This window comes from Solanum dulcamara, chromosome 1 (genome assembly GCF_947179165.1).
Source record: "Solanum dulcamara chromosome 1, daSolDulc1.2, whole genome shotgun sequence".
NCBI lineage: Eukaryota > Viridiplantae > Streptophyta > Magnoliopsida > Solanales > Solanaceae > Solanum > Solanum dulcamara.
Window position 1 is genome coordinate 62217374 of NC_077237.1, and position 72089 is coordinate 62289462.

The 72089-nt window shown below is 35.8% G+C and overlaps 1 protein-coding gene across 5 annotated transcripts; it reads left to right on the forward strand.

The window, feature by feature from the left end:
- The first annotated feature begins 22235 nt into the window (after positions 1–22235).
- Positions 22236–39044, forward strand: LOC129890529 (actin-related protein 4). Of its 5 annotated transcripts, none has more exons than XM_055966125.1 (20): positions 22238–22404; positions 22514–22605; positions 24626–24772; positions 24856–24929; positions 26991–27071; positions 28267–28327; positions 28526–28575; positions 32977–33031; positions 34164–34241; positions 34344–34397; positions 34882–34935; positions 35011–35071; positions 35895–35946; positions 36424–36490; positions 37126–37188; positions 37315–37377; positions 37816–37878; positions 38027–38079; positions 38562–38630; positions 38779–39044. In XM_055966125.1, exons 1-20 carry the CDS (start codon positions 22392–22394, stop codon positions 38822–38824), a joined length of 1296 nt encoding a protein of 431 aa, XP_055822100.1. In that variant the 5' UTR covers positions 22238–22391; the 3' UTR covers positions 38825–39044. The 5 variants fall into 5 exon arrangements, with proteins under 5 accessions (XP_055822171.1, XP_055822213.1, XP_055822100.1 ...); XM_055966087.1 differs by having other exon boundaries at positions 22240–22404; positions 38015–38079; XM_055966196.1 differs by lacking the exons at positions 38562–38630; positions 38779–39044 and adding an exon at positions 38473–38527 and having other exon boundaries at positions 22236–22404.
- The last annotated feature ends 33045 nt before the right edge of the window (positions 39045–72089 follow it).

The following is a 72089-nucleotide window of genomic DNA, read 5'->3' on the forward strand; positions in this document are numbered from 1 at the left end:
TTTATCTATCTATCTATATCTATATATATATATATATATATATATATATGTATCTGAGTGTCATGATTTAGGCTAAAGAGTATTAAGCTGCATGTTTCATTTCGCCCATCTGAGTTCATTTATGAGTAAAGACTTCTGCTGAATGAGTTAGCCAGGCAAGTGGTTCACTTGGGACCAGCAATGGTTTCTGAGTGTCAACCACTCCCAGGGTGTAGGCTTGGGGCATGACAGATATATCTATTTTCAATTTTATATTGTTTATGTCATGCTATGTTTGCTTAGAGGCTTGGTAGGAAGCTCTCGGGATTCTAATCGTCGTGTCATGCCTAGGGTCTAACTTGGGTCATGATAGTTTTATAATATAGGTCACAAAGTATCTCACCTGGCCTATGGTTAGTATAGACTCCTATCAACTTTATAGTATTACTGAGTCCTTATGCTGTAAGAATGTTTATATTGACTCTGTTTAGAATTTTATCCAGTTTTCCATATGTTATAGATAGCTAGAGACATGTTTTAGCATCTCGTCTATGATAGAGGCTTTTCAAACATTAGATAATTCTTCGTATGTTGAGTTGTATATGATTTTCATATTATGCTATATCAAACTATGTTGAGACTTATCTTTTTCTTTTTGATTAATTTGCCTATCTTGATTGTCTTAGTGTCATGCTTATGTCAAGTGGCTCATTTAGGGTCTTTCAGGATCCTATTAGCGATGTCACTCCTAGGGGGTAGCTTGGATCGTGACAAGCCATGTCATCACACATCAATGATGAAGACAAATAACCAGGTTGTCGATACATCCAAATAGGTGGATACTTTTGATAAGTTTGTCAGAACTTCTAGGAACTTGAGAATGTACCTCAGAATTATTTATTGGTTCTTTTAGCAGCGACAATATATGTCTAACAATTAGCTTTCCTAACATTAATCATTAATTTCACACTCATACTTAGGTACTACTCCAGCAAGAAAGGCTTAGAATAACATAGGGACTTCAAATGTGCAGGGTGGTATAGGCAACTATTGCAATAGTGAACAACTTGGAATATTTATGCGAGGTTCCATCTTGACAAGTGCACCTAGGTCAAAATGTATGTTATCTTTGAAAACTCCTTGGGAACATCCAGAGATAATATCCTAGGTTACAACAGGGACACATTGGCACTCCGTCACAATACTGAATTAGTAATAGCGATCTTTGCCTTGAAAATTTGGCATCGGTATCTTTATAGTGAGCTATTTGAGATTTACATAGAGCATAAAAGTATCTAGCTACATATTCATTGAAAAAGAGTTAAATTTGAGACAACATAAATGGATTGAATTATTGAAATATTATGACCATACTAGCCTATATCACTCAAAAAAGGCAAATATGGTGGTCAACGCCTTAAATGGAAAGTCAATGGGTGCAAAGACCTCAGCATTTTGGATGGGATTTAATGAAGATGAGAATGGTGAAGGTAGGTGGCAACCCATTTAGTATAAAGGATCGCCAGAGTACTGTGACTACTATAAACATCAGGGTCATATCACTAGTGTTTGTACTGTAAAGAGGAGAAATGAGGAAAACAAAAGAAGAAAAGAACAAGAGGAGGCTAAGAAGACTAAAAATAAAGCAAACAATGGGAGGACTAAGGAGCTGCAGAGTCAAGAAGTTGCAGGTAACAAATATCAACCAAATGTGCCCCATAATGATGGTAAGCATAAGGATTAAGACCATGAGGAATGGCAAGTTCACAGAAGGAAAGGAAAAAAGACCAATCAACAAGACAATGCACAAAATAAACCACCACAGGAAATGCAACAAGGAGAGGGTCCAAGATCCAGCCAGCCACCTGCAACAAGAAACCAGTCAAGGCAACAACTTCAGTAAACAGGTATAAATCCTAACTTTAGGAAAATGCTCCCCATGAATGTAATGTTGATTCTGGAGTCCAGAATCAACACCCCCATCCCAATTTGAATGTTAATCCCAATCCCTCTAGCCCCTTAAAACAGATGGTCCAAGATAATGAAACAAAACAAAGATGGGAAAAAGATAATCTGCTAAATGAGAGACAACAACAAACTGATATTGGCCCTCCAAATAATATCTTTGATCAGCATACTACTACTCTCAATAAGAGTACCTTAGGTATTGACTCAATTCTCTCACACCCCCATGGCTCCCCCAATAGGTTTAATAATTTTAATAAAACTGTTGTTGTTGCTAAAGTAGTTGATGGAGGTGAGGATGGGGGAATACAGGAGACAACCACTAATTTGCAGGAAGAGAATACTAGGGGGAGGAAAGTTCTTTTGGTTGACCATAGGAAAGACTCTAGAGCACCTGCTACCACCTTTCAAACTAACACTAGGCACAATGTTCAGGTTCAATATTCTAAAGTCCAAATAAATAATGTTCAGGTTCATAATGTTCAGGCTCAACATTCTGATGTTCAAGTTCAGCATTCTGAGGTCAGGCTTCAGGTTATTGAGACTAAAATGAGAGGTGTGAAAACTCCAAATATCAGCAAAACAAACTAGGGTGCAAATTCTCAGATTTTGAATAATAAATCCACTCTGTCTCTAAGTAAGAACAAGAGGGATGTATTGAAGAAAAAACAAGCTAAGTCAGGAAAAATACATTTTGAAAATTCTCAGCAAAGAAATGTGTCTTGGTTGAAGAATAGGCAAGGATTCATGTGGCACCTCTACAGATTTAGGACAACTCTACTGAGATGTGTGATGACCTTAATGATGAATACAGGGTTACTCACTATGAAGATGAAGAGGATCCTGATCAGAGGGAACAAACTCATGATGAGGATGAGGAAATAAGTCCCCATCTCTTAAAGGCATTTGGCTCTATCATAGATACTACAGTTCAGTATGAAGTGTTACAGGTTTCAAAGAAGAATGGTCTATCACCTAGGGTAAGCAGGAAAAGAAGAAAAAGAAGAAACAGGAGATCACCACCAGTTCAGATAATGCTATTTGTAAGAGTAGCATCAACACAAGGTCCAAATCCCAGAAATCTTGATGATTAGTACAATATGATGGAATGCAAGGAGTATTCATACTCAAGGTTTCTTGGATAGACTCTAAATACTCAAGGATTATCACAATCTCTCTATGTTCGCAATTCTTGAACCATTTTCAAATGATTCCCAACTTAACTTCTACAAAATTCAGCTCAGGATGGATAATGTTGCTCACAATTCTAATGGAAAGATTTGGTCATTTTGGAATCAAGATATCACCTGTAGTATAATGGACCAGGATGAACAACACATCACCTGTGAACTCAAGCATATTTTTTCCCTATCACTTACATGATCACCTTTTTATATGCTAAATGTAAAGACTATATGAGAAGAGAACTTTGGGATAAGATGTTACAGTTTTCCAACTATGATAAACCTTGGTGTACCATAGGAGACTTCAATTTTATCACTAATATTGAGGAAACGAAGGGGGTCAACCTACAACATGAACAAAAGTTTTGAATTTATAAGTTGTATGGAAGCTTGTGGACTCACAGACTTGGGGTTCCAGGGGTGGAAATACACTTGGTGCAACAACAGGGATATGGAGGCTAGAATATGAAAAAGATTAGACAGATCTATGGTTAATGATAAATGGTTAGAGGTTATGTCAACAACCACTTTAATCACTTAGCATCTACAAGATTTGACCATTGTCCTCTACTCTTGGAGTGCATTGATAATCAAAACTCTACTACCAAATACTTCAAGTTTTTGAACTGTTGGGTGGATAATGAGAGCTTTCTTGAAACAGTGAGAACTTGCTAGGAAGGACCTATAGAAGGAACCCCTATGAGAATTTTCCCTCAAAAGCTGAAAAGGTTCTTAAATACCTGTCAAGACAGCAATATGGTGATATCTTTGCTTCAGTAAATGAGTTTGAAGATCAGGTAAGGAAAGTTGAGGAAGACATCATCAATTATAACACTGATGTTAATAGAGCCAGGCTCAACCAGATCAATGCCCAGTACATCAGACATTTGAGAGTGGAACATTCTATTTTGAAACAAAAAACACAGCTATAATGGTTTAATAATGGTGATGCAAATACTAAGTACTTTCATGCCATTATAAGGGGGATGAGGAGAAGATTATATATCCATAAGATAAAATATAAGCATGGAAATTCCATTCTAGGGGATGTTAATATTGCAAAGGCAGCTTGTTCCCATTTTGAGCAGATCTTTACTGGAGAAGAAAATTTGTTTAATGAGGAGGTGCTGCAATGCATTTCTAAGATGATCACTGCTGAACAAAATGAGATCTTGCAATCATTATCTACCAAAGAAGAACTGATGAAGGTGGTCTTCTCCATGAGTCCCACTTCTGCTGCAGGCCCTGATAGCATAAATGGTAAGTTTTTCCATTCATGCTAGGACATTATCTATGATGACCTTTTGAACCTGATCCATTATTTCTTCAATGGCCATTGTATCCATAAATTTATCTCTTATGCATGTTTGGTTCTTCTCCCAAAAGTGGACTATCCTACCAAACTTATTGAGCATATACCCATATCCCTTAGTAACTTTACCAACAAAGTAATCTCCAAGTTTTATGTCTTAGACTTGCTCCCATTTTGCCTTAACTCATATCAGAAAATCAAGATGGTTTTGTCAACAGAAGTATCTTTGAGAACATAATGTTGGCTCAAGAAATCATTCGCAACATCAAGAAGCCTAAGATTGGATATAATCTAGTTATTAAGCTTGATATGGCCAAGGCATATGACAGGGTATCTTGGTCCTTTATTTGTTTAGTTCTGAGAAGGATGGGTTTTGGAGAAATATTCATTGATATGGTGTGGAGAATAATGTCCAACAATTGGTATTCTGTCATACTCAATGGAACAAGACATGGATTCTTTCACTCAATAAGAGGCTTCACACAAGGGGACCCCTATCTCCAGCTCTCTTCATTATGGGGGCAGAGGTCTTGTCCAGGATATTGGATAGCCTTCATCAGCACTATCTATATACAGGGTTTCATATGGAGAGAAATGGTCCTCAGATTAATCATCTAAGTTTGCAGATAATATCATTATCTTTACCTCCACTTGTAAGTATTCTTTAAAGCTTATTCTCAAGACTTTGCAGGTTTATGAGAACATTTTAGGGCAGCTTATCAACAAGGAAAAGAGTCAATTATTGATCCATGTTAACATTGCCAATGAAATTATTGACATAGTTGGTAATATCACTGGTTTCAGATGCACTAATGGTCCTATCACCTATCTGGGATGTCCTCTCTATATAGGACGTCAAAGAATCATTTATTTTACTAGCATGGTCTCTAAAGTGCTAAACAGGATCAGGGGATGGCAAACCAAAATGCTGAGTTATGGAGAAAGGGACACCTTGGTTAAATCTATTTTGCAATCACTCCCTATTCATTTATTGTCAGCTATTACCCCTACCACCACTACTATGAAGCAGATTAAGAGACTCATTGTTGACTTTTTCTATGGGTGAGACAATAACAAAAGAAAATACCACTGGGCCTCTTGGGATACACTTAGTTTTCCTCATGGGGAGGGTGGTATTGGAGTCAAAAATCTTGAAGATGTTTGCATATCACTTCAGTACAAGCAATGGTGGACATTTAGGTCTAAAAGATCACTATGGGGAGACTTTCTTAAAGCAAAATATTGTCAAAGAGCTCATCCAGTTATAAAAAAGTGGAATACTGGACAATCTCTCAAGTGGAAGCATATGATGATTCACAAAGCTAACATTGAACCCCATATTTCATGGTCTCTCAATTCTGGTGACTGCAGCTTGTGGTGGGAAAATTGAATAGGGGATGGACCTTTATTTCATCATAATAAGTACCTTCTGTATCAAAATACTTGAACAATGGGATGTGGAATAAGGAGAAGATTATAAAACAGGCTCCTCAACAGCTTGTAGGCAGAATCCTTAACACAAGTTTCAGATTCTAACCAAATAAGAAGGATCAAGCCTTTTAGACCCTAACTCTCACGGTAACTTTACTTGTGACTCATCCTGGGAGCTGATCAAGAAGAAAAAAGCCAAAACTATGACTGCTAGTAATATTTGGCATAATCACATCCCTTTTAAAAGTCGCTTTTTGATGTGGAGAGCCTTAAGAATCAAATTGCCAACCAATGACAAGCTTGTCTCTTTCGAATATGATCCTATAGCTTGTTCTTGTTGTCACAAGGCTAGCTTGGATGATATTGACCACATATTTGTGGCTGGCAATTTTCTAGGCACATATGGAAATATTTTTCCAGTTTCTGGGGGATACAACACATCACTACTCCCCTGAAGAACTTACTGATTAAATGGTAGATTACCAAGACCAATAATGACATTCATAGGTTGATGTTGTAGGCTACCCCTATATTTGTTTATTGGAACCTATGGAAAAATAGGTGTGCTAGTAAGTATGAGGGGAAATCTAGTACTTCCAAAGTTATATATTCCATCATCAACGACTTATATATGTTGACTATTACAGCATACCCTCAAATCAATTGGCCTAGTAGCTAGACAGACTTTGTTACTATAGTGGAGAATTACAGTCATGACATGAAGGTGATTCAAGTCAACTGGTACAAACCTCAACATACTATGGTTAAACTAAACACTGATGGGAATGCTATAGATAACCCGGGCAAGATTGGAGTAGGTGAGATCTTAAGGGATAATAAAGGCAATTTGATCTATGCCTTTGCTACTCCTTTAGGAGTTGGTTCTAACAACCAGGCAGAGGTTCAAGCTACAGTGATTGGTCTGACTTGGTGTATCCAACATGGTTATAATAAGATTATTCTTGAAACTGACTCAGAGTTGTTGCTAACATGGCTAAAACAAGAGAGCACACTACCTTGGAGTTTTATATAGTACATTAAAAGGTTGTAGAAGACTATCAAATTGATAGATCAATTCCAATGCAAGCATATATATAGGGAGGCAAATTTTCCAGCTGACACACTTGCAAAATACTTCCACAACATTGATATTACTCACTAGTTTTATAACTTCCAGTAGTTGCCACAAGAAACCAAAGGGTACTTCAAGCTAGACAAGATGGGAATGTCATGTTTTAGAAGAAAGAAACTTAAGAGCATCAAACAACCACCTTGAATTGTTTTACTTGACTCTCGGATATAGAAGTCTTTATGTCTAATGTTGGTTGCTCTTTCTTATTCAATTTAGTTATTCCTTATGTTAAGTTAAAGCTAATTTGAATAGGTCATAGATTTAAGATTTTCTTCTTATTATTATATTATAAGGGGAGAGTCTCCCTCATTTAATGTTTTCCTAGATATATATAACGAGAGGAGTCATCTGTTTAGGGTGATCAATATATAGGTTTACGTTTTGATAATATTATGGATGAGTCGATCGACCTTAGTAGGTTAGTCGACTTATGAACCACCTAGGACATGAGGTAAGGTTTATGTCCCCCTCCATTGTACTTTTGTATTTTGTGTATTTATGTTAAGGCTTGGGGGTGTGGCTCAATCTCTAACCATCACGAGAGGTGAGATTCTTGGGTAAGGTCTATTACCAAAAAAAAGTAGTTGAGCTCACTTGGGAGTAGCAAAAAAATCAATATAATGACTACACAGGCTTGGGAGCTAGCGAGCCAAGGATTTTGACTTGATGGAGCAATTAGCGGAAAGGTATTGGCTTACACGATAGAATGATTGTCATTGGTAGAATAAGTTAAGGCAAAACAATATGATGAGATATAATTAGCTAACTCAAAGGTTTTCAAAATGGTAAAATTACTTTATTCACTCTAGCGCTGATAGTGTGTTAACAATGAATGATCGATTATGCATTCCCAATGTAGATGAGTTGAGAAATACCATCATGTAAGAAGCACACTACTACCGTGATCTAAAAGACCTCTATTGGTGGAAGAATATGAAGAAGCATGAGGTAAAGTTTATTGTTAGGTGTTTAAACTGACAAAAAGTTAGAGTTGAGCCCCAAAAGCTGGGAGGACTTGCACAAAATATTGTGATACCAAAATGGAAGTTAGAATGCATTCAATATAATCTTTGTGATTGGATTCTTACGTAAGCATGACTTTGTTTGGATAGTAGTGGATAGGCTCACTAAGTCGACACATTTTCCACCAATTAAGATGACATATATTGTAGTACAAGATTCTAAATTGTACATAAAAAAGATTGTGTACTTACATGTGGTGTAGTATCTATCATCTCGAACTAAGAGACTCAATTCACTCCTAACTTCTAGAAGGCCTATGAAAAGGTACTTGGGATAAAAGTCAAATTGAGTACAACATTCCATCCACAAATTGATGGTCAGTCTGAAAGAACTATTCAAATTCTTAAGGACATGTTGAGGGAATGTGTCTAGGATTTTGGAGGTAATTGGTATGACCATTTGCCACTAGTTGAGTTTTCTTATAAATAACTACCATCCAAGTATCAAAATGGCTCCATTTGAAGCTTTATACCTACAAGGGGTAGATCATCAATAGGATGATTTGAAGCGGGCGAGATGGAGCTCTTGGGTTTATACTTGGTTGAAGAAACTTAAAGAAATTAAAAATAATTGAAGAGAGGCTTAAGGTCATCCAAAGCAAAAGTCCTATTTCGATAAAAGAATTCGAGAACTCGAGTTTATGGTAGGTAATCAGGTGTTCCTAGAAATGTCACCTATGAAAGGTGTGATGAGATTTGAGAAGAAGAGAAAACTTAATTTGAGGTTCATAGGGCCATATGGAATCATAAACTGAATTGGTAAGGTGGCCTATAAACTCACTTTATCACCGCTTTATCTTATGTACATCTGGTATTTCATACTTTGATATTGCATAAATGTATACATAATTCAAGCCATGCCATTTCTACCCAACCTATTCAAGTGGACGAGAAGCTTAATTATGAAAAAGAGCTTGTTTCTATTGTGGATTACCAAGTAACAAAGCTAAGGTCCAAAGAAATTCCTTTAATGAAGGTGTTATATATGGATATACCACCCAATCAAGGAAGCAACATGCATAGGAGACTGAGATGGACATGAGATCCAAATATCTATATATCTTCTATAATCAGCTATGATTTGGAAAACATTCAAGGATGAATCTTCCTAGGGGAGGAGAATGTAATACCTCTATCCTAAACATACCTTAAAACTTATCAAATAATGAGTTGAGGTGCAAGGACTGAGTCTAGTTAATGTGGGAATCTTTTCACTAAATAGTATGATATTAATTAGAAATCTAATGATATGAAAGAACACCCTTTAGAATTAATATGCCAAATGAAAATTTGACATTCCATGTTTTATTAAATTAACTAAAGAGTGGGCGCAAGAAATAATTTTACTGAAATGATTTTCACCAATTAAAGTTCTTAGACGGTTTTAAAATATAGATATTTCTTCACTTCCATAACACCCTCTATGAAGAATAGTAGGATACCATTCCATGATTCTTGCTAGTGAGAAAGTACAAGACTCCAATAAGGTAGCCAAGTATTGGAAATTTATACATCAAATAAGTTTGAAATCGAGGTAAGTGGAGATTTATCCCTTTGAAAGTGGTTTGTTTAAAATGATTCATGTTTTATTAGTTATACATGCATTCAAACAAATTTATAAATAATATTTGGATTATGAGCTAGCTATGTTTATTTATTATACGATGCTGAATTTCTTTGGGTCTTGCTGCCATTTATTACGGGTTAGTGAAATTCTAGATACTGAGTAGATGATAGTACATTCCTAGTTATCGAGTCATCCATGTTGTGCTCAGACATATCAATGTCGTCTAGATGTAACCCTTTTATAGATTAAGTAAAGAATATTTCGTGACCTACATGGAGAATTGGATTTCATTAGATAATTTTTAAATATTTTATCACATGTTTATCATCCTAACGCTTGAAGGATATGATTTTAAACAATTTAAGTATAAGTTTTCTAGACATTCTTGTCCAATCTTTCAAAGGGATGTCTATGAAGTTTATTGTATTTATTTGGTTTCAAGTTTTGAAGTTCAACTCGAGAATGCAATTTGAGAGATGTTACGTTTCACTATTTTTTCATTAGTGATACTTGTGTTTCCTTGATAGTTCTAGCAGTTGTATACTACTAAAAGAATCGAGAGTTGAGCTCTATATAATCAATAGTGGGTGTATTTTGGTTTGAACTGAAAATGCATGTTATATTTATTAAGTTTATGTTAATACTTAATGTTTCATATAATAGATGTTGGTTGTTTTCTCTTTTGATATATATGGTTCGCTTGGTAACAATAGTGGTGCTAGTTACGACCTGATAGAATTGGGCCATGATATCACTTTTGTGAACTATTTGTGAAAAATTACACTTCTCATTTACTTGTACTTAAGGTGGCTCTTAATCTTAACCCTTCAAATCTTGGTCATTAAGTCAACTTGCTTTAAAGTCTGAATTTTGATTATTTAAATTTTAATCATTCAATATGTTTGCTTTTCTTATTTTATATCCACTTAATGAGTGATGTCACTCAAATTACCCCTCAAATGGGATGGTTAGGACCATAGCACCCTTGTTAGAGTTCCCATAGTGAATTGAGATAATAAGAACTCAAAGATGGGGAAGTTAAGAAGTTAAAATCTCTTGTTTAATTGTGGTGAACTGTGTTGTTATGTTGTACCATGTTCCCTTAAGAGGTGACTTAGTATTGTAGACCTTCATAAGAGATTCTAATGACTGTTAGTGAGTTTGTACCAAGTAATTGTAGTGGTTGTCGTAATTGTTTTGTGTCATGATGTCTTATAATTGAGATTTGTACTGTGAAATGGGGTTGATCTCAATTTTCACTGAGTTATTGGTTAAGTGGTCCCTGCTGCAACAATAAGGATTCCACTGCAGCGAGACCGTTACAGCGGTAGGGAGTCACCGTAAGGGTGGACTATACCAATAGAACTTGCTAGTGGTAGTCATAGGGGGTCCATTATAGCGAAGAACCAATTGTTGTAGAGGACGACGCAACACATAATGCACGTTTAAGTCAGCTAAATCAAGCCCTTCCTTCATAACTTAAAAAACTCAATCTAGAACCCAAAGAATCAATTCCCTTAGGCTAGGGTTATTTTTTCTTCGAAGTAAGTCTTCTCCGTTAACTATTCAACCTAGTGATTCTCTAACATCCTAGAATCGGAAGGAGGTGATCTAAATGATGGATTATGGGTTAGAACCCTAGAATTCATAAATACTATGGAGAAATCTATGGGTTGATGTAACTAGCATATATTTTTCTTCTAAGTTGTAAATTAACACTCTTTAGGATGAAATTGATGTTTTAATTCTTGTTGATGATGTTTTTGGGACCTAGAGTCCCATAAAAATAATTTTTCTTTAGCATAAAACTGCTCCAAAGGGATTCATGGAATATAAACTCTGTGAATTAGCCTAATGTGATCATTAGAAGACTAGAGTATAATGAATTGACCTTTGGATAATGTGTTAAACCTTGAGAAAGGGCATAATTAAGTGGGTTTGAGTTCCCAAAACTATTATTAGAAGAGTTGATTAATTACTCTTGTATTTGCTTATTTTAGACTTTAAGCATTTCGAGGCATTGAGAAAAGAGAAGGTTCATGTAAATTAGTTTGCTTATTCAAGTTCTTCAGTTGAGATAGGTTATGGTTTGTTTGGAATTAGACTTTGATAAGTCATTTATATGTGTTGCGAGTTGATAAAACTTGTTGATTTGTCTTTGAACATAGCCTGTGGTTAATATTTGTTAGTTTGACAATGTTTGTATCGATAAACTATTAAATTGTTGAACATGTCTTTAAATGACTTGTGACTATGATGTGCAATTGTGATATTCATTGTACTTGTTGTTGCTGTTGTTGTTGTTGTCGTTGTCCTGAAAGATACTAAATAGAAAATATACTGAGATATGTTTAGAGGTTTAGAATGCATATACTATTCTGATGATGAGTGGATCGAATATGCTGTGAGCATAGAACGAGCAGTTGTGTGTGGGATCAGATACTACGCCAATATGATACATGAACACCCTGGGTCCCCTACAAATCATGGCTAGCTGGGGAAGATTAAAGTCTCATAGTATGTGTGTAGAGATGAGTGGTAGGTGCGAGTGTGGTATATGGCATTGTGTGAGACTAATGAGATAAAAGGTAATACTGTTGTAAATCAGTGTAGATGTAATTCCATGATTTGTATGAATGCTTATATTTGCAGAGTTTTGTGGTGTTTATTATATATATTTTTGTGATTTATAGGTCGAATATTTGTTTGATGTTGATATGTTGGAATGAAGTTAGCTTTTATGCTAATATTGACTACTTGAATTGTTGATTTTCTGATTATGTTTTGTGGTATATGCCTACTTAGTTTGTTGGCTTAATATATATTTGTTACTAATCTAAGTCAGCCTATCATGTCTACTAGTACACACTGATTGTATTGATGTTAATAATGTACTTTTTTTCAAGTGCGGATAATGATATAGCGTCATCCACGTGATCCTACATCCAGTGCATCTAGTTGATTGATCTAGGGTGAGCTATTCTTATCCAGGCTATCACAGATTTTCTTAATGATAGATGTATATTCCCTTCAAACATTGTTCTATTTTATTAGCTTTTGTTATTCTTATAGATTGTCTAGTTAAAGTCCTAGTACAGTGAATTTTAAATTCTAAAATTATAATAGTTGAATTTTCATATTTTGACTTACTTATGATTTTAAAATTCATACTCCATGCTTTAATGCTTCCAAATGTATTAAAATAATTTAGTTGCAGTACAGTTTGGTTCTTAATATATGATTTATCCATCAGGGGATAGTATAAGTGTCAATCACGATTGTTTGCATCACGACAAAATAAACAAGGTCTTATATTGAAAAACTTTTATAATTTAAATTTTATCATTTTCAAAGGATACTTACATAATTATTGAAATATTTAAATATCATGACATATTCGAACAAATTTTAGATGTTCTTTTGGTATGCACTTGTTACTTTGTTTGTTTCAATTTTCAAAATACTATTTTCTTATTATTCTATTCAAGACACAATTTTATACTAGAGGTATCTAACTATAAACTTTGCATTTAATCCTTAGTAAAAAAAAATTACAAAAATGTTAAAGAGTTTGAAGAACATAAATTTCAAAACTCAGTCATACAAATATTATGGCATATTTAATGAGATTGTTAATTTTGAAGACAAGTTATGATAGGATTAATTATGTTGGAACTAGTTATAATGGAATTAGTTATGCTGTTATTGTTTCTTAGTGGAGATTTGGTACATTGTATTAAAAATAATATGCATAGCATAATTTTTAATAATAAGTTTTTTATTTATAAAAATACCCTTCATATGAATAAATGATGTGAATAGTGATGTATAAAAAGGATATGAGGGGTAATTTTGTCATTTTAACTATTTTATCCCAAAATAAGTTATCCAAGATTATTATTCCACCTAGACAGGGATAAATTAGCCCAGTGCTAATTATTAATCTCTGAATAAGTTACCCAAGTTTTGTACCAAACAAGGGATTAAGGAGTACTAAAAATTTGTCCCAAAATTATTTTCCTTTATCCATCACATCAAACATTTCCTAAGTTTCAAAAGTCTTTCTTTTCTTAAACCTTATGTCTAATCAAACTGTATTACTTAAATTAAAATTGAGAGAGTACTTTTTTAAAATAAATAAATAAATTATGCTTAACCAAATATCACATATAAAATGAAATTGAGTAAATTTAAAAGCAAACTTTTCAATATAGATCAATGCAACACATTGCATGCACATAGCCGTATTTTTAGTTTACACATGCATAGTAAAAACTTTTCAAATATATTTTATATACCAATATATAATATTACATAAGATTATACACTTTTATAAATGATATATCAACCTTATAAAAGTATATAAGAGGTGTTTTTACACCCTTTAACATTATTATATAAATCATACAATGTTACACCAAATTAAGTTAAAAGGAATTTCATCTTCTACGAACTTCAAATACTAAACTCCATCTGAAATAGATCAAAGCATCACAAAATAATTCAAATTTTCATAGAGTAATTTTAAATTTCAACCATAACTTCAGAAGGACATCCTCAATAAACCCTGATCATCTATTTGTGAGAAATTTTAATAAATCACAAAAATCATTTGCGAGTTTTTAAACTTTTCGAAACCTCAACAAGGGAGGTTCAAAATTTTCACTTTAATTCATCCAACAATGTTTATATATTTGATGACAAGCATGGATATGACTCTCAATCAGTTTCTAAACATAAAAAGTAGAAATCATAATCACAAAATTAATAAATTATTGCCTTTTCCCAAATTATTTCAAAGTATATATATGTCACGCTCCGAGTCTCCACCCTAAGCGTGACCAACACTCAAAAATCATTGTTGGTCCCCAAGCGGACCCTTAGCATGGCTGACTATTGACTGGAAGACTAAACTCAAATGCGAAAGCTAAATAATTTGAGCATTTAAAATATATAAAACAACTCAAGCATCTCAATTATTCTTAAAGTAAGAATCAGTGAATAACTCTATAATAGAAGAAATAATGTTTAAACATCAAACTGTAATAACTGAATTGACTCTCTAGCTTTGTCCATGAAACCTCTAATAACTAAGGATAGGTGACGGGACAGGACCCACGACTACCTTAAAAGAACTACTAAATATTGAAAACAATAACTGTAAAGGAGTCCTCCAAAAGCAAGGAAGTCTCACCAAAAACTGATGAAGTGTGATCTCAACGGAGCGCCTGTTAATGATCCTGAATACCTACGTTTCCATCATAAAATGATGCAGCATTGAAAGACATCAGTATATGAAATGTATGGTATGTAATATAGCTGAACGAAAATAATAACTGAATTGAATACTCATGCTAGAAGATATGCTGAAAATAATTCGACTGAAGTAAAGCATGAAGTGTAATGAAACATCAAATCTTTACAACTAAAGTAAGGCAATAAATGTAATTTTTTTAAAATAATTGCTTTTCTTTTCTTTGGAGTTTCTCTAACTGACAACCATTACTATGAACCTCGTGATGATACAACATACTGCCCACGTTGCTAGAGCTATCCAATACCTTGCCAGGATAAAGAACGCATCTCAACTCATGGATCCATCTAAAAAGTCCTTATCAGGGACTAAGGTGAGGAGTCATCCGAACCAACAACACGATTTTATCCTACGCTGACTAAGTAGTTTATGGGGTTGATCTATCTGAAGTCTTACCCAAATAGGTGCTCAACTTTACTCCCAAAACATGTACTAATGCTCATATAATATCTATGTGAGTAAATACTCAAAATACTTCTCTGAAGTCTCATTGAACTTTACTTATCTACTGAAATTGCTTTCTCATGCTTTCTTTTAAATAGATAGATTTTTCCCAATACAAGTAATGCATTTGAAACCATTCAATTTTCCTCAAAACTTATGCTTAATATTAATGCAAAAATATTTTAACTTACTCAAACTCTAAAAATCACGCATAATGAAAGTAATTGCAAAAAAATTCAAAATTCTCAGCTAAATAGGGTTCATGTAAGAAATAAACATGAACTATAATCCAAGGATCAAATTTTACATAAAGGAACATATATTCAATGAAGTTTCTCAAAATTCAATAGAATGAATCAAAACTCAATTCAAGAATTCAAGGAAACTTGGGTTAGAACATTAGGTTAATCTCTTACTGAGTGACTTTAGATGTATGGTGTGAGGACGAACTTAGTACAACACTATGAGTAGCCATACATACTTGGAAGAACTAAATTCTAGAAGAACTTGAAGAAGATGCACGAAACTCTAACTTTTCTCTTCTTGAAACCTTGCTCTAAGTGTTGAGAGTACTTATGAGAGGAAAAATGTCGAATGGTATTGTTAAGGGACTTAATTAGATGTAAAACCATCAAGATTTAGGCTTAGAATGGGTGGAAAAATATAAAACTAACCCTCATTAAAATCTGATGAAGGCCATCTACGGGCCCCATCTACGATCCATAAAAGCTTCTACAGGCCGTAGAAGCCCTCTCGTAGAAAGTACCTAGAACCTTGGGATCACTGAAGTTTGGATTTACGGGGACCTTCTATGATTCGTAAACTCTTTTACGGGTTGACAAGGGAGGTTGTAGGAAATATACTAAGGATGAAGTCTTAGGAATTTGATCTACAGAACCATCTACGACCCGTAGATGGTTCTCTGACTCATACAAGGACTCGTCTTGTACACTTGAAATTTTTGAGTTTCAGGATTTGGTCTACGACCCGTGGAAACTTCTACTGTCTATAAACTTGGTCTATGTTCCTAGTCCAAATTTCAGTTTCTGAAGTTCAACTCCATTAGCCCATCTACAGTCCGTGAAAACTTCTACAGACCGTAGATGGTGTCCGTACAAGTCAAACTTCAGTAGAACTGAAGTCTTTTGCTAAGCTTACTAGATTGAACTGAGTTAGAATATTTTGCGGTGTTATAATATAAAATTAGCTAAATTAGGTAAGGTATTAATATGAGCTTATTTTGGATATAAACTTGAGCCAATTGAGATTAAGGGTGTTTTTGATATGAAGGAAATTTTTTCATGAAAAATGTCTTCTTAAAAAATATTTCTTGGAAAATAAGTGAGTTTCGTACTTACTTTTTATGGTTTGGTAAGAAAGAAAAACAAATATTATCTCAAGATTATTTACATATAATTTAGAAAAAACTAGGAAGTGGGACATGATGGTCAAGAGATGTGATCTAGGGATGAAATGGTCAAGGGATGGAGCCGTGAGGGTTAGACACATTGAGAAGAGAAAATTTATATTAATTCAAAAGCATGAAAGTCTTTACAAATGTTGATTGACTATTTTGTCATTCATTAAAAGACTTTACAATAGACAAAATTGTCATTTATAAATTTTCTCATATAATTATCATTTAATTATTATCCAAATATTTAGGATTTTAAAAATAATTAAAGTTATAGCTAATAAATTTTCTATAATTAAAGTTATAGCTATTAAATTTTTACTTATTTAGAAGATATAAGAACTCCTAATATTTTTTTGGTAGATAATTGATTTTATTACCAAAAGTGAGAATTACAAAGCATAGTAACACAGTCTGAACATCTCTCAGAACTGTATCTATCAAAGCAAAGACAACTCTATCCCGATCTACTACATACTCCACTCAAGACAACGCATAATCTAATATTAACTAGATAGGGAACCAAACTAACATCTGAAGCCGCACACCCAATTTTGGTTTGGTTCTTCCTCTGATATGGACCTCTTGTACGATCGTCTTGATTAGAACTTCACAGCTTCTACTCTTCTTTTGGAAGATCCTACAATTCCTTTCTTGCCATATGTTGTATACACTAGCCGATAATGTGATCTTGAAAATTTCAGCCTCTGGTAGTTTTCCTTACAGTGATCTTGTGCCCATCTTTGTTCCTCATTCTAGCCTGCAGTTTGTTTTAGGATAGCTTGCCACCTTAATAATTTTTACCATACTTGGCTTGAGTCTGGGCAGTTGAAAAACAAGTGCTCTATGTTTTCATGCTCAATTTCACACAACACACACATGGTATTTTCCACACTACCCCACGCTAGTAATTTCTCCTTCTCAAAAGTCTTCCATGTAAGGATATATAGAGGATAAATACCCATTTTGGACAAGCACTGTTGTTACAGATTAGCTTCCTCCATTCTACTTTTGGATACTCCCCTCTCAGCTATTGATATACTTGTTTGATTGAGAACTTCTCCATTTATGTTACTCTAGCTTTATTCCATCCCATAGCCTTAAAGTATTTATGAGCTTGTAGTATCTTTATCACCATCTATGAAGCTTGATTTGCCTGAATATTCCACAAAGTGCCTTGTTTCGCATAATACATGTGAACCCACTACACCCATAATCTGTCTTTCTTCTTACTCAGATTCCACAAGAGCTTACAGATGGATGCCTTATTCCATTCCTGAATACTCAGGATATTTAGTCCTCCTATACTTCTTGGTTGACATAGCTGGTCCGAAGCAATCAAAGCTTTTTTGATATATCTACTCCCCCAGTCCACAAAAAACTCCTACATAACCCTTCAATGCATCTGATCACATTCTTTGGTAGTATGAACACCTACGACCAAAACACTTGGATAGAGAACAATACACTCTTGATTAGTTGAACTCTTCCTGCATAGAAAAAAATTGGAGGTCCATCTTTGTATTCTTCCCATATCTTGTTAATTAATGGTTGGCATAGCACAATAGTTACTCTCTTAGTACTTAGGGGAATTCCCAAGTATCTAAAAGGCATTGAACCATGTGAGAAAACTAATTCCTGAAGTATAACCATTTGTATATCTTGGGATACTCCTCCAAAATAAATGTTGATTTTATCCACATTTGCTTTCAGTCTAAATGCTGATAAGAATACCTTAAATAAGTCATAGACCTGTTTAACTGATTTGAGTTCACCTTTGCTAAAGAGAAGCAGATCATCTACAAAACTTAGTTGGATAAGTTGTGTTTTAGGACATCTGGGATGGTACTTGAAACTTGGAGAGTGTCTCAACTGTTTGAGCAATCTAGTGAAATACTTCATGACTATGACAAAGAGATAAGGAGATACTAGGTCTCCTTGCCTTAGCCTCAAATGGGGTACTAGGTACTAGGATACTTATACATTGGTATATCCAATCTACAAACATATTAGGAAATTGTAAATGGATCAATACCTATTTCAAATACCTCCATTCTACTAAATCATATGCCTTCCTCATATCAACTTTCAGCATGCATCTAGGGGACACCCCTTTCCTCCCATATTCCTTCACCAGCTCAGTGCTTAGGATGATGTTGTCATTTATCAACCTGCCCGGTACAAAAGCAGACTGCCCCTTATCTATTAGACTATCCATCATACTCTACATTATATTTGTGAGCACTTTTGACATAGTTTTGTACAATACAGTACAACATGAGATAGGTCTATATTCTGAAATTTTTTATGGATGCTCTATTTTAGGGATTAAGGTCACAGTGATGCAATTGATTGCTTTAAATAACTTCCCTATTAAGAAGAACTCCTGGACAACATCAATAATCTCCTCTCCTATAGTTTCCACACTTTATTGAAGAATAGGGCATTGAAACCATCACAACCTGGAGCTTTATTATCATTTATTCCCTGTAGAGCTTGTTTTATTTTCTCCCTTGATACTGATACTATCAGTTGTGCTTGCTAATCTCTATCCAATTTAGGGCCATCTCTCATTATGAGTTTATTTATTACTGGTAGTTGGCTTGCACACGTCCAGTAGTTGTTTGTAAAATTCAAGAATCTCATCTTCTATATCTCTAGGAGTGGTCACTATGTTTCCTCTAGCATTGATCAAGCTGGTTATTCTATTCTGGGATAGCCTATTTTTTAGACTAGCATGAAATTAAGTTGTATTACCATCTCATAGTTGAAGTCATTGTACCCTGGACTTGTGCTTCATGATGCTTTCTTCTACATTCAACCACTTTTCTAGGTTTAGTTTTGCCTCCCTTTCTGCTTCAATTAAGCTTGTTGGTTGACTTGGTTGTCTCATAGAACTTTGTATATCCTTTAGTTGCTGCCTGTACAATTTTATTCTTGTTTTCACTCCCTGAAACTCAGTTGAGTTAAAATTCTTTAAAGCTTTCTTTATCCTCTTCAATTTCAGCCACACTCTTCCAATAACAATCCCTTTTATATTCTCTTGCCATGTATGCTTCACAATGTCCTAAAACTGTGCATGTTTTAATAGGTGATTCAGGAAATTAAAAGGTCTAGTCCTCACTTCTTCCAATGAAGAGAAACTTATACTGAGTGGTGAGTGATCAGAGCAACCAGGGTCAATAATCTGTACTTCAATGCTAGGCATGCTTAGCATCCAACCTGTGTTGACTATTTCCCAATCTATTCTACTATATGTATGCCCATTTGTCCAAGTGTAATCACGATCAATGTGCTTTAGGATTGTCATACTTGTGTCCCTCAGATACTCAGCAAAATCTCTGATTTTTGCATCTTGAACAAGCGCTCCTATCATTCTATCCTCACCTTTATGGAATGTATTATAGTCTCCCATAGCCAACCATTGTGTCTGCTGATTGTTATGTATTCTCCTTAGTTGTTTCCATAGCTTTTTTCTATCTACTATAGTGTGCATTCCATATACAGCAGTAAAAGTGAAATTTCAATCACTGTATGCACATATTGATCAGTTTCCTCTTTTAAGACACAACTAATTACTTGAGGGTCCCATAAAATCCATATTTTTTCCTTAGGATTAGAAGTAGAATTACTTAAGCATTTCCATCCAGGTGCAATCTTCTTCAGAACTTGGCCCTCATGATGAACTTTGATCTTATGCTCTAGTAATGCTATATGCTAACTTTATTAGTCTTTATAAACAGAGCTATTTCTCTCTGTTTATTTTCTTTATTCAATCCTCTAACATTCCATGTAATTAACTTCATTGAGGGTGGACTGATGTGTTACCTCTGCCCAACACCTTAACTAATTCTACTACCCTTTTCCTCCACCAGCTACATGTCTAGTATCATGATCATGCAATATGTTGAATTCATTTGCAGTGGGAAGCTTGGCCTTACCCATGTATTGTCTTTTTCCTTCTATTGTAGATTTACCTTTAACTTCCTTCCAACTTTCAATATCCGCCTGTTCTGATATCAACTCGTAATATTTATTAGTATTTAAAATTGACTATTTTTTCTCATTTGAATTATAGTAAAAGTCTTATAATTTAAGACTTCTTCCCTTATCTAAATCACAAAGAATCATTACTTTGATGTTATGTTGATAAATCCTACTATAATAAACCTAGGCAATTAAATATTTTTATACATGATATTTTAACAATATTTCAATATTTGTCCCCTCTTCTTGGGACTATTAATAGCAGATGTGGATCAATGAGTATCTCCAAGTTAGTTAGGTGAGTTAATATTATAGAAGTCTAAATCATTCCTTCAAAAAGAAACTTCTCAATTCACTATATATTTTTATGATATCAAAAATTTTATGTGATAATTAATAGGTCTTTTAATTAATTGAAATACTCAAAATCTAAAATTTTGACGTTATTTTTTAAAGTTTCTGTTTAATAATATAACATACATATAATTTTTTTTTATAAATATATATTATTAATTAACGTATACACACGAGTAAAGTACATACACCTAAAGAATAATTTCAAATATATACAATAAAGTAATTAGTTTACAACAAATATAACTATGTTTTTATTCACATAAAAATAACCTAAAGTCATAGAAAACATACACTGACTATACATTATGATACACTCAAAAAACTGAATATAACTTAACTATACATGAAGTATAAACTTATCAAACTAATATTTTTGAATATTTAGTAGGCTTAATAATGAAGAAGGAGGTGATTCAGGAAGCAAAAACGATTTTATTGCAAGTGATTTTACTTCTTTTTGTTTAATCCTGACCAACTCAAAATCTTTTGTAAATAGTACGAAATTTTAGATATGAAATTCTCTCGATGTTTTAAGTCTTTTGATATATAATTCGCTCAAAATAATTCACGTTTGCAGTACATCAATTTTTTAAATCAAGCTTTGAAATTTTAATGACTGATTGATCATTAAAGAAGAAGGAAGGAGATTGAAAACAGTAAAGAGAAAAGAAGGAGGAGGAGGAAGGAAGAAAAAGTCGGTCAAAGCAGAAGAGAAAAGAAGAAGCAATTGACTGAATGATCAATTCTGGTAATTATAGTAAACTTGGGCAAGTTTTCTTATAAGTAAAATTGTCGAGCAATAATTTTACTGAATTATCCCTACACTTAACTAATAAATTTAGAATACCATATATATAACTTTTTTTTTCATCAAAAAATTATTTTTTTCCATTTTAAGGTGTATGGATTGATTTTCTTAAAGTGACTTATAAGTTGAAAGTTAAAGTAAATTGGGACACCCAACTTTAGTTTTTGCTTCTGACTTTTTTAACCTAAAAAAAATGCTTAAAAGATCTTTTTCTGATTTTGTCAAACACTTACAAAACTTAAAAAAAAACTAAAAGCTAAAAATCACTTAAAAATAAGCCAATTCAAACACCAAAACATACTATAATACTAAAGTGAAAAATTCTGAATTTACATTGTTGTCGGACACAACCCGGTTGAACTGACCCGACCGACTTGTTTTCTTCAAAACCCAAGAAAAGCCCTCGCAGCGAAGAGTTTCCGAGAAGCAGCAAACACGAAGAAGGAAGAGTTAAATCAATCTCCGAAAGCGAAGCATGTACGGTGGTGGTGAGTATCAGTTACGCAGTCCCTCTTTGAGTGTGAAAGTTTAGGGCTTTCATGTTGTATGTTATTATAAGCAGAAGAATTCAGCGTGTGTTTTTTTGTGTGTGTACAGATGAAGTGTCAGCAATTGTGATAGATTTGGGTAGCCATACTTGCAAAGCTGGTTACGCTGGTGAAGATGCTCCCAAAGCCGTTTTCCCATCTGTAAGTTAAAGCGCTTTATCCTTATTAGCTTGCAAATTACTAACACTTACATGTTGCCAAGCTTTATGGTTTAATTGTTTTAAACTACCTGCACCAGCATTCCGATTCGTGTTGAGTAACCTCGAGAAGAAAGTATAAGTAGCTTGTTACAACTGCAGTGATAATGTGAAAAACATTTTATACTCAGTGTATAAAACACCGAATTTGACTGGATATTTTGATTCTGTTAAAGTTGAAACCTCTAAAGTTTAGAACTTTGGTCATAGGAAGCATCCTTGAGCCTCTATGACATTTAATATGCAATTGAAGTAAAAGTCTTGGGCGGTGATAAGATGAAATGACCTAACCCTTAGCATTAGCATACTACTATTTACCTGACGCTTTTTTTTCCTTTTATATTGGGGATTTAAAGATTTTTATTATTGATCAGGAGCTCTTTTTAGTTATTTTTTGAACATATTAGAATTGTTTGAAGGGAAACTCATCAACTAGACCAACAAAAAACTGAAATTGGGAGATTTTTCCCATTGAAATTGATAAATAAGTATTGGTGTGTAATTTGAGAAAAATAGGAAACTTTACGTTGTTTTCTCATCTACATGGAGGAGAAACTTGAGGACTATTAGACTCATGGTTTGAGAATCCTCTTTAGTGTGTGATGGTCATTTTTTGTGTGCATCAACTCTGGTAATGTGGTGGATTGCTTAGTAATTACTCCCTCAGTTTAAAAAAGAATGACATAGTTTGACTTGGCATGGAGTTTAAGAAAACAAAGAAGACTTTTTCATCTTGTGGTCCTAAATTAAAATTATGTCAAATGTATCAAAATATCCTTTAATCTTGTGGCCTTAAACATGCCACGTGGAATGTTGAAATTAAAGTTTTTAAAAAGGAAATGAAGCCGTTCTTTTTGAAACGGAGGGACTATCACAGAAGCTATAAGCTCTTTGTTAGGTCCTCAAGCACTATCTCTTCAAACAATTTGTGTCTCTTATTTTTTCCAGGTTGAGTAGCTGTTCGATATGATTTGGGAATTGGATACTTGTAATGGATTTACATGGAATCTTTTACTACATTTAATTTCCAACTCTATGTTATTACCACGAAATCACAATTGTTAAAGATTGTTATGCAAGGTCTTGTAGTTCTAACGTCCAATAAAGCTAAAGGTGCAGTCAAATGACTGCTGAACTATCCTTCTCTTATGCATCTCAGAACCAGAAAATTTAAATGAAGCTCCCACATATTTGTGTAACCATTTCCATGTTTCACCTTCAAAAAATAGATAGAATATAGTTGGTGTATTTATTATATTGCTTGTACCCACTGCTGTAGAATGTTGGTTCAATGATGGAAGTCCTTGATTGCACTGAAGGATGTGGTCTGCAGTTAATGAAGTTAAAATGGACCATGAGAGACCAGGATTCAAATCCCAGTAGAGGCAAAAAAGGTGGATGATATCATCTAACCTTGGTGATAGAATTATCACGTATATGTGTTGGTGGAAGGTATTAAGTAACCGGTAGATTAATTGTGAAGATAGAAGGACACCACCGTTATCACAAACAAAAAAATAAAAGAAGAAGAAAAATAGAAGTCCCCAATTTCCTACTTAGTTTTGAACAATAAGATTTCTAGCTGATGCAGCGAAAGTTTCCCTGGAATTATATAACATAAGATAGCTGCTGAGTTTATCAGAAAAGAAGAAGAAGAAGAAAGATAGCTGCTGAGATAATTAGCAAGATCTTTCCGGGTATTCTCCTTCGTAGATTAATCAAATATCTAGTATCTCTGGTTTTCTCAGGATTAGTTCAAATCCTTTCCTCATTGTGGTTGATACGTGAATTCTTAAATATCATTAGCAAGTCAGCCACTCACAAACTAGCCTGCCTGGATTGTGAATGTCTATATCACTATGCTATTCCCTTCATGTATACTTATATTCAGCATCTTTTTTAACTAGTCACCTACGTGTTATATTTTTGTGTAAGTTGTCTTTGATTTTATGGTCTTTTAAAAGGCTGTTGGATCAGTTGATGAAATGGAAGTTGATAATCCTGATAATCCGGAGGATAATTCTGGATCTGCTCCAGACCTTAAATCAAAGGATAAGCGGAAATTGTATGTGGGATCTCAAGCCTTAGGATTTCGCCGTGATCACATGGAGGTCAGTTTACAAATTTATCTAGTACCATCTTGAGATGCCATTTCCTTATCCTTGTTGTCTAAGATGTTGGATTATCATGTCAGGTGATATCGCCCATCAAGGATGGGACGGTTGTGGACTGGGATATTGTAGAAAACATATGGGACCATGCTTTTAGGTAATTGGTCCTTCCTTTTGTTCATATGTTGAAACAATTTTCCCTTCTTCAATTAATTTTTGGTTGCCTCAATGGGAAGCATGTTGCTCTAAATATTTTCAGCTCAGGCAAGTGGGGATATATGCTTTGCTCTGCTTATGTTGCATGGTCGTTCTACACGTGTCTTGTCCTCCTATCCTAGTATGGAAATACCTTAGAAACCCTCACTGATGGATCTTAACATCTTAAGGTGGTGATATGCAGCTGATCTTGTTTCCCTGGCAGTCTGGCACACATGCTCTCTGATTGCCGTGTCCTGTGAAACATATTTTAGAATATTGTGTGTGACTGACAAAATCTAAATGATTTTCCTTTTAATCTCATTTGGTTTAGTTGATAATGGTCTATTTCACAATTTTCCTGATAGCTGAAAATAATTTTAAGCAATTGACAGTATCTAGGACATGTTAGAGTTTGTTGTAGTGTTGTGTTGAGCAAGTATTTCTAATTCCCCCCAGACCACCATTAGCCAAGATTGGGCATTCTTCATTTTGGTTTTACTACTTGGAGTACTGACAGTGTCCTCTTTATAAAGTGTTTTTCGGAACCTTTGATTATTACCTCTGGGCTGGCGATGCGAACATCACACTGGTACGGGTGTGAGGTTTGTACCGGATCTTATCAACGTTCGGTTGATAATTTGACCAAAGAACAGAGAACTGAAGAAGACAGAGATGAGGCACAAAGGAGAAGAGGAAGAAGACAGAAAGAACAGATGAGACAACAAGGAACAGCAATTCGACGAGCTTCATCATGTGTCTCTCTAATTTTTCTTCTTCTTCGAAGTCGGACAAAAAGATCTGAAATTTATAGGCATTAAAACCACCATTCAACTAAAACAGGGGACTGACACACTAGGATTACTTTCGGGTGAAGCCACCACTGCTCAAAGGAGGAAATGCTGTAGGGTATCTTTACCAATTATTGGTGGGCTTGGTTTTAAGAGAAGTGCCCGGGCAAACATATTGTGATTTGATTGGACCTCGAAGATGGTTCATTATAGATTTAAAGACAAGATCTATAAGAACAAGATTAGTTGACCAACTTGGATATGGGTAGAGGGGCAGACATTATTCATTGAGTTTTGAACTGTTTTTCTGCTGGCCCTTGGGGATTTCTCAGTTATAAAATAAATAAATTGTGTTAACTTTGGATCATTTAACACAACAGAACATAACTTAATTAATTAACCAAAAATGGATTTTAGCGAAAATTTATCTTAAGGATGAGTTATTTTTCAATGTTAGAAATTATTAATTGTTTTATATGTTATGTTTTCAATATAGATCCATATCTACTAGTTGGGAATAAACTTGAGTCTTGTTAAAACCTACACTCTAGAATCTCTTTTACCTGTGTCACACTTGCATATGTACCCATTGCATCTAGATTTGTAGCCATGTCAGACACTCACGATTGGTCATATATTAATGTAAATAATGTCATATTAGTGATTCATCCTAAAAAGGAAACACAATTATGCTCAGACTGCTTGCAGCCTTGCAATCTATTTTTGAAGATCAGACTACAATGTTCTTTTTCAGAGAATTGTAACAAGTTTTAATATAAAGGTAGACCACACAAGCTGTGAAGTCACCCGAAACAGTGTTAATTACAGTTAGAGTTCCTAGATCTAAGCCTTTCTACATGTAATCTAGAACATCAAAAAAGGACTCTGATTCCTCACCAAAATTATAAAGGTCTAAACGGTTGATCTTTGACTTCTGGATAGTACTTCCTTTGTCTTCAAAACATCTCTGATCCCTTTTTGTTCACCAAATGCATGCTGGGACAATTCTCCATCTCCCCTTTTGACTTCTTTGATCACTGAAATACCTGCTTTATGTGAAGAGATGTGGTGTTACTAATTCATTTGAAGAAAAAGGAGAAAGTCTTTTCTTATATGCTTTACTTGTGTCATTTTTTTTCTTTTTTCCTGTCATTTGTCATTTGGTTAAGTTGATACTGCTCTACACTACTGAAAGAACCTTTTTTTTTTCTGCTACTTACATTCACTTACAGGGAATGCTTACTGATCGATCCAAAGGAGCATCCAATGTTACTTGCAGAGCCTTGTTCAAACACTCAGCAGCAGAGGGAAAAGTGAGCAATGCAATGTCTTTTAGCAGTCTTTTTAGTTCACATTAAATCATGTCATTTATCTTTTGGCATTGTATAACAATTAGGTACATGATTTCAAGCTATATACTTACTGAATATGCCGCCTTTTCTGCCTATTTTTGCATCTTATGTTAATTCTGTTTTATAGGAGAACACAGTTTTATTAGGAGGACGAGAAAAATATTAGATGAAAGCACATCCTTGAGTAAAATGCTGTAGGCCCATACGTCTTTTCTATTTCAATGGGCAAAGTATGAGTGTTCTAACAGCTTCCTTTCTTATTAAAGTCATAAACACCAAAAGTTTGTTAGTAGAGTTTAATGTGAAAACAATATATATCCAATTAAACTAAGTTATAAGGCGGTGGGTACTTATATAATGAATGAATGCTAAAAATGCAGCTATTTGTGATGAATAAGGACCTAGAGCTGTGATACCAGTGATGTAGCACTAGAAATGGAGTAGGATGAAAGAGAAGAGGAAAATATGAGAAAAGAGAGGAGAGAAGAACAGAGAGAGTAGAATAAAACAGAAAGAGAGAAGAATCCACAAAAGAGAGATTTTACAAGCAGTGCATCTGTAAAATCTCTTTTGACTAGAGCGATTCTTGTGTCCATGCTTGAGCAATTTGGACTTCTCAAGATAGTTCTCTAAGCTATCTACCCAATTAAAGAACAAATCTAGGTCAAGTTTCCATCAAATTTATATCCGTCCACCTTGACTTTTTCTGTAAGGTCACTGTGGTCCTCATAGGCAGTGGATTTCTCTCAAACATAAGATGTCACTTATTAGGATGTTGCCTGGAATGCATATTCGTGGTGCTGCTAAGTGAGGATTGCCAACTACTGACTGGTTTACTGATCAACTGTTCGTTTGCCACAGAATGGATCCCAAGTCTCAATATAGAAGTCTTACCTTGTTTAATTTGTAATACCTTCTGGAATCAGTCGAGTCGAGGGATTACTTTCCTGAACAAGAAGTGTCTACTGTGAAAGAAATTGCCCATCATGAATCCAAAACAAGAGGAAAGTTATTATTCAGAGCTAAAGCTGAAGCTTTACAATCGGGGGAACACTATCATTCAAATCTTGCCTCAAGGCAGTCTGGTGCTTGCATTATCATGTCATCTGTATGCAAAATGAAAATTACAGTGGACTGATGATCATCTATTTAACAGGGCCGCAGAGATAATGTTTGAAAAATACCAAGTTCCAGCATTGTTTTTGGCCAAAAATGCTGTAAGTGCCTTGACCCACTTTGAATCTTTAATTTGTAGCGTCTTAAACATAACCTTTTTTGTGCTATTGACTAATGAAACTTTCACTTTTACCTGATTCAAAAATAAAGAAAAAAAATAAAAAAAAGCTGTGGCTTCTTAACGTTATGAGATCATTCCACTCTAGTTGTTAATTTTCTCATGGTAATGTTAATGCTAGGTTCTCACATCTTTTGCATCAGGACGTGCAACTTCTTTGGTTGTTGACAGGTAGGATGTTATATTCTACTTACTGGCTATTCCCTTGAATTACTTCTTTGACTTGTCTTGTCAGTAATAAAGTTCTCTTACTGAGATATCTCATCTCTTAGCCTTAATATCATTTATATTATCTGCATTATCGCTTTGTACCTTTCCTTCAAGCGGGATATGAAATATTGGAGAGACTTCATGACTTCTGGTGCATGGTGGCATCTTAATCTCAGTTTCTTTTCATCTTGAATAGTTAAGTTTCTATACATTTACATCCGTAGCAGTCTAAATTTGATTCATAACTGTATGATGACTGCTGAGCGAATGGTGAAAATGAGAGGTTTTTAAGTACGCTAGCATCTTATCTGTTAAGAATTATGTTTGAGAATATGGAGATATGATATCAATCTTTGCAATCAATATTAAGAATATGTGATAATGTGAATTATAGAAAATGGTATAATGCTCTAGCTTAGATTAGGTGGATACTATTCTGTATTGATATTCTTTTTCAATCCCCACTATTGCTTAGTACACCTGTAATACTCTTCCATTTCAATCATCTTTATTCTATTCTAGTGTGTGATGTCTTTTGTTTTTTGAGAAAGTAACAGTTTTGTATATTTAAGCAAAAAAACACATAGGTTGTGCTGAAACCATATTTCCAATGGCCAAAAAGGAACAAAAGCCTAGGATATCTATGATTGAAGCAGTGTTCTCTATGTAGTTCTGTTTACCCCAAAAGCAAAAAAGTCTTGTGCAGTTCTACTTGGTCCTCTGTACTGAGTTGCAACTATCTTCAAAACATCTGGTATTCCTCCTTCCAAATTGTCCACCATATACAAACTGGGACAATCCTCCATCTCTCTCTCTCTGAAGTTCCTGCATTTGCCTCTTCCCAGCCAAACAAGACTTCAATTATTTTCTTGGCATTGTCCGGGCAATGCCTCTGAGACTAGATCTTCTATAGCATGTGTGCTGTCCTGCAATTTAGGAACAGATGCTGACTGTCTCAGCTTCTTTGGAGAAATCTCTCTCCTACTAACTTTGTCTTGAGTCATAACTGCTTCCTTAGCTAATAGCCAGGTAAAATATGCAACCTTAAAAGGCGTCTTCACTTTCCAAATGTGCTTCCTTGGCCAATTGATCATCTGTTGGTTATCCTGGTTTGACAATTTGTATGTTGAGCTTACGCTACAGTCTTGTTGCCACCATAATGTGTGTGCACCTCCTGTTTCCATTTGGACTCATCTAACTGCTTGTAAAATTTACTAATGTAGCCACTTCCCAATCATTTAGATTCCTTCTGAACTATATATTCCATCCCTGAGGAGACCGTGCTTCTTTTACTGTCTTCTGTTATTTAAGTCCAAGGCATGAATGCCAGGAAAATGTTCTTTGAGGCAAGTATTCCCCAACCAGTTATCCTCCCAAAAAGAGGTTTTGCACCCATTTTACAGCCTGATAATAGAGTGATCCCTCACTAGTGGCCTAAGTGTTCCTATAGATCTCCACAAACTCTATCATAAGGATAGTGCACTTTCTTTGAAATCCACCTGTTATCTTCACCATTTTAGCTCTAATTATTTATTGGAGTTCATGGGAGCATCTCCATAGCCATTTCATTTTGAGTGCTTTACACTATAACTTTAGTTTCCTAGTGCCTAAAAAGCCCCGCCTCTTCCAATCCAGAACATTGCTCCATTTGACTCGGTGAAAAATCTTTTTATCCTTAATACCTTGTCATATAATGAGGCTATTCTGCATTAAATTTATGAGTCATATAATGAAATTTCAACAAAGGGTGATAGCACATAGACTTGCGACACTACAAAAGTGAACACAATCAATCTAGATTTATGCCTGAAGATCAATAATAAATGCTAAAATGTTGTTTGAGGATTTTATGTAGTCAATCTAACTAGTTCGTAATGACGCGTAGTTGTTGTGATAGTAACTCTTGTTCAAAACAATGAGATGCATCCTATTTGTGAAAAAAATAATGAAGAAGCACACAAGGGTAAGGGGGAGGGCGAAGTTGTGATTTTTGGTCCTTTCAAATTTTGGTGGTTAACAAAATAATCTTCAAATAATAAATTGTGCGCTTTTTGGTCCTTCCACTATTGAGTTATCATATATTCAACGGGTTATCAATTCTTTAGAGCTTTTGGGTTGGTGGTAGCCAATTTAAGTTTTCCAAAGGAGGAGCACCATGTAACCTTTCGTAATACGGTGGCTAAGACTCAGTTAGACTATTTGCTCCTTAGGATGGATGATAAAAGTCTGTGTAAGATTGTAGATTATCCCGTGTGAGAATTTTATGACCCAATGTAAGCTCTTGGTGCTGGATTTTGAGATCAAAAAGAAGAGATTGTGGATGGCAAGCTAAGAATCAAATGGGGTAGCTTGACTATGGCCAGTGCCTTGGAGATGGGGGAGAAATAAATGACTATGGGGGCTTGGGGGAGTAGTGGGGATGGAGACAGTATGTGGGATAGGACTTCTAGTTGCATTAAGGAAGCAACTAAAGAGGTGTTTGGTCTTGAGAGGCTGATTTGGTGGGCATCGATGGGACATGTGGTGGTAATGGAGAAGTCCAAGGGAAGGTGGAGGCTAAAAAGGTGGTGTATATGGAGTTGGTGGAAAGTAAGACGAGGAGGAAAAATGAACGTATAGGGAAAGGTATAAGATGGCGAATGAGGCAAAGTTAGGTGGTTAGACCTATTATGTTTTATGGGGTGGAGTGTTGTCCAGTAATTATCTTTCACATTTAAAAGATGAAAGTTGTAGAAATGAGGATGTTGCAATGGATGTATGAGCATATTAGGAGAGATAAAATTAGAAATGAGGATATTTGAGATAAGGTAGGAATGACTTCAGTGGAGGACAGGATGTCGAAAGCTAGATTAAGATAATTCAGGCATGTAAAGAGGGGATGCACGGATACCCATTTGCATAGGTGTGAGAGGTTGGCTATGGATGATTTCAGGAGAGGTAGAGATAGGCCGAAGAAGAAGTGGGGAGAGGTGATTAGACACGACATGACACAATTTCAGCTTACCAAGGACATGACTTCTAGTAGAGGTTGTAGAGGACACAAATTAGGGTAGGAGGTTATTAGGTAATAGCGGGGTGTCTTGCTATTTGTCCATATTATTAGTCATAGTATTGCTACTATAGTTTCTTGTCCTTCGATTTTAGTTACCACATATTTTTGTACTTTGATTATCGTATTATTTTACTGAGTAGTTGGTAAAGTTGCTGCCATGTGACTAGGAGGTCAAGTGTTCAAGCCTTGAAAACAGCCTCTGACAGAAATGCAAGGTAAGACTGCGTACAATAGACCCTTGTGGTCGGGCCCTCCCCCGAACCCTACACATAGTGGGAGCTTTAGGGCACCGAACTGCTTTTTTTTTATTGTTCAGAATGCTTTGGTATCCTTTCACTTTTGTTTATTCTTTTTTTGGACTGCTTTGAATTGTTTTTCCTTGAGTCGAAGGTTTATCAAAAGCCACCTGTCTACCTCTGTGATAGGTGTAAGGTCTGCGTACATCCTAGACCCTACCCTTTCCAAACCTCAGACTCTGTGGGATTACATTGGGTATGTTGTTATCTTTATCATTTGTTCACTCGAACCAAGAGAACAACATTTTGAACATCCACACATTCGTGCACAATAGAAAATTTAACTATATAAGTAGACTTGGGCCGACAAAGGTAAATGATGTCTTGAAAAATATGAGGATTAGAAAAACTTGTTCCCATGGGGAACTAGAAGTGCTTGGAGAGGTTGGTGTAGAATGACCCGGTACCTTGGTTCCAACGTATAAGATATAGATATATTCGAAGTTGTGCAAGCTATCTTGACACTAAAAACATAATTCATACAAAACTCTGGAAAGAATGATAGAGCGAAGACATAGGAGTCATCTATTCAATCAACTACACATCAAATGTCCAATCATGGACACAAAATTAAAGCACATGTTATCAAATAACATTTAAGGGTGTGATCCAGTGGTCAATGAAGTGGGTACAAACCTTCGAAACCAAGATTCAAATTCCAGCAGAGACAAAACACTAGGTGTTTTCTTCCCATCTACCTTAAACTTGGTGGGCAAAGTTATTCGGTGGGAGATAGCAGATACCCGATGAAATACTCTAGAAGAAATATGTTATCAGGTTTAGAATACAGTCTTTTACATTTTTATTAAATTTGTTAAGGAAATTTTTCTAAGCCTTGGATCTTGGCACAGTTCTCTTTTCAAGTTGTAGCTGTTTCTATTTAGGAGACTGAATGCATCTTTGTTCTCTTCTGTTACTCCTCCTTGCTAACTGTTATAAATTAGTTTTTTCTTGCATCTTTTCTTTATTGTTTATTGAGCATTGCTAAAGAGATGTCTGAACTAATTGGTTCAGTGGTGGAGGATTGACTACTGTTGCTCCGGTTCATGATGGATACGTTCTTCAAAAGGTATCTCTTAACAAAGAACAACTGCTTAAGTGTGTGTTTTCCCCATTTTTTTCTTTTGCTTTTCTGACTGTAAGAATTTGACTCGTAAAAAGATCAACATAGGATCATTTTTACTGATTTTGTTGAGCTATTGTAAGATAGCTACTTTCGATTTGCAGTATGACCTCTTTCGGTTTCTTCCTTTTGGAAATTATATAGTTTATTTTCTAGCATTAACAGAGCTTACACTTAACACTGTAGAGATCTCCCATTAGTGTTTGTATTTCTGACATGCTTCAGTAAATTGTTTAATTGCTCTGAAGCTAATTATTTCGTTTCTGAATCTGCTAATTGTTCCCCCTCACTGTCAAAACTCAAAAAAAAAGAGAAGAAAAAATATAAAGGAAAGATGCTGCCTATTATGTCTTTTTGTACTTCCCCATGGTAAGCATTGAGGGCCTCAAGTTGTAGCTCACTAGAATTTCTTTAAGAGAACTTACATTTTGGGTTGGCATTTTCCCCTCAAATAGAAGTTTTAAGTAACTATTCATTCGATTTTCCTACCTTTTCCCTAGATTGTAAGCTAGAGTGAAGAAGAAATCAAGTCCATGATATGCATTCTAAGGTGGAAAATCGACTTATTTTTATGAGGATTGATCAATCTATTTTAGGTGTTGAAGGGGCAGGCATCTCTAGATGAAAATTTAAGATGTATATTTTTGTCTACAGAAGGTGGAAGGAGGAAAAGAGTTTCACGTTCAGGTGCATTAGCCCTTCTCCTTGCTTGGGGAGGCAGGGTCTAAGCTGCTCAAGAACTTGTAAAATCCGTTTTATTTCTTTAAGGAAGGAACAGTGAAGTGGTTATGGATGTTAAATCTTCACCAGATGTTCGGTGCATTGTTTCCAACTTCTCAAAGTTCTGGTTTGGTTGTAGTCTCTGGTGCAATAATACTACGGCATGTTTAGAGCTGGAGGCTGTATTTTACTTTCTTAGTTCTTTACTTACATCGTAAAGTTCTCTTTTGATGTTCCTTTGCCTCAGCATTTCCTTAATGCTGGTTGTTTTACGTCAATAATATTCCTTTATTACTCATCAAAAAAAGTTCTGTTTTGGTTTTAAATAGATAAGTTTATTTCTTTAATTTGATAACAGGCGGTTGCTACATCTCCTATTGGGGGAGGAATTCTTACTGATTGCTTGATAAAAAGTTTGGAACAGAAAGGCATTACGGTTAGATATTTATTGTCAGTTATCCTTGAGACTTGATTGAATCCAATGATCCGTTTTGTTTTGAAACAAACTTTTTTCTTTCCCTTTCTCATTTATTTCTAGATAAAACCTAGGTATTCATTCAAGCGGAAGGAGATCCGTCCAGGAGAATTTCAGGTAACACATCCTTGTTTCAGTGCTATAGCCAGTCTAATTGTTTAATCCTTCACATTAATTGTACCTTTTAAGTATTCAGGTTTATGTTTCTTCGTAACTTTTTGTTTCCAATACAAGAAAAAAAGGAGAACCAGATTGTGACTTAAAATGAATTTGTGATCAACTTTTGGCTTACATAAAAAACATTGTACTTGGGTGTCATTGCTTTCTCCTGCATCAAGTTTTTTTTTGCTCAAAACTTTCATGCTTTGTTTCTGTACAGTTCGATCTGTTTGCATTGAACGTAGACATAATGGTTCTTCTTTAGCCAGTCGCATCAAATGGGAGCTTAAAAGGAAAGCATCATAGAAAGCCTAATTTTTTCATTGGCAAATAGGCAATTAGTTTCTGATTTGCATGGTCTGCTAGCATTTTAGTGCTTAACGCCTTTAATCTTGTGATGTTTTGATAGATTTGTTGCTGATATTCATGATTTGTTTCACAGACAGTGGACCTTGATTTCCCTGATACAACAGAGAGTTACAAGCTATATTGTCAGGTTAATTATTCTTGGCATTTCCTTTCTTCAGTTGTTATTTCTCTCAGCTGCTCAGTATTATTCTATTTTTTGCAGAGAGCGATTGCAAGTGACATAAAAGAATGCGTCTCCCGAGCCCCAGATACTCCATATGATGGTTTCTTTCTCCCCTCAGCTATTATATTCTTATACTCTTCCTAATTCATTGATTTTTTTAATTATGTAGTCTCCCTAGAAGATACAAATGTATCTTAATGTGAGAAGGCAGTTCACTAAAAAGTTTACTTCCACTCTGAATCAAATGCCCTGTTTCCCTTTTACGGTCAAATTTGGAAATAGTTACTTTGTCCCTACACAATCTAATTGAGATATTCAAAAGCTACATGTAATAAACCATGACATTTTATCAGTCGAAGAAAATCTATTTTGACTCCCAAAAAGATAAAAAAAACAAGTTACTAATGAACGAAAGTAGCATCTGATCCTCATCTAGCATAGGTATTAAATACTATCTTGTTTCCTCTTCCCTCATCCAACTCTGCCGCTGAAAAACATTGAATTATCTCGCCCCCAATGCAGGTGAAATTTACAGGCAATGAAATCTTGATCCAAGTGTAGTGAGAGGAGATGACCCCTGAAGCTATTGCTAGCATTCTATAATGTGTTGTCGACTGAAATGAAAGACTCGTATCTTCTGTAATCCCTGGATCAGCTATTATACCTTTATCTAAAAGGAAATAGAAGAAGAAAAAAGTTAAAAAATTAACTTCCTCATCGAATAAAATGTCACTGATATCTTTTGGCCAGTCTTAAGACCTTTTGAGTATATATTCTTGCTCATGATGACAGTTAAAATTGCTTCAAGTCCTAATGACACTTTATTCTTGTCTGTTTTCCCCTATTTTTTTTGGATTTTATTCCATATGCAGTATGTTGCTTTGAAGTTTTAAAATATTATGCTGCTACTCTGTTTTGTGCAGACAGTTCATATTCAAACATTCCAACGACATCTTATGAGCTACCTGATGGGCAGTAAGTGTTGTACTCCTCTCTTTTTATTAGAGAATGAGTGATTCAGTTTCCCTGAAATCTTTGGTTGAAGATCTAAATGCAAAAACTGAAAACAGTTTCATTTCGTAGTTCGTAATATTACTTTTTTTTTCTTTCCAAGATTATTCGCTTCATCTGTTCAGACTTTAGAGTTACTGCTGTGTCCTATTTTGATTAACCTATGCCTTCTCAAAAACATACAGACCACCTTCCTTAATTGGCAAAGTCCATCATTTGAAACAATGTCATACTAGCTGAAGATAGAATTACTTTATAAGTTCTTTTTTTTTTGAATTTGACGTGACAATACCTTTTCATACTAATTAAATATCTAGCGATCTTAAATATAGGAACTCATTACTGTTCTCTTACCCTTTGCAAAATTAATTAGGTCAATGATATTTGGGTGGGTGGGGGCATTCCTTACTATCGTCTATGGTTTGTTGCTTTATGACACAGGACGATAGAAGTTGGAGCGGATAGATTCAAGATTCCTGATATTATATTCAATCCATCATTGGTTCAGGTTGGTGTTGCTTTAGTCATCCAAATTCAGGTTTCTTGTTCAGTTTGCTTATCTTATGTGAGTCATGGATGGATGTGTAATGTTGTTTGTACACACTTTCATCTTGTTCTATCCATGATTCTGTATTTTTAGGTTCATCCTAAGATGTTGTATCTGTAGTGCTTCTTGCTTTGCCTCCCTTCTGTTGTATTTGTCACTTTTTATGTATTGATCCTTCGGAAGTAGGGTGTGCTTATAGCTGAAGCACTCATTGATATGATCTGTAAACTTGGTTCTTTGCATTGCAATGGATGAGAACTATATTTTAAGGATTATTTTGGTAGTAAATGAGGTTTATGGACACAATAGTGGGGTGTTTCTAGGGTGACACTTTATGTGCCATGACCTCTACCTTGAGATTCAGATTTATTTGTTCAATTGCCAAAGAGATATCCATCTATAAACACTTCTAATAAAGTATTTCTTTTGTGTTTTTTTCTGTACTATCATATGTTTTTAAATGCAGTAATGTTCAGTCTGCTTAAACATACCTCTTATTCGAAAAATCTGTCCTTTGCCGTCTCAAGCTAGCTCCTTCAGATCCTTCATTTATCTAGTCTTTACTTTGGTATTTTCCTTACTGATGTGTGTCACAGACTATTCCCGGTATGGAAAATTTTGCTGAAACTACTGCTTCCCTTCGTGGTCTACCAACAATGGTTGGTCCTCTCTCTCAAATTTGCTTGTGTAGATAAAATATCGGTTAAGGACATGAGTCCTCCAAAATGTTCTTCTTTCGCCTTTTTTATGTTTTTTTAATTAGTAATTTACTCAATTTTTTTCAGGTTATAGATAGCATAAACAAGTGCGATGTGGATATTCGAAGAGAACTCTTTAGCAGTATATTGGTAAAGCCATCAGCGTTTCTTGCAATCTATTTACACATGACGCTGCAGTTCCTTTTTTTTGCGCACCTCCCTTCTCTTCTGTTGTTGCTTACATTTAAATACTTGTTAAGTCACCTAACAAAGTAAATTTTTTCAAATCCACATTTTCACATGCTTCCTTCAGGAGAAGAGTATGGAAACTGCACGATTAAGTAATTTTAATTTTAAAACTGGAGTGATGCTCCATATGACATACAGTAGTCCATAAAATTGCCATATAAAGAACAACAATATGAAAGTTCAATAGCAGATTAGAACTGATGCTTCTCAAATTTGTCATTGGATTAATTAACTATACTCACCACGAGCATACTAATTTCCAATTGACTTATTTTATTTCGTCTATTTGATTATGAAACTTTAGATGAGATGTTAGTTTGACTTCACTGCCCACTACAGCTTGCTGGGGGAACAGCATCGATGCAACAACTCAAAGAACGTCTGGAGAAGGACTTGCTAGAGGTCCCGTTTCCCATTTGACTCTAAATTATGCCCCTCTCCCCCGTTCGTGCATGTAACCGTGTTCAAGGATAGCATTCTCATTTTATCTCCTTAGTTTGAATAGCCTAATTCTGTATCTTGTATGTGCTTCTTCTAGGAGTCTCCTCAGGCAGCGAGAGTCAAAGTACTGGCTAGTGGAAATGCTACAGAAAGGAGATTCAGGTTAAACTAGTACTCTGTAGTTCTCTTTTACTGTTTCTCAGTTTCTCTTCATGGTAATAGTTCCTTTTGATGTTGAGTGTTCTAAGTAAAGTTAGAATCTTTCAACTGTATAAAGTGCATTTTGTACTCCTCTTCTGGATGTGACTACATTTACGGTCCGGGTTGGACTTCTCCCCATATTTGTTACTTCTAAGTTTAAGCTGACACGCATTTTGCCGAGTAAAATTTCAAGTATCTTTTTGTTTTTCTCCCTTCCCCTTACCATTTAATTGCAGAGTTGAGAAAGCAGTAAACATACTTCCATTTAATTGCAGAGTTGAGAAAGCAGTAAACATACTTCTATTTATTTCAGCTGCTTTTACCATAACCTTGTAATATGCTAATTTATTGAAGATATACGGCATTGTTCCATAAATGATGGGTTCTTGCAAACGGGGAGAAAAGCTTTCCTTACACGAGTGAACTAACAAGTTATTGTTCAGTGTTTGGATAGGGGGCAGCATATTGGCATCTCTTGGTTCCTTTCAACAAATGTGGTTTTCAAAGTCCGAGTAAGTTTTACATCTCTCTCTTAGGCTTGAATACAATACTACTTTTGGCTAGCAAGAGTTTTTGTTTCCTTTAAAGTAGCACCGTGGATTCTGCTAGAACTATACTTTTATCTTAGTAATTAAACCTTTTGGTTTATGCTAATGACAGGTACGAAGAGCATGGGGCATCTTACGTTCAAAGGAAATGCCCTTAAGAAAGATGATTAGCTGTTGTATTCTGCGGAAAAGCACTCTATTTATTGGACTAGCATCAAACAAAGAATGTTTTCCCAAATTTACCTGCTCAGTTCATGTCTTGTATTGTTAGGAATCTGTATCAGTGGATACCATTATTCTGCAATGCACAATGTACATCCATATCGGACTAGCATCGATGTCTAACGCTATATAAATCAACGACTATTAGTTCTGCTATTTAAGCTTTTTAGTGAAAATGCTATATTAAACACCCTAAAAAACAATGGCCAAAGTACTAATTGATAAGTACCTTGTTTGACAATTAAGTCCTTTGCGTTTCGAAGTTCGCCCGATGGGTCAATCACGTAGCATTCCTGGGTTTCTTGTGCCTGATATGACTATATTTTTTGATCTTTTTATGTTTTGGTTGGTCAATTTTTGAGAAACAATTTCTTTTAAAAAATAAGTTTCTTAAAATTTTATGGGTGACATTTATCTCCTTCCATATTAACACCTTCAACCCAATCCATGCTTTTGACCAAACTCTCACTCCCACCTCACCTCCACCCCTAACCCACCTTGCTCCACTTCCACATAAACCCTCATCCTGACCATGATTACTATCACAATGTACCTACAATATGTATAAATTAATAAGTTTTCTTCCGCTTCTTACACTCGTAAAAGACATCCCTATTTATAAAGAGAATTAACGAATTTAGAATAAATTCCTTTATTTTATTAGAAAAGTTATGCTTATAATAAACGACAATCATATGTTAATTTACAAATTTTAGTTTGTTTGTAGCATATACTTCTACACAATATTAATTATACTACCAAAGATGCGTATTCGAGTTTAATCTAATTAAAGACCCAAATTCATATTCAAAAAACTAAATGTTCGACATATAATTTTCTTTCTTTTGAATTCAATGTATAATTAAAATTGCATCAATTTCATCTTAAAACCAACATCACAAAAATAGCGAATTTAAATTATATATATGTATTACTTTTTTTCCAGATAGCAACAAAGGAAATGTTACAAAAGACATCATCAAAGGATGTGGTTCACCGAATGAGGCTGTTTAATTGGAGGTTTTGAATTCAAGTTCTGAATATGGAAATTTTTTTGGTAGAGAGCATTTTCTCCCGAATGAGGTCCTATGCAGTGGGAAGTTGTTGGAATAATAATTCAAAGTTGGAATATGGATCTTAAGTTGTTTAGGATTTGTTATTTGATATTTATTTAATTAATTTTTAGTTAGAATTTGTTTGTCCTAGTTCATATAGGAATAAGTTTTCTAGTTCTAGTTTAATTTGATTTCTTACTATTATAAATAAGAATATTGCTAGGTTATTTTCAATACACAAAATATATAGAAAAATATACAAAAAATACAAAATATACAAATCTTGTAGTAAGATTCAAGAGATTTTGAGTTTATGAATAAAATATTTTCTTGAGAAACCAAAAAGAAACATTAGAAAGACCAACGCCTCTTGTTCTTGGAATATAAATTATTTAATTACTGCGTGTGCTTTATGTTGAAATATACAAAATCAAAATAAAATATAAGCAATACTAAGTCGATTGTATAATTCTAAATAATTCAAATTAAATTAAAAACTTACAATGTTAACCTAGATGTGGATTGGAGAAACAAAAACCTTTTTCTAGTAAAGCGACAAATTATAAATAGAGATTTACCGACATCTGAACGTATATCCATTTAGATTCCCATCATCTTTCCTCTACATGTATGTCATGTAAATAGATTTTATTGTAAATGGAAATTATTTTCTTTAATCATATCTTTACCATTATTTTTAGTCATGAAGTTTTTTACTTTTACCCACTTTAAATCAATTTAAACCAATTTTCAAACCTATCAAAAATGATTTACTCTTAATTCAAATATCTACTCGATATAAATATCTTCATGTGTGTATGGAATTTACTTAAAATATGTGAATATGTTCATATTTTCTATTTGGTTCTCCAGCTAATTTTTGAATGATAATTAGTTCTTTGCATAATTTCTTTTTAAATATTTTGCTCGATATCAACTTACAATTTTAGAGTCATGAAAGTTAACCATTATTGTAGATTTTATGAATGGAGAAAGAATAAAATAATAAGATGCAAAACGCGGGACTTATGATAAATTCGAAACAAGTCATGAAGAAATCGAACAGTTGATATCTGATCTAATCTTTGTCTTTTTCCTTTTCCCTCATAATGTAAATGGACATATTTTTTAGCGACCATTTTTCTAGGGAAAACAAATTTACGAGATCTCAAGCAAGTCCTTTTTTTTTCATGGATAAGAAGTCTATACAGTAGGATAAAAATCTTATGAAATATGTCTACTTTTCAATTTTACTTAGGTGGTAATTTCTTTCAATAAACCTCTTAATTTTAGAATATGGACTTCTATACATTTTAACTTAAATTTTGATATGATCATTTGTAGGCTGCAAAGTTTGCTCGATATTAACGTATGACTTGAGAACTTCGCAAGTTAACCATTGTTGTAGATTCTTCGAATGCAGGACAAAATAAAGAATAAGGATATGCAAAGCAGCAAGACTGAATGGTATGAGGCAAGTCATGAAGGGATCAAGACTTTTGGCATTCCGAAATCATATGAGTAACCATAAAGTTCTACACTTTGCAGTTTCCTTACACTTGGATTGCGATCAATATGATTTGTCATGCCTTGTGTAGTATTTTGTCTTGATATTTTTACTCCTGTTATTGATTTGAACTGATTGTCAATCGAAAACAACCCTTCTATCCCCCAAGATAAGGGTAAGTTATGTATCCACACTACTCTTCTCATACCTCACTTGTGCGATTACATTGGTATGTTTTTGGAATCATCATTTGTACGTGGAACATTTTTTATTTTAGAAATTTATATCTCTTTATTAGAAAACAAATATTGTGTGTTAGATTAATGTGGACTAGTGATAGAATATATGCATCCACCACACGAGTCAGGGGACCAGGTCCCTTGACACAGTTAGTTAACAGAATGCTTAAATTAAATGCAAAAGGTAAAATGACACATAATATTTACGTGGAAAACCTCTTTGCTCAAGAGAGGAAAAACTACGACTTGACCCTTAGGATTTAGCTGTCAATCTTCACTAAGGTGCAAGAGCAAAGTAAACTATTACAACATATTGTATCTAGTTACTAACCCTCTTCACCCCTTTGCTTGCAACACCACTATTGCAAGCCTCAAGCCTAAGCAATGTCACTATTGCCCACTACACCACTGCCTCTCAATGATGTAGACTTTTCAAACAAACTTCAAAACTAAATCTAGAAATGAAGTCACAATTAAAATAATACATCTAGAAATAATCAAGATTCCTTTATACAACAAGAACCGATTTTACAATATAACACATAAGACTTAAAACTACAACGTAGCTACAAAGAAGAATATCTTGAGTAGCTCTATCAGGTCCCTTGTAGCTTTTATTGAAGTTCTTTCTTTTCTTGAGAGAGCACACAAAGAACGTTTTTGATTGTCAATTCTAGAAGAGAAAAGCCAAAAAACTTTGGTGTCCAAGGTTTGAGTATTAACGTTGGACATCCACAACCTAGGATTCATTTGATTGGCTTCAGCTCTGCTGCCTTTGCTGGTTCTACCAACCACAACAGAAGATGACAGCTTTACAGCTGGCTAGTCTGCAATTTGACTCACTCATGGGACAAGGTCGACCAGGTCCGTGTATCATGTCCTATAGTTTGTTGATCATCAAAACTAAATAACAACTAGCATATGATGTTTCAAGTTCTTAACTTCCAGGCTTTTTCGGTGGAGCCAATGGAGACATAGCATGTGATCTGAACCACAAATAAGGAGTATACAATCACTTCGTTTTAATCTAAATATTTTACTTTCCATTCACTGCTATAAATTAACTTGATATAACATAATTTTGTATAGTCATAAGTTAAAGCAGCGGGTTGTCTGCATAGGAATTTTAATTGATGTCTGTGATAAAATGGACAATTAGAACGCGCAAATTTGTTCAGTTTCCTTTTAGAATTTAGAATCAAATAAATTTCTTGGTTGTTGTATTTTACACAATTGCAATGTGGTGGAATGTATCAGGTTTCTACCTTTATATTTTCTTAACAACATTCCAAAGAAAGCATTTGACTTTGGCTCTTTAAGCATTACTCTTGAATCATATTTGTTTAAGTATCTTAAAATTGACCTTTCATAGTTTAGGTCCCTCACACGTTAGAATAACCTTAGGCGTGGATATCTCTAAAGGGTCGTTTGGTAGAGCGTATAAGAATAGTAGTGAATAGAGTGTATAAGTAATGCTGAGATTAGTTGTGCTGAGACTATTTCTTATCTATTGTTTGGTTTGGTATATTAAGGGTGGTTCTGTCTTTAACCATGCTTATCCATGCATTAATAGTTCTTGTATTGCTAATACCATAATTTTTCTATATATTAGCTATACAACATATAATACTGAATAGGATATATAGTTTGCTATGTATTAGTTATACATCCTATAATATAGAATAAGATGTATAACTAATACATATAGTAAAATTTTATTACATCTTACCAAATATCCCGAAGTGTCTTTTTATTTGTGGTTATAGTTTTCAAGAAATGATTTGTTCTTTACATCTTATAAAGAGTGTTATGACAGAAGGACGCAAACCCGAAAACAGAGAAAATAAAGAACACCAAATTTAACGTGGAAAAACCCTTCAAATCGAAGGTAACAACCACGAGATCGTCGAGATCCAAATTGCTACACTATAACAATAAGAGCGTTACAAATATTCTCCTAAATGGCTACACAACAATTGCCAAACAAGGAGAAGCAATAGTTACACCAACAAAAGTAATAGAAAGAAAAACCATCCAAAACAGATCTACTATTTAGGACCTAATACGGGATGTTTACAACCTCAAAATCCGATCTTCACCGTTCACATTAAAGACCAAGATGGTAGGAACACTCACTACCAATTTTAGCCTGATCCAACGGTTAATAAATCAGAAAATGCAATTTGAAGATTTTTGGTCGGAGAGGCAAAATTGCTACGAAAACCACCCTTTTCTTCTCTCTTCTCTCTTGTTGAAAGCTCTGTCAAAAACCTCTCTTATGTGACTAATTTTTCTCAAAGACACTATCAATGAGCAATTGCATAATTCTCTCAAATCATCCTATTTATAGAGTGATATTTTTTCCTACAACTAAAACCAAATCCAAATAGAATTATAATTCCAATCCTTTTCAAATAGGATTGAGAACCAAAATAGAAGAATTATTCCAATATTTTTATAAATAGGATTAGGACATGGACATAGCTCAACAAAGAGTTGGTAGAACTTCAGTTCAGTTAGTTTTTTCATAAAGAAAAGGTATTTTCAGTACATTAAACTTTTGTTACAGAGTGATGTCCAACTCTTGGTTGACCTAGCTTAGAAACCTATAAATTTTCTATCTCATGGTCTAGATTTATTCCTGATAGTTTTAAGTTTTTAATACAACAATAACAAGAACAACATACTCAATGTAATCCCACTAGGTGGGGTCTGGGGAGGGTAGACTATACGCTGACCTTACCATTACCTCGGGGAGGCAGAGAGGTTGTTTTCAAAAGACCTGTAATTTTTTAATACTATGTGGAAATACGACATGAATTTTTGCTATAATTTCGTCCCTTCTATGTTATATTTGTTCACTTATGAGTTGAAAGAAGACCTATAAACCTAAAGGGCTTAAAATTTTGTTGCAATCACATTGATGAACTTATTAGCCACGATCATAACGAAATTTCTTTATAACCATTCCAATATTGACAAATTTCAGTACATTTTCCTTATTACATATACGTATTAGGGATAAAAGAAAATCAAAAACTGCACTTCCAAATTCCTCTTAAGAGTACACTGAAATAGTCTTTCATATCTTTTAATATTGCAGGTATTCAACCACATGTTACGCTATATATTTTACAGTGATCTACCACACAGATACTTGAAGATGAATATTGGAGTTGGTTAAATCGAAAGATTGTGTATGTCTATAATGTATTTTTAACCTTTTTCACTCACATATCAGATATAATTTCAGCAGTAGAATTTTTTATTGATTGTAAGGAGTTCACCACATATGCAGAAGTATCCTTCAAGGAATTAAATTTGGTGATAGTGTGTTGTATTGGACCACCATTAATAAGGCTAATATATATTCGATTGGAGGTTAAGATGATGGCATGACCCCTCCATGATGTTGTTCCCCACCTTACAGAATTAATTGTTCTAGACGAAATTCATCTACTGAGCTATATATCGTTGTTTATAACATGTTGCTCGAACATTCATCTGCAATGAAATTGTACAAGAGAAATTACATACTTTGTGATATAAAAAATATCAAAACTAAAAAAGTAAAGATGTTAGGTATTGCTTAAAAAATACATAGTGTGAATAACATCAAACGGGAGATGCTACTAACGATCTGTCAAATTTTTGGAGCACCAGAAACTTCTCATAATACATATTATTGATGATCAAGTTTTAGAGAATTAACTTGAACTTTTATTAGTTTTTTGCCAGCATTGTGCTCTCTTCTCTTCTGTAGTGATTTTATGTTGGAATTGACTTTTTGAATATTTTGTCATAAATGTATTTTCTTATACATTTGATTTTTAATTTTTTGTTGTGAATGTCCACATTATATAACTATATTTAAGTTTGGTTTTATTCTTTTGTATAAAATATGCCTGCTCAAAGCGCGGGTAAATTAACTATAATAGATATAAATAGATAGATATAGATATGTATATGTATATTTGCTGAGAAAACGTCATAAATGGTCCCTGAAATATTGGAGTGGGTCGAAAATAGTCCCTTTACTATACATTTATCGGATTGAGTCCTTTAGATATCAAAAACGTAGTCAAGTTTGATCCTTTAACTATACATTTACCATTTTTAGTCCTTTAATTATACACTTACCGATTTTAGTCTTTTAAGCATTCAAAAACTTATCAGGTTTGGTCTCTGTCTAATATTTATACAAATAACTTAGGTTTATATTAATGAAACTCATGCCCCCGTGATATTAAATCTTTAACCCAGTTTTTCAATTCTCTCTCCCCACTACCTTTTCTTCAAATTACTCTTATGAAAAGAACATTAATCTCAATGATTCAAAATAAAATTAATGAGCAAACAAGATAAAAGTCCTGATATTATTCAACGGAGGATATAATGAAGCATACTATTTCTGCTAATGAATTGAATATACTAAAATTTATTATAAGAAAAGTTATTACCCGTTCGGTGTGGTGAGAGATTTATTTATATTTACTAGAAACAAATTTCTTACAATGAGAATAAACTTAAAAGTTCTGTACTCATGTTTTGATTCCAATTTTATACTCCAACAACTTTATTGAAGAAAATTTGTTTAGTATTTTAGAAGTTGAAATTTATAAAATTATAGATTCGCAACTTTTTTGTAAAGATTTTTTAAAAATTTTGAATTAGATCAATCTTATTATTCTATTCATTTTATTTTACGTAGAGAAATTTGAGTAATAAGATCAAATCTCTTATTTTTCTATTGTATTAAAAATAAAGTTTCGTTGATTACCATTAACCGCTAAAGAAGGAAATATATTATTTAAGCATTAGGAATAATAATGTCACGATCCGATTTCTCAGTTCATGATGGCACCTAACATAACCCCCCGGTAGCTAAGCCAAACCTGTAACTCGAAACTGCAAATAATGGGTATGAGGAAGAAAATACTAAACAGAACTAAGAGAAACCGAATAAATACCGAAATAAGGAGAAACTTCAAAAATATACAAAAATATAGATTACTGAATCCCTCTCAGAACCTGAATATCACTAGTACAGAGCTGCTACCAAAATAAAATGAATACAAGTCCCAAAAGTGGATAAAAATATGTACAACAGTGGCTAGTCTCAAAAGTACAAAAAGACGGGCCATCTAAGCTAAAGGGGACAAAAATGATCTCAAAACGACATGTGCTCACCCTGGTCTCCGAATCTAACTGCAACAGGCTCAATCTATCCACGATGGTAGCTAGTGCTCAGACCTGCATCACAAAATAGATGTAGAGTGTAGTATGAGTACAAGATATAAGGTACCCAGTAGGCATTATAGGCCGACCGAGCATGAAAGGTAAAAACAATATTAAAAAGAGGAATCAATCTAAAAAAAGTCACAATATGGTATCTAAAGTAGGAAGGGTAAATATCCAAATGAACAGGAAGATACTATCTAGGAAGACTATAGCTAACTATACCCAACTAGGCTCCCATAAGCCCAGCCGGGACACTTGTGTGCAAGTTTAAATAAAACCTAGATGAACCCCTATAAGTCTGTCGGGTACACAAAATAGCTACGACTGCAAAGGCTGGAAATTAAGAATCTGCGATATCAAGAACTGAAGGACCATATCATTCCCGAACAAAGAATCTCTAAGGATCGATTAACCATAAATGCTCTTGGATTGAGGTCGAGACAAGAACGCAGATGCTAGCCCGAATTCTCAAGTGGTCAAGGTCGGGACTAGAACCCTGATGCTCGCCATGATCCATCTATACGGTCGAGGCTGGGACTGGGACCCAAATGCTTGCCATACTAACAAGATGGTAGAAGCAGGGACTGGGATCCGGATGCTTGCGGATGATATAATTGATGGTGCCGAATATGCTTCTTTCCAACTAGACGCTAATAATTACTGAGGATATTTTCCACAATAAATCAACTGATATATCGCCAGGGCTTCCACCAGAATCGAAACAAGCCGAAACGAAGTCTAGAATGACCGACACATCTTGAAAGCGGCAATCATAGGAAATTATGGATAAGGTTGTTCACAAAAGCAAAGTTACCGAGTAGCTAAGGCCCAACTATCAGACACTAGCCTGCAACATAATTCTACAAGGATCTAAGTCTGCCGGAACAACATCGGGGCATCTAATGCAAGTTCCAACAACCTATACCAAGGTCAACATACTCCACAAAACCAAATATGTGAAGTCAATGTTAATTACAGTACTAACATTTAAAGAAAGAGGTCACATGCTTTCAATTACTCAAAATACCCAATAATAGCCTAAAATACGTTTTCTAACACCTAAGATATACAGAGAAGCTACCCAACCCAAATTCCATCTATCTCAATATGCCTTCACACATTCCAGCTCAATCTAAAGAAAGAGAAATCATAGTCTACCTATAGGTTGAACACGCCTGCTCCAAATTAATTTGCCAAAGCTTTTCCTTTCCGTACAGCCTCGAAATGTTGTCACACTGTCAAATATAGAATCACAACATCATTATAATCATTTAGGCACTAAAATTACAATTTTCAGAGACGTATCAACTTTGGGGTCTAAAACGGGGAAATATGGGATTCGCACCCAAAATTTAGGAATTGACCTCAAAAATTGGTCCAAAACAGCACCCCCAAGCTCAATTAACAGTTTGAAACACATCCTGGGTTGGAAAAAAACACAAAACAAGTATGCATCAAAAATCTCAAGTTTAAGCTAAAAGCAACAAGGGACAATATTTAGGATTAGAAATTTACCAAAAATGGAGCTCCCACGATCTAGACAAATCACACCACAATGTTTCTTGCGGAAAACCCTACAACTTAGCCTTAAGAATCGCTGAAAATGGAGCTAAAATGGTCAAGAAATAGAACCCCAAAAAATTCATCACAAACACAACTTAAAAATGCCAAAAAACAGTGGCTAAAATGCGACTTTACCTCACACGAAGCTTCTAATCAAGATTCTTAGCTCACCAAAAGATTCCCACAAAATTTCCTTGAACTTAGGCCTTAGAATCGCCAGGATTGCTACAATATAAGGATAGAAATTGAGTCCCCAAAATGGAAACTTAACAAAAATTTGGACATTAATAATAACCCCCAGGTGTCGTAGCGGACCCCGATGGCCGCTTAAGAGACCACCTCAAAGAGGCGGGCCTCACTTAAGCGAGGACCCTGCCACTTTAGCGACCTCCTATCACTTTAGTGACACCTGCCCATGTGGGCGTGATCGCTTTAGTGGCAGTCGCTTTAGCTACCAGGAGTCTCTTTAGCGACAACATAAGACTCAGCTGGTGTAAAATAGACCTTAGAATGTCCAAGTATCCGACGGGGTGCTCGGAATTTGTTTGGAACTCCATGCACGCAAATCAGATATGCTACCTCACCAAATTCAATGTTACAGACTCAATGGCGTATTTAAAATTCTGTATAAGGTCATTTTAATGAAAAGTGGATCTTACACCCAAGTACCATTTTGAGCCTGATTCCATAATAGGCCCCAGGATTAGACTATAAGCCTCGGGAACTGAACGAAGAATCATTCTAGACCAAACTCGACATTCCAAAACTAACTATATTATTAAATTTTTCATCTAAGTGCATTTTCCTAGAATATTGACCAAAGTCAACCATTGGTCAAATTTCTAAGGCAAAAGCGCCAAATGGCCCCAAATTCGTATGGATTGCCTCGATACTCATGACGACCATGCCACTAGCCTAATTTGGCCATTTCAGAGTTGAGGAACCATCAGAATTTTGTTATGAGGTTGTTTACCTAAAGTTATGACCAAAGTCAACTTTTCAAGTTATAAAAACTCTAAAATAGGGAAACAGGTCTAAAACCCAAACGAACAACCAGGCATCCAAGCTACCAGCGCCAGTAGATCATAAATGACCTAAGGTCACTATAGGAAGGATCTAAATGATAAAACGGAAGCAGTATAAGGAAAATGACCTAGAGGGTCATTACAACATCCACTAGTAAAAGAACTTTCATTGCGAAAGTAAAGACAATGATCTACCTGCAGGCTCAAATAAGCTGGGGAACTGCTCCCCCATCTCCTACTCAGTCTCCCAGGTAGCCTCCTCGATTGGACGGTGTCGCCACTGAACCTTAACCATAGGGATGGACCTAGAATAAAGCCGGCGAACATCTCTAGCTAGAATAGCAACCGACTCTTCAACAAAGTTCAGGAGATCATCCATCTCAATAGAATTATTCCGAAGCACATGGGACTCATCTGGGATGTACTGGCGCAACATAGAAACACGGATAACTGGATATATAGCCAAAATACTAGAGGTAGAGACAACACATAAGAAGTCTCTCCAACGCTCCTCAGAATCTCAAAAGGCCCAATATACCTGAGGCTAATCTTACCCCGCCTTCCGAATCTCATCACGCCCTTCAAGGGAGACACCCACAAGAATAACCGATCTCTAACATCAAAGCACAAGGGTCGACGCCTGCAATCAACATAACTCTGGTGCCTACTCTGAGCTATCCTAAATCTATCTTAAATAATTCAAACCCTAGCTAAGGCATCCTGTAGTAAATCAGTACCGTGTGGCCCAGGCTCTGAAGACTCAAACCAATGAACTGGAGAACGTCAACACTTATAATATAAGGCGTTGAATAGGGCATCTGAATACTAAAGTGGAAGTTGTTGTTGTATGCAAACTCCGCTAGAGGCAAGTACTTCTCCAATGACCCCTAAAGTCCAATACACAAGCTTGCAGCATATCCTCTAAAACCTGAATAATATACTCTGATTGGCCATCGGTCTGTGGATAAAATGTCGTGCTAAGATCATTGGTTTGTGGATGAAATATCCTGCTAAGATCAACTCGGGTGCCCAAATCTCTCTAAAAATCTCTCTAAAAATTGGAAGTAAATTGAGACCCCCTATTTGATATAATAGACACCGGTACCCCGTGAAGACAAACTACCTCCTGAAAGTAGACCTGAGCTAGATGCTCTACACTGAAAGTAGACCGCACTAGCAACAAGTATGCTGACTTGGTCAATCAATCAATGATGACCCAAATACCATACTACTTCTGGGTGTCCAAGGTAATCACATCATGAAGTCCATGGTAATGCGCTCCTTTTCCACTCGAGAATGGGTAATAGCTGAAATACCCCACCAGGCCTCTGATGCTCAGCCTTAACCAATTGGCAACTCAAACAACGAGACACATACTTTGCTATATCTCTTCTCATGCAATACCACCAGTAATGCCATCTTAAATCTTAATACATCTTTGCAGTTCCCAAATGAATACCGTATCTAGAATTATGGGCCTCACGAAGGATCAACTGAATAAAACCTCCCACTTTGGAAACACAGAGGCGACCATCAAATCGTAGTACCCCATTTGAATCTATAGAAGCCTAAAAATCCTCGCCTCCTAATAACAACTCTTGAAGCTTTACCAATGCTCTATCCTCACACTATCGGCCATGAATCTAATCCAATAGAGATGGTTGAGCTCCTGGAAAAGCCAAAATCATTCAAGAATCTAAGACATCCAACCTGACCATTATTTTAGCCAAAGATTGGATATCTAAGGATAGGGTCTCTCCACAGCACACAAGTAAGACAAACTACCCGTACTCCCCGCCTTCCAGCTCAAGACGTCAGCTACTATATTCACCTTGTTCAAATGATAGAGAATAAAGATTTCATAATCTGCTAAAAGCTCAATCCAGCGCCGCTATCTAGAATTGAAGTCCCTATGACTTATAATGTACTGTAGGCTACAGTGATCTATATATATATCTCACAATGGACCTTGTATAAGTAGTGCCTCTATTTATTAAGAGTTAAAACTACCGACGCATGCTCTAAATCATGAATGGGATAGTTGCGCTCGTGCACTCTCAACTGCCTAAAAGCATAAGCAATAACTCAGCTCCGCTGCCTCAGAACACACCCAAGACCTACACCAGAAGAATCACAATTTACTAAAAAGCTCCCGCCTTCAATTGGAAGAGTCAGAATAGGAGCAGTGGTAAAAAACTCCTTGAGCCTCTGAAAGCTCGACTCACGCTCCTCGAAACATACAAAGGCATCCTGATGGGTCAAATGGGTCAATAAGGTTGCAATGGTGGAGAAAGCCTCAATGAAGCGCCTGTAATAACCAGCCAATCTGATGAAGCTCTAAATTTCTGTAATAGATATGGGCCTAGCCTAGCTACGAATAGCCTTAACTTTGTAAGATCTACCATGATACCCTCTTTGGACACTACATTTCCCATAAATGCCACAGACTCAAACCAAAACTCGCACTTTGAGAATTTGGCATAAAGCTACAGATCTCTCAAAGTCTGGAGTACAATCCTCAAATGTTATGTATGCTCCTCCCTACTCCGCGAGTATACTAGTATATGATCGATGAATTTGATCACGAAGCAATCAAGATAAGGCTGGAATACTCGATTCATAAGGTCCATAAAGGTTGTAGGAGTATTAGTAATCCCAAAACATATCACAAGGAACTCGTAGTAGACATAATGAGTTCGTAAAGCAGTCTTAGGAATGCCAACAGCTCTAATCCTCAACTGGTGGTAGCTGGAACTCAAATCAATCTTAGAAAACATGGAACTCATAGGGGTATTAGTAATCTCGAAAGACATCACAAGGAACTCATAGTGGACAAAACGAGTCCATAAAGCAGTCTTAGGAATGCTGACAGCTCTAATCCTCAACTGGTGGTAGCTGGAACTCAAATCAATCTTAGAAAACATGGCAGCATCCTAAAGCTGGTCCAACAGATCATCGATGCAAGATATGGGGTAATAGTTCTTCACTATTACCTTATTCAATAGTCTATAGTCAACACATATCTGCATAGTCCCGTCCTTTTTCTTAACAAACAGGATAGGAGCACCCTATAGAGACATATTCGGACAAATAAAGCCCTTACCTAGGAGATCTTCAAGCTAAGAACTGAGCTCTTAAACCTTTACGAGAGTCATACGGTAAGGTGGAATAGAGATGGGCTTAGTGTCATGCTCCAAGTCTATAGCAAACTCAAAATCTCTCTCCAGGGGTAGGCCAGGTAGGTCGATAGGAAAGACATTGATAAACTCCCAGACCACAGGAATTGATCAACAAAAGGGGCCTCTTTGGACACATCACATACATATGCTAAGTAGGAAAAACACCCAAAAGCAACTAGCCACCGTGCTAGCATAAAAGATATAATCCTCATCGGTAAGCAGCTATAAGCACTCTACCACAAGACTAGAGGAATGCCAGGTATGGCTATGGTAATGGTTTTGGCATAAAAGTCAAAATCCACATGGTGAGGGGAAAGCTAATCCATGCCCAGTATAACATCAAAGTCCAACATATCTAATAGAATAAGGCTGGGCTGAGTCTTATGCCCCTAAATAGTCACCGCACAAGATCTGCGTACCTGATCCACTACTAAAGAATCCCATACCTAGGTCAAAACGTACAACAACATTCAAGTGACTCATAAATAATACCCAGACGAGGATCAAAATATATAAACACATAAGAATACGTGGAACCTAGATCAAATAAAGATTAAGCAGTCTGCTGACATATGAGGAAAGTACCTATGATGACATCATCTAATGCCTCCTCCTCTGCCCTAGCTGGAGTAGCATAAAAATGGCCTTGTTGGCCTCTCCCATGTCTATTTGACCTACTACCCGACCTACCTCCCAGGTATCTCCCCAAATACCCTAATGGCCATTGCCATGGCCCTGCCGCTAATCTCCACCTCCGAGTGGAGGTGGTAATATTGTCAATGGTCAAGCTCGGCTAGGGTACTTTCTAGAATAGTGCTCTAGTAAACCAAAATCAAAACAACCTGAAGTTGAGCACCCTAAAATAACCCATCTGCGATAGGAAGGAAGCGGACCTGATCCCCTCAAAAGGGGATAACTACCCTCAGCTGCTGGCAGGGCTACTTAAACCCACTAGTTGGACTGAATATGCTAATACCTATCATGCCGGAACTGCTGACAGGGTCTGTCATAACTCTCCTGACCTCTAGAATGGGACCCACTAAAGCTTCCCTAATGCTTGGGCCTCCTATCGCTACCCCCTAGTCCTGACGATGAATAATCTCTATAGTGCGAGCATGGTCCACCATATCGAGGAAAGAGTGGCCCACAAAAACCAAGTATTCCATCCCTAACCAATTAGGTCCTCAACCCATGCACAAAACATCGCACTCGCTCCTCCTTAGTGGGTAGAATTACATTGGTAGTTTGAGATATCTGGTGGAATCAGACTGATACTCGATGACTGTCATCTGAACCTGCTCCAACCGCGTAAACTAATCCTGGATTCGGTCCCTAGCACTCCTAGGGATGTATCTAGCCAGAAAGGCCTCTGAAACCTAGGCCCATGTTAGCGGTAGTGACCCAGCTACCCTGGTCTATAAGTAGGAGAGCTATAACTATTTGACTGACCCATAGAACTGGTGAGCGGTGAAGTTGGCCCCTCTAGATTCGATAAGACCCAAGGAGTGAAGCTGCTCCTGGCAGGTAGTAAGAAACTCTATGGCATTCTCGCTAGTGGCTCTTGAAAACATGGGGGTGATAGTCTATGAAATACTCCCAACATCTTCTTCTCCCGTAGAGACATAACGCCCTATGAAACTGCTGATGAGGGTGCAACATCTAGTGGGGTGGCTGAACCTTAGGTGATGGTAGTGCAGGCTGGTCCTATAGTGCTGTCATATTAATAGCTGGGGCTGAGGCCTATGGTATAAAACCAATATCTATGAGGAGCTGAGCAATCACCGCTAGTAATGCTGGAGTCATAATTGGTGTGGTTGGAGGCTGTGCTACTGATATAGCCCCTTTGACTGAGGAGGAATAGGGGCATCCTGATACTCCTCTACATGCTCAGGAGATATATCTGGATTAGGGACTGGTGCTGCTCTCCTACTTGTGCCACATGTCCAGCCTCTAGGCCTGCCTGATCTTGATGGGTCATCGCCACCGATAGTACTGCGCATATGAGCCATCCCTATAAAAGAGTGGAAAAAATGAGATTTCATGAAACCAATAAGACATATAATTGGACGAAATGATACAACATAGAGAACATTCCTAATGACATCCCATAGCCTTCTGAATATAAGTCACAGATATCTCTACACCCATCTGCAGGACTTTACTAGATGTTAGCTCTTTACAAAAGAGACCAACGAACCTGGGGCTCTCATACAAATTTATCATGACCTGATTTCTCAATTCATGATGACACCTACCACAACCCCCTGGTAGGTAAGCGAAACACGTAACCCAAAACTGCAAGTAATAGGTATGAGAGGGAAATACTAAACAGAACTAAGAAAAATTGAATACAACATTGGGTAGTCTTAAAAGTACAATAAGACGGACCATCCAACCTGAAGGAGACAAAAATGATCTCAAAACAGCATGTGCTCACCCTGATCTCCGGATTTGGCTGCAACAGGCTCGATCTATCCACGGCGGTAGCTAGTACTCGTATCTACATCATGAAAGTAGATGCAAATTGTAGTATGTGTACCATATATATGGCACCAGTAGGCATCTTAGGCCGATTGAGTAGGAAAGGTAAAAACAATATGAAAAAGTGGAATCAGCCTAAACAAGAGTCACAATATGGCATCTAAAGTAATAAGGGTAAATATCCAAACGAACAAGAAGATACTATCTAGGAAGACTACAACTAACTACACCCAACTGGGCCCCTATAAGCCCAACTGAGACACTCGTGCGCAAGTTTAAATAAAACCTGAATGAACCCCCATAAGACTACCTGGTACACAAAATAGCTATGACTACAAAGGCAAGGAATTAAGAATCTGTGCTACCAAGAAATAAAGGACCATATCATTCTCGAACCAAGAATATCCAAGGACCGATTAACAATAAAAGCTCTAGGGGCCGAGGCCAAGATTGGAACCCTAATGCTCGCCTAAATTCTTAAGTGGTCAAGGCCAAGATAGAAACCCAAATGCTCACCGTGATGCATCGATATGGTCGAGGCCGGGACTAGGACATGGATGTTCATCATAATCCATCAAACGGTTGAGTCTAAGACTAGACCCAAATGCTTGCCATACTAATAAGCTGATAGAGGTTGGGACTTGGACCCGAATGCTCACAGATGATATAATTGATGAGGCCAAATATGCTCCTTTCCAACTAGACGCTAATAATTACCGAGGATCTCTACTACAATGAATCAATTGATATATCGCCAGGGCTTCGATCAGAACCAAAATAATCCAAACACGAAGTCTAGAATTACCTACGTATCTTGAAAGTCGCAATCATAGGAAATTATGGATAAGGTTGTTCATAAGAGCAAATTTACCACCTAGCTAAGGCCCAACTACCAAACACTAGCCTGCTACATAATTCTACAAGGATCTAAGTCCGTCGGGACAGCGCTGGGACATCTAAAGCAAGTTCCAACAAACTATACAAGGTCAACACACTCTACAACACCAAATATATGAAGTCGGCGTCATTTACTGTACTAACATTTAATAGAAGAGGTCACATGCTTTCAATTATAAAAAATGCCAAACACATCGTAAAACATGATTTCTAACACCTAAGATGTCACGACCCAACCCCGTAGGCCGCGACTGGGGTCCGATCTGGACCCCCATATACCTACCTATCAGTTGTAGTCATATTGAACTATGAACAAGGTGATACTACTCACAAAAAAAACCAATGAGTTAAAACTTTTTCATGTACATGTAGCCTCTTTCATTTGTATCATATCATGAAAGGGCACGCGAGCCGACAAGGCTGCTATAACAAAAACATTCACAACATATCGAATAGGCAACATCGAAACTAATTCACAAACAACCCACATATACATATGTCTACAGACCTCTAAGAATAGTAACAACAACATATGGCGGGACAAGACCCCCGCCGTACCCCTGAATGTACAAATATATACATTAAGTGACCACCATCAAAATTTAGGCTCCAGAACAGTGAAGCATTCCCGACACAGCTGAGAGGAACTCCTATGTTGATGGATCTCCAGAATAAACATCTGTACCTGCAGGCATGAAACGCAGCCCCCCCGAGAAAAGGGGGGGTCAGTATGATATATGTACTGAGTATGTAAAGCATAGCACATCGTAACTGAGATCATAACTGAAATAGGGATGCAGGGGATAAGTATAACAATTAACAAATTACTGTACCTGCACCTTAGGACACGTGATCCTATACACCATCATATACTGTGCCCGACCCTCTAGTGAACTCGGTGTCATCATCATTACTTCATAATCACATATCATTGTATCATAATGCATTTCATTTCATCATATCATCGTATACGGTATCATACCATCGTATACGATATCATCTTATCATGTATATCATCGTATTATACCTAGTTCACTGCGGGGCTCAGGGTCACACTGAATCACTCTAATCTTATATGCATGCCTACATAAAGTATCTGGCCCTTTAGTGAGGGACTCGGTGAATGGAGTGGTGTACGTCTATAGCGTACCATCATAATATACATATGTACCCGGCCCTCTAAGGAGGGACTCGGTGTTCCTTCCTTATTTCACCACATATACTATTATATTACAGCCGGCCCGGGACTCGGTGAATACTCGTATCGTCATAACATATAACATATATCACACCTCACGTACGGCATCGTCTCCTCGTGCGTGGAACTATACACATCCGGCCCGGGACGCGGTGAAAGAAGCAGTAACACTGTGCACGATAACATATCCTGGCCCATCGTGGGACTCGAGGAAGGATGGGTTACAGTATGCACGAGTAGAGTAGTGAGAAACCATATGCAACTAAGTCATTATCTAAGACTCGATGAAACAGTCAAGTGAACCGTCACCTGAAGACTGGGGGAGTAATTATCTGAGGTATCCCTTTAGATGTCATTAGGGCTTATATCAGTTGGGGCTTCAGGGATCACAACCATGCATCAAAATAATGCCACATAATTCATGCAATCAGAAATATAGTCTATGCAATCAGAAACACAATTTATCTAGTCAAAGACTCAACTCATGCAATCAACGACATTTATCATTTCAGAGCCTCTAAAAAGAGGAGCTGGTACCTCTACTTTCTATTCATTATATAGCAGGCTTGAGAATAGTAGTTTGACTACTTTCAGACTCTTAATGTTCAGGAGTGACTACAAGTCACAAGTTACAATCAGAGCTCATAAATGGAATTACCTCTAAACCTATATCATATTCCATTTCACTTAAAGTTAAGCCATTCCAAAGGAAAGAAGAAATAGGCTTTACATGTACTAGTTTTCATCACATAGAAGACAAAAAGGCAATGACTCAGCTATTGCAGAAGTTCTAATACCAAGAAGTAAACAAGAGTCTCGACTCATACTCAGGGCTTTACGAATGGATTGAATCCCAAATATCGTATACATATCATTCATAACTTATATCTAAGACATGCCAAAAGAAAAGAAGAATAGTTCTACATATCTATTCCAAAAACACGCCAAAGGAAAGCTTCACATACCTTGTATGGACTTCTCTTAATCACGTCCACATCGTTGTCCTCGAAACCTATTTAACATGGAAGTAATGTAAGTATTAACAACCTTGGAATTTTCAGCAACTTAGACTACCCACGAGTATTCATAACATTCATCCCTTCGCTCGCCTTCTCGGCTAGTTCCTTAACTAGTTAGGATGTTAACGAAAATCGAGCAGCACCTTTCCTATAATGTGCCCTATCCGAATTCCCAACCATGTCATTAGCACATGCAGCCAACCAACAATGCAACCAGCAGCCCATACATATACATATTACGACAAAATTACTCAATATGAACCCCCAACAATTCACTCGAAACTAAGATACCAAAACTAGAGTCTTTAATCTTTCTTTCGCAAATTCTTTAATTGCAAAGCGGAGGGTCATGTGGCTGCAACCAGCAGCTCCCACAACTCATTTAGATAACTTTTAGACCCTGCAACATTCCACAACACAACCAGCAGCAGCCCCTACGTGTACAACACCTTATTTCGACAACAACTTAACTATAGCGATTCCAAATTCGTTTATTCCGAACGCTGAACTTTTCAAACCTTTTCCCCAACTTCCAGCAGCTCCTAAGGTGTGTAATAAACCATAATTGAACATCATAAACTTCAAATTAGAGGGGAAGAACTTACCTTTCCCAAAATTGGCTAGAACTCGCCAAAACCGTGCCTCGGAACTTTTTTTCAGCGTGCTGTAACGTCGTGGAAGCTTGCTGTCCGTTTTTTTGCTGCACCAAACTCTAATTTTATACTAATAATACTTCCATATCATCGTAGTATATGCTATATAATTAATTTACGGAACGAAATCGGGACTTACCTTATTTTTCTCCCAAGCCGTCGCAATTTTCTCTCCTTAGCTTTAGGGTTTTGTTTGTTCACGTTGCTGCTGGAAATGTTGGTGAACAAGCTGAAGTTTGAGATATATATCATTTATATGGGTGGTCCCAAGGGGTGACACGTGTCAGCCCCTAAGGATGACACGTGTCAAGCCATGATTGGCCACCGTGTCATGCTGCCAATTAGGGGCTGCCACGTGGCAGCGGGGTCCACCTCCCAAAGCAGCTGCATCACCTACTTGACCCTAAGTAGGTGCATCACCTGCTTGCTTGAGGTGCTGCCACGTGTCGCTCCTCCATTGGCTGCCACTCGTCGTCTTTTTCCCTTCCTCGCGGGTTCGTAATTTCGTCTCACTTTAAGAGCCTATGTAATCCGTACTACGTAAGCTTGATATATCCTTAAGCAACTTAAGTGTATAAGACTCTTAACTTAGTGTCTTACTTAAGTAAATCGAGTCCTATGACTCATTTCTTAGCCTCCAACTCTTTCCGGATTCTTATGACTCTATCTCCAACCTCCCTTCTCGCGAGGTATCACAATCTTCTTTCCTTAGAGTTGTTTGATAGTGTCGTAGCTTATCCGGCTCACATGATAGTGTCTAAGGAACTTAAGAAGACGTTCCGAGCTCAAGAGTGTGGGGTGTAACATAAGATATAATGAGAAGCTACCCAACCCAAATTCCATCTATCTCAACATTCCTTCACACATTCTAGCTCAATCTAAAGAAAGAAAAGTCGTAGCCTACATGTAGGCTGAACAAGTGCGCTCTAAATCAATTTCCTGGAACTTTCCCTTTCTGCACGACCTCAAAATGTTGCCACACTATCAAAAATAGAATCAATGTGCCATTATGGTCATTTAGACACTAAAATTTAGATTTTCAGAGATGGACCAATTTCGGAGTCTAAAATAGAAAAATGTGGGACCCGCATCTGGAATTCTGAAATTGACCCAAAAATGGTCCAAAACAACACCCAAGCACAAGTTTAAGCAAAAACAACAAGGAACAACATTTAGGAACAAAAATTTACCAAAAATGGATCTCCCACGATCTAAACAAATCACACCAAGATGTTTTTTTGCATAAATCCCCACAACTTAGCCTCAAGAATCGCTGAAAATGGAGCTAAAATAACCAAGAAATAGAACCCCAAAAATTCATCACAAACCCAACTCAAAAATGCCAAAATACAGTAGCTAAAGATACGAATTTACCTCACACAAAACTTCTAACCAAGATTCTGAACTCCTCAAAGGATTCCCCATGAAATTTCCTTAAACTTATGCCTTTGAATCACCAAAATCGCTCCAATATAACGATAGAAAATGAGTTCCAAAGATGGACTTTTAACTGAAATTTAGACATTAAAAATAACCCCCAGGTGTCTCTTAAGAGGACCCCCGATGGTCGCTTAAGAGACCACCTCAAAGAAGCGGGCCTCTCTTAAGCGAAGACCCTATCTCTTTAGCAAGGGGTTGCTTTAGTGACCTCCTATTGCTTTAGCAACACCCGCCCATGGAGGCCTGGTCGCTTTAGCGACCCCCTGGACACTTTAGCGACAGTCGCTTTAGCGATGGCACCATACTCAGCTGGTGAAAAATGGACTTTGGCATGTCGAAGTCTCCGATGGGGTGCTCGAGATTCGTTCAAAACTCCATGCGTACAAATGAGATATGCTACCCCATCAAATTCAACGTTTTGAACTCAATAACATATTTGAAATTCTCATATTAGGTCATTTTATCGAAAAGTGAATTCCACACCCAGCCATTTTGAGCCTAATTTCACAACCGACCTCGAGATTAGACCAAAAGCCTCAAAAAGCGAACAAAGGGTCATTCTAGACCAAACTCGATATTTTAGAAATGACTGTGCTGTCAAAAATTTCATCCAAATGCATTTTCTGAGAATGTTGACCAAAGTCAACCATATGCCAAATTTCAAACGCAAAAGCGTCAAATGGCCCCAAACTCGTATTGATTGCCTCGGCACTCATGTCGACCATGCCACTAGCCTAATTTGGCCATTTCGGAGCTGAGGAAACCATCATAATTCCATTTTGAGGTCCTTTACCTGAAGTTATGACCGAAGTTAACTTTTCAAGTTACAAAAGCTCCAAAATAGGGGAACGAGCCTAAAATCCAAACGAACGACCAGGCGACCGAGCTACCGATACTAGCAGGTCATAAATGACCTAGAGTCGTTATAGGAAGACTCTAAAAATATAGAAGCAGCATAAGAAAAATGACTTGGAGAGTCATTAAAAATTATATGCTTCATTAATCCTCCATTGAATAAAATCAGGACTTATATCTTCTTTTATCATTAATTTTATTTTAAATTATTGTGGTTAATGTTCTTTTCATAAGAGTAATTTGATAAAAAATTGCGAGAAGAGAGAAACAATTGGAAAAATATATTTTTAATTTCACAGAGGCATGAGTTCCGTTAATATAACCTAAGCTATTTATATAAAAAAAGATAAAAACCAAACTGATAAGTTTTTGAATACTTAAAGAACTAAAACTAATAAGTGTATAATTAAGAGACTAAACTTGATAATGTTTTGAATAGTTAAAGGATTAAATTCGACAAATAAATAGTTAAAGCACTATTTTAAACCTACTCCAATAATTCAAGAAGTATTTAGGGAAAATTATATGACTAAGCTAACATATAAGGGTTAATTATGACATATAACTACAATTTAAAATAATTACAAATAGGGGTTATAGTTTAAGAGTTTAGCTATTAGACGGGTCTCACAACTGAAGGTTTTAGGTGGTTTGTATCAAATCAATGTCTTTCAACTTTTATACAAAACCTTTCTCCTTCTCTCTCCCCTCAAGCTTCTTATTTTTCTCCAAAATCGATCATCTTCTCCGTGAGTCACTTAACACGGTAAATTCAAAAAAAATAATTGTTTTTCCCTCCGAATCTTGAAGAATCCATTCCAGATAAATCTCAATCTCTTTTATTTTTGGGTTATGTATATTTTTCTGATTTCTTTCCTCTGCCTCATATTTTTCATTTAAAATTTGCAATATCTCAATAAAATCAGGGTTTTTCATTTCAAAACATGGATAAACAATCTTCCTCAATGCGGATTACTAGAGGTATACATTTGCATGTACCAAAATTTGTTCAACATCTATCATTTTTCTTGGATTTAACTCAAGTTTTTAGAGAATCTGCGAGGTCTATTGCTAAATCCAAAGCCATGTCAGAAAATGGAATAGAGAAAGAGATTAGGTCTAAATTATGCAATAACCCTAAAATCATTGAAGAAAAAAATTCAGAAATAGAAATTAAAAGTGTTGAACAAAAAGAGAGAAGTGCAAAAAGTATTTTGAGGCCGACTCTATGGTTTCCAACAAAAAAAGGAAAGCAAAAAAAACATCTTCTGGTAAAGATGAATCCAAAACTCATGGTGAATATGATGATGATGCAAGTGAGCATCGTGGTTGTGGTGATACAGAGATATTTCTATTTTTCTTTTAACTTATTTTTATTTGTATATGTATTAGTTTAATTTCATAGTATTATACATATTCAAAGCATTATGCATATAAGTCAAACAACATTTATACAAGTATTAAGTTTTAGTTTTACGATTTATTTTGTATATGTATCAGTTGAATTTTAATGTCATTCCAACATGCCTTATTAGTATATATGTTTTATCAGTTACATTTTTACAATTCCAATTGTTTGTATATGGGTTTTTATTATTTGTATGTATATAATACATTTTGTATAACAAATGTATACAAATATTGTTAGTTATACAAAACAAACATTTGTACAAGCATATATCTAATTACTGTAGGTTGTTCACATATGAATTTTTTACTAGTTTTGTATTTGATTCATTTGTATATGTTATACAACTATAATTATTAAATTTCAAATATGTTGCCATGTTTAATCAGAATTGGCATACTTAAATTAGATGCTTGACTGTGTGAAGTTTGATCTATTGGGTTTAATTGATAGGTTGAATGGGAAATTGAGGGAAAAAGAAGTGGAGAGGAAATGATATGTTCTCTCTTGCTTTATTAAATAAGCTTTGGTCCCACATAGGTGGTAGAAATGAAAAGTCTCCTATTTAAAAGTAGAAGCACTCCTTCATGCTGCTAAAGGGTCAAGAAGAGGGTCTCCCCTCGCGCCGTCGTCGTCGTCGCTCGCTCGGCTCGGCTTCGGCTTCGGCTTCGGCTTCGGCTTCGGATTTTTGATATGATTGATTGATAATCTTTTTGGACCAAATTTTCTTTAAATTTTTAATTAAATTAAGTGAAAAAAATAAAATCCTGACCCGCGACCCGCGACCCGTTTCTTTCCCGGATTAATTTAAAATTTCCCTCCGTTTTTTCCAATGGATTTTTGAAAGGTTGCAACCTTGTCCGAAAAGTTGCAAACCTTTTCTCAACAGGCAAACCTTTTCCCAACAAGTGCCTTTTCTTAAAACGTGTAAACAGTCTATATATATCTGTTAATCCTCAGAATGTTCCATACGAAATTCTGAACATACTATCTTCTTCTTCTTTCTGCACTTCCTAAAACTCGTGTGAAATACAACCATCAAGTGGTTCGCAGTCACCAAAAATTAGCAGTACCTCTACTTTGGTGAGTAAATCGTTCTATCCTGGGAGGAAAGATTCCAAAACCTCGGGTACTTTGAGGGGAATAATTTCCTTAAGGACACACTGTGCAGTCAGTGAGCTCGATTTTGTTCTTGAATTAATTTCCAGATTCTGTGTTTTATTACTTTTAGTTTTTCTTACTGTTTTAATATTTTCCAATACAGTTTACTAACAATCTTAAGGAAATTATTATTATTATTGTTTTCTAATCAAACTGTATTTTGTCTTTGGAGACTAAAACCTGTGTGGTTTTCTACTCCGTATGAAATAAATATTCTGATTTGAAGAGTATAAAAACTTCGTTGGAATATTAAAGTTCATACTTGTACAACGATTTGAAGAGTATAAAAACTTCGTCGTTGTTTTTGTAAAAGGTCTGATATTCTGAAATATTAAGACAGTTTGTCTATTTTGACAGTGAAAAGAAATGACAAGTGATACTGCTACTACTTCTGCGACTGTTGCTGCAACAAGCCGCACTTCAGTGCCACCGGCAGAAAAACCAGGAAAATTTTCTGGAGCCAACTTCAAAGGATGGCAGCAAAGGGTGTTCTTTTGGCTTACCACTCTTGGTATGCAGAAGTTCACTAACGAAGATCCTTCTGTGCCCGCTGCTGATATGCCGGCCAATGAAAAATTTATGATTACTGAGGCATGGACACAGGCAGATTTTTTATGCAAGGGCTACATCCTAAGTGATTTGGATGATGATTTGTACAATGTCTATTGTGCTGTGAAAACTTCTAAAGAATTATGGGATGCACTTGAGAAGAAGTACAAGACTGAAGACGCATGCTTGAAAAAATTTGTGGTTGCTAAGTTCCTAGACTATAAAATGATAGATAGCAGAACTGTTGGAACCCAAGTTCAAGAACTACAACTTATTTTTTCATGACCTTATTGCTGAAGGTATAGTAGTTAATGAAGCATTTCAAGTAGCTGCGATGATAGAAAAATTGCCTCCTTCGTGGAGAGATTTCAAAAATTATCTAAAGCACAAGCGTAAGAAAATAAAGTTGGAAGATCTTGTGATTCGTCTCAAGATTGAGGAAGATAACAAAACAACAGAAAAGAAGTTGCATGGAAATTCAACAATTATGGGAGCGAACATCGTTGAAGATGCTGCTCCAAAGAATAAGAAAAGGAAGCAACCTTTTGGAAAGAATCAGGAGCAGAACAAGAAAAAGTTCAAGGGCAATTGTTATAATTGTGGGAAAGTTGGACACAAAGCTCCAGATTGTCGTCTTCCGAAAAAGGACAAGAGAAAGGGACAAGCCAATATGGTGGAAAATAAAGAAGGTATTGATGATCTGTGTGCAATGCTATCAGAATGCAACCTAGTAGGTAATCCCAAAGAATGGTGGCTTGATTCGGGAGCTACTTCGCATGTGTGTGCAGTCCGAGAAGCCTTCTCTACTTATTCCCCTGCAGCACCTGATGCGACGATCTATATGGGAAATTCTGCAACTGCAAAGATTGAAGGATATGGGAGAGTATTTCTGAAAATGACATCCAGCAAGGTGGTGATGTTGAACAAAGTGTATCATGTTCCAGAAATGTGAAAGAATTTGGTGTCTGCCGGCCTTCTTATCAAGAATGGATTCAAGTGTGTTCTAGTTTCAGACAAAGTAGTTGTCAATAAGAATGAAATGTATCTAGGAAAAGGCTACCTCACTGAAGGTCTTTTCAAACTAAATGTAATGGTTGTTGATGATAATAAAGTTCAAACTTCTTCTTACTTACTTGAGTCAAATAATTTATGGCATTCACATTTAGGACATGTCAATCATAAAACCTTACGAAAAGTGATTAATTTAAATATATTGCCTAACTTTGATTGCAATAAATCAAAATGTCAAGTATGTGTTGAATCTAAGTATGCTAAGCATCCTTATAAATCTATTGAAAGGAATTCTAGTCCCTTAGAATTGATTCACACAGACATTTGTGATATGAAGTCTACACCAACTCGTGGTGGAAAGAAGTATTTTATAACTTTTATTGACGATTGCACTCGATATTGTTATGTATATTTGCTTAATAGTAAGGATGAAGCAATTGATGCATTTAAGCAATACAAGAACGAAGTATAAAATCAATTGAATAAAAAGATAAAAATGATTAGAAGTGATAGGGTGGAGAATACGAATCTCCTTTTGAAAAGATATGTTTAGAATATGGAATTATTCATCAAACTACTGCCCCCTACACACCTCAATCAAATGGAGTTGCGGAAAGGAAAAAATGAACATTAAAAGAAATGATGAATGCTTTATTAATAAGTTTCGGTTTACCGCAGAACTTGTGGGGGGAAGCTATCCTTACAGCTAATCGAATACTCAACAGAGTACCCCACAACAAAATACAAACTATTCCATATTAACTATGGAAAGGAAGAAACCCCAACTTGAAATATTTCAAAGTGTGGGGGTGTTTAGAAAAGGTCCAAGTTCCTTTGCCCAAAAGGGTAAAAATTGGACCAAAGACCGTGGATTGTGTTTTTATTGGCTATGCTACAAACAACAAAGCTTGTCAATTTTTGGTTCACAAATCGGACAATCCTGAAATTAATGTTAATACGGTAATTGAATCAGATAATGCTGAATTTTTTGAAAATATTTATCCGTATAAAACTAAAAGTGAATACTCAAGTGAAAGATCTAAACGACCAAGAGAAGTTCAAAAGGAAAGTAAACCAACCGAAGAGGATCCAAGGCGTAGCAAACGTCAAAAGATATCTACTTCCTTTGGACCAGATTTTGTGATATTCTTGCTTGAAAATGAGCCTCATGTCTTCTTCTGATTCAGCATTTTGGAAAGAGGCAATCAATAGTGAGATTTAATCAATTTTGAATAACCATACATGGGAATTGGTTGATCTTCCTCCTGGAAATAAACCTTTAGGATCAAAATGGATATTTAAAAGGAAAATGAAAGCTGATGGCACTATTGATAAATATAAGGCAAGACTTGTGGTCAAAGGTTATAGACAAAAATAAGGTCTTGATTACTTTGACACATACTCGTCGGTAACAAGAATAACATCTATTCGGGTGTTAGTGGCACTTGCAGCTATATATGGTCTTGAAATTCATCAAATGGATGTTAAAACGACTTTCTTAAATGGAGAATTGGAGGAAGAAATTTACATGGAACAACCTGAGGGTTTCGTAGTTCCAGGTAAAGAAAGGAAAGTGTGCAAACTTGTTAAGTCACTTTATGGACTTAAACAAGCACCTAAACAATGGCATGCAAAATTTGACCAAACAATGTTGGCAAATGGATTTAAGATTAATGAGTGTGACAAATGTGTTTACATTAAAAATACTCCAAATCATGAAGTCATTGTTTGTTTATATGTTGATGACATGTTGATAATGAGTAAAGACATTGCCAATGTAAATGCTACGAAGCGTATGCTTGCTAGCAAATTTGACATGAAAGACTTAGGGGTTGCTGACTTAATCTTAGGAATTAGGATCCATAAAACTCCACAAGGTCTAGCATTATCACAGTCACATTATATTGAAAATATACTTGATAAGTTTAAATATTTAAATTTCAATGTTGCAAAAACTCCAATTGATGTAAGTTTTGCACTTCAAAAGAATGAAGGTAAAAGTGACTCACAATTAGACTATGCACGAGTTTTGGGAAGTTTGATGTATATTATGAATTGTACACGACCAGATATAGCATGTGCTATTAGCAAGTTGAGTCGATTCACGAATAATCCTAATCAAACTCGTTGGATGGCAATGAAACGAGTCTTGGGGTATTTGAAATACACCCAAAACTATGCATTGCATTATAATAAATATCCCGCAGTAATTGAGGGATATAGTGATGCAAACTAGATCACCAGATCATCTGAAGTTAAATCCATAAGTGGATATGATTTCACCATTGGTGGAGGAGCAGTGTCTTGGAAATCATCAAAATAGACATGCATCGCTCGCTCTACAATGGAGTCTGAATTTATAGCTTTAGACAAGGCTGGTGAAGAAGCTGAATGGCTTCGAATTTTTTTGGAAGATATTCCATTTTGGCCCAAACCTTTGGCACCCATATGTATACATTGTGATAGCCAAGCGACAATAGGGAGGGCAAGAAATGTTATGTATAATGGAAAATCGTGTCACATTCGACGGCGACACAATACTGTTAGACAACTACTCTCTAGTGGTGTTATCACTATTGACTACGTAAAGTCAAGAGATAATGTATCGGATCTACTAACAAAAGGCTTATCTAGAGAGGCTGGTGAAAGATCATCGAGGGGAATGGGGTTAAGGCCTAGGACAAGTCAACATGGCGGTAACTCTACCTAGTAGACTGGAGATCCCAAGAACTAGGTTCAAAGAGATCAAACAAAGTTATGATTGACGGTTCAACATTGTCAAATAACTCAACCCATTCTCGTGATGATGACAATGTTCAGAAACAAAGGATAAAACCTTAAGGCTTTTTAATGAGTTAATAAAGCTTTAAAGGTTTTTTAATGATTATCTAAATCTGACGGAAAATGACTAGATAGTGTGTCTATAGGACTACACGTTTATAAATCACCTATGTGAATGTGAAGTATAAGCCGCTTCAAGGGGAATGACGGTAAAGGCCCATTCTCTATGCATTCACAAAATCAGGCGGTGTTCATGGCTGAAACGAATACAACCGTGAGAACCATATATGGTTGATGATTGATTGTGTGACTTATGTTGTTTAGTTATACAACAAAGTTCGACGGTTCAAAGATATCGCATCTACCGATTGATCGAGTATATCCTATATAAGTTCACTATGGAAAGTTCAAAGGGAAACCTACTTATCCAGATGCAATTAATCTTCGCTTGTATATCACACACTTATCCGTGTATTCTTTTATCTTGTAGACATTCCCCATTCATATGGGGGATTGTTGGGTTTAATTGATAGGTTGAATGGGAAATTGAGGGAAAAAGAAGTGGAGAGGAAATGATATGTTCTCTCTTGCTTTATTAAATAAGTTTTGGTCTCACATAGGTGGTGGAAATGAAAAGTCTCCTATTTAAAAGTAGAAGCACTCCTTCATGTTGCTAAAGGGTCAAGAAGAGGGTCTCCCCTCGCGCCGTCGTCGTCGTCGCTCGCTCGGCTCGGCTCAGCTTCGGCTACGGCTACGGCTTCGGCTTCGGCTTCGGCTTCGGCTTCGGATTTGGATTTGGATTTGGATTTGGATTTGGATTTGGATTTGGATTTGGATTTGGTCAATTGATATGATTGATTGATAATCTTTTTGGACCAAATTTTCTTTAAATTTTTAATTAATTAATATTATTTATTTATTTAATTAATTAAGTGAAAAAATAAATCCTAACCCGCGACCCGCGACCCGTTTCTTTCCCGGATTAATTTAAAATTTTCCTCCATTTTTTTCAACGGATTTTTGAAAGGTTGCAACCTTGTCCGAAAAGTTGCAAACCTTTTCTCAACAGGCAAACCTTTTCCCAACAGGTGCCTTTTCTTAAAAGGTGTAAACAGTCTATATATATCTGTTAATCCTCAGAATGTTCCATACGAAATTCTGAACATACTATCTTCTTCTTCTTCTTTCTGCACTTCCTAAAACTCGTGTGAAATACAACCATCAAGTGGTTCGCAGTCACCAAAAATTAGCAGTACCTCTACTTTGGTGAGTAAATCGTTCTATCCTGGGAGGAAAGATTCCAAAACCTCGGGTACTTTGAGGGGAATAATTTCCTTAAGGACACACTGTGCAGTCAGTGAGCTCGATTTTGTTCTTGAATTAATTTCCAGATTTTGTGTTTTATTACTTTTAGTTTTTCTTACTGTTTTAATATTTTCCAATACAGTTTACTAACATGATCTGCATATTTGTTTCTGTCGATACCTTTTTCATTTTTTTAGTCTATCTTTATCTAATATTAATTTTGCGATGTCCCTTGAGCTTAAAATGTTCTTATTTTCTTATCATTCTCTTCTTCAGACCTATGCGTTGTTAATATAGTTTTGCCCAAATCTAGTTTTTGCCTAAATATCTAGTTTTTGTTTAAAATTATATTCTGAATTCAGTTGATCCCTAAGTGATCTACTGTTGTTTTTTTTATCTTAAAAGCCTACTATTGCATTTGACAGCTTGTTCTAGTTTGTGTACTGGCTAAGATTGATTTATGATTGTTCATTTTGAAGTTTTAATTCTTTGAAAGGTAATTTGATGTTGTCCAGTCATACTCATACTGTTTTAAGTATTATTTGAGCATATAATGTTATTGTAATGGGTTGTATATTTGGCTGTCTTGTTTCAGGAATTAGGTCCTTGATATTGATTTGCATATTTGTTTAGCCTCTGTGGGAATTGATTGAACGACCATGTATTTCAACATGATTTTGTTCTTTTGTTTAATTGTTCCTCCATATTTACTATCTAATACATTAGTATTTTAGAGTGTATATTATTTATGCGTATATAATATAATTATACTAATTTACGTTAAATTAAATATAGACTATATTATTCTGTTCAACATATACAATTTTTGTTAATATTGATTGATTATTAAGTAGTCCAATTAATGATCAAAGAAGGTCCTAACGAGGCACCACATATGCGATGTTACACAAACATTGATGTAATGGAAAATCTGACCAAATATTTGTCAGAAGTTCAGTTCAGATGCTTTTGTGAAATAGAATGCTTTGCCAATTTGGCTGCTATGCATTATTGTACTGTCCAAGCACAGACTTATAGCCGGATTGAAGTGTAATGAGGACTTGTCAGATTTTGTGTTTGACACTTAACAACTGAACAGATTGCTTGTTCAGTATTTTCAAGAAAGAGACAATGTAACCAAACTAGAACTGGTTCAGTGTTTTACTTACAAGGTATGGGGTGACAACGATGAAGATGCTATCAAATTTGTGGTTTTATATTTTGTGCATACCTTTATTCTTTTCGAAGAGCCTAATAGTGTGTCTATAGGAAGATTGAGTTTGATTTGGTTGAGTCTGGCATATTTATTGATTATCCCCAATGTAACAGCCCATTTGGTGAACTCATAATGTATATCCACAAGAAGATGAAACCTACACGAAAGTACTATAGACTCCATGGCTTCTCGCTTGCTATGCAAATATGGTTGTAAGAGTGTTGTTTAGAAGTTGACCCCAAAATTGCTCTTAAGGTTTCTAACTACATCCCAAGAATTCAGAATTGGGAGACGAAGAGTGAAAGGCCCCATTTTGATTTCTTAATGAATGGCATGTTTCGGGATGATAATAATATGGTACGTGGGTTTTCATTTGCAGTTAGAAATTTATTGTATACATTTCTTCTTGTAAATTATCATGCATATACAATTAAATAGTATATTTATACTATTTCATATTAGTTATATAGCTTGTATATTTTCAGTTTATACAAATAATAATTAGTTCTGCATTGTATTATAATTATATAGTTTCATACTAGTTATATAGTTATATATTTTTTTCAGTTTATACAAATATTTAATTAGTTCTGCAAATATTTTATATATTATAATTATACATATTCATATTGGTTATATAGTTTGAATAGTTTTCAGTTTATACAAATATTTAAACATTTATGCAAATATTTCCTGATTTTTTGAATTTTTTATACAGATTGTTTTTAGGAACATAAGTTGTCACGATACGACCTAGAGCCTAGTCGTAACGCGGTGATCGAAACCCCGAATGGCTCCAACTAAGCCTCTTTTACATATCATAAGTATACATAAGGTAAATGTAACACCCCCAAAAAATATTTCCCTAAGATTTGGACCTTTCTTGTATTCGTGTAGGGTTGAACTCTATTATTGTGAAGTATATGCATGAGTTAAGATGAGTCCCTGAGAAATTGAAAAGTGTTAGAGGTGATGTGGGATCACAAAGGACCCCTAGGACCAAGCTAAGTCCAAAAGATTCGTCGTGGCTAAGTTTTAGGATGAGTTCGTATAAGGGGTCGACTTCTAATGACCCTATCTTTTGAAAGACGACAATCTGGGTTGCCCATGAACTATTAAATTAAAGGTCATCGAGTCTTCTTTCCAATGCCACCAAGAATGTAATTTTTGGAGTTTGGAGTCAAAAGATATGACGATCCTAAAACGAACTAGCATGGAAGGAATTTCAGGCCTAGGTTGCAACTGCTGGAAATCTGGGCTTGGCGCCGCAGTGGCGCAATGCGCCATTATCGCGCCAGGAACAAGCCTCAGTAGTTTGGTCCCTGGCACGGTGCACCACTATGAGATTTGCAGGGTTTTCAAGCCTATTTTCTAGAACCCAGAAAACTTGGGTTTGGTGCTGTAAGGGCGCGACGCGC

Coding starts and splice junctions, on each gene's coding strand:
- LOC129890529 (XM_055966087.1), top strand. Junction 37,189..37,314: donor TTCGTGGTCTACCAACAATG/GTTGGTCCTCTC, acceptor AATTTTTTTCAG/GTTATAGATAGCATAAACAA. Junction 37,378..37,815: donor AACTCTTTAGCAGTATATTG/GTAAAGCCATCA, acceptor TGCCCACTACAG/CTTGCTGGGGGAACAGCATC.